This window comes from Seriola dumerili, unplaced genomic scaffold (genome assembly GCF_002260705.1).
Source record: "Seriola dumerili isolate Sdu_G_001 unplaced genomic scaffold, Sdu_1.0 BDQW01000169.1, whole genome shotgun sequence".
In the NCBI taxonomy this organism is placed as follows: domain Eukaryota; kingdom Metazoa; phylum Chordata; class Actinopteri; order Carangiformes; family Carangidae; genus Seriola; species Seriola dumerili.
Window position 1 is genome coordinate 1,314,281 of NW_019174424.1, and position 51,781 is coordinate 1,366,061.

A 51,781-nucleotide genomic window follows, 5' to 3' on the forward strand; every position below is an offset into this window, starting at 1 on the left:
GCCCAATGATCTGGGGCCACAAAGAGAAATATGGCGACAAAGAGATGCATTTACATGTCTGTGCCAAGGGACTTATTATTTCATAATCCATAATCCATCCATCATACTGGTATGATTTTATGAATTTAACCATAATTAAACTAAGACAGACTGATTAAGTGATGATGATGCAAGCTATTAGGTTTACAGTGGCAACAACACAAACTGAAAATATTGTGTGCATTTGTCTCCATGAAGGTGATGCATGGAATAACTGTGTGTTTTAAATTTAAAAAAAATGAAAATTTGACACTGATGAAAATACCCATTAAATCATTTTATTGCTTTCACTCCTAAAAGAAAAACAAAATCAGACATTTCCCCTAACATTTATATTGCTGGAGATCAAATGTACTTTTGAAGAAACATCTTGTCATGATGTTTTCCTATCAGGGCAGTGTACCCATACCTTTAAGGACATCACCAAGTGCTGTGTTGTCAGAAGTGCAGCATGCTGGCAAATTCCAGCCTGTAGAAAGCAGTACTGCTGCAGTTTTCTGCCTGACATGATTCAGTGGGGATTTACAGTTTGTTGTAAGTCAAGTGGCACTCTTCTTGGGTGTGACAGTGATATAACACAAAGCAGGTACCTTCCATGCAAAGGTAGTCAAACAATATCCACAAGAAAGCCAAGGCACACAGCTTCATTAAGGTTAAAACAGTTAAAAAGCCTTTAATATAGTAGCTACTCGATTAAAAACAAGTCGAGCTTGTGTCAGAGACATCAGGTTTTTGATTCTGAGAAATAAGGTGTGTGGTCAATATGTGTTGGTCTTGTTTTTTATCTTGTAGGTGTCATAAAAAAAGATTTGTACTTTTACAAAGTAGTATGCAAATACTTTTGGGGGAGTTACTTTCCTTTCTTGTGGACATCACAGTCTGTCATTTTAAATGGTTCAGTTCAAAACTTAGTTTCTACAGAGAATTAAGTGACATTTCAGTTCAACAGTTCAGTAGAGACAGATTAGGAGGAATGTAGGAGAGAGATGACATCTCTCTGCTCTCTTGTGGCCAAATAGGTAAACAGAACATTTCAGATCTGACTGCTTCAGCTCTACAGCGGTCAACCTGTTACACCAATCAAAATCAATTAGCTCAGTCTAGCCAGTGTTATTCAATCACAAGTGATCTTTTGACTCAATCAAATTTGGCAATATGATCCTTTACCAGGAAGCAATTGAAGGGGCCATGACTTTGCCTGACACCAGCCTCTCCTTTGGCATGTCCCTTTGCAGTCACCCTCTTCTCTGTCACCTCTCTGTCAGAGAAATCGGCTTAGTAGTGTTTCACACTGGAGCTACATCCTCTCCTCTTCAGCCACCGTGACAAGAGAAGTTTAATGAAAATGCACAATTGAGTTTGATGTCCCAACAGCTTGTTAACCCTGAATAATTCACTGTTCGCTGAAGTCTGGCAAAAGACAGGGAAGGAGGAGTATAGTGGTGATGGTGAAGGGGGTTGTCGGGGCCTACCTGGCAGCTCAGCTGAGCTAATAGTCAGATCTAATGGCCAGACTAAGACCTCAGCTAGAAGTTGAGACTGCAGAGGGAGCTGAAACCTGACAGTTCAAAGTAGCTCTTTAAATCATGTAGGAACAAGGGAGTCGGTCAGACTGTAGGTAGCTTTGGAGGAGGGTGGGGGTGACACAGGCCTTGTAGGTGCTATCTTATTCAGGTACAGTGTTACCGGGTCACTGATATAGATAAAGAGTGTGTGAACTGATTATTAATTATATGTGGTAGTCAAGGTATGTTGAATTCATAGAGGAGTTTTGACATGGGAAGGAACTGATCATATTTCTGTACATGTAGAGTGTTTAGTCTGTGGGTGTGCTGGGATAGGATGATGTTGATACACAAAGTTTGTTGGTTTAAAATGTATAAGGAGATTACAGGTAAATCCTTATTTTTTGTTCAACCTGTGGAATATACTATTAAAAGGTGAGGGAACATGAACAGAAATTAAGTGCAAAAGAAAAAAAGATGGCCCTGATAGCAGTAGTTGTAATGTTTGTTGATAAAAATGTCCAGACTTATAGCCACAAATTGCATTTTAAGATGCAGACTCTTATAATTAATGTTGTCTGCATTTCAGAGTGTTTCCTTTTGAGTTGACTCTACATATAACTACATTGACATTTATGGATGTTGCAAGGTGTTTACCGACCAAACTCCACCTAGACACAAACATTCTTTAGTTGTCATCTTCAACCAGACAGTTCGCCTCCATTATTCAGCTAGTCAAGCTAGGTTTGCCCTGTATGACACTCACCATCTTATCTGATTGTGCCTTCTCATTTGGAAAAATCTGCAAAGTACCTGTCTACCTTTCCACGACAGCCATTACTCAGTCTGAGGGTGAGTCAGCACGTGTAACAGCTGCTCAAGGGGTTTAAGCAGGGTGTGGCTTTTAGTTCAAATTGCAAACTTGCATTGCTCTAGTTAATAGACACAGCTCGATGTATATATAAAAGCACAATTAGCGGATGTGCAAACAATAGGATCAAGGCATGGTGGAAATAGATTTCGAGAAATCGCCTTCCACGAATGCCCTGGTTGTATCAGGAATGGCCATCGATACGCGCGCGGCCTATCATTCATTAATGAAGGGAAGCTACACGCAGACATCATAAGTAGAGGCTCAAGACTAATGCTTGTTGGGGAACAGTGGCAGTGCTGTCATCCCCTGCATTATGGATAGAGTTCCTGCACAGAGTTCACAATGCCCATTCAGTCATCCTAACACGCCAGTTAAATCTTTTACGACCTTCCTCCCTGTTCAGACTATCAGGTAGCAACATCTCTGATATCTCCAGGCTCCAAAAGACTGGGAATGGGTGAAAATATGATCAGCGTTTGTCACAGCAAACCCTGGATTTACAGGCCACGTCCAAATGGTTCAGCTTCCCATTTCCTTGTTTCCCCATGCACATCAGTTTGTTATCAGCTGAAGATGGGGTGCACATTAAAGTTTCACACAGACTTAATCAGTAAGGTGAGCCTGACACTCCTTTCTTGATATGAGTTTTTGGTGACAATGAAGCAAGGGCATCAATTATTGAAGTGCCAAGCAGACAAGCAGGCTAGGCCTATGTGTCCATCCCAAAGGGCTTATCGAGACGTATTGCATGGCACAGTATTAGCAGTCACACAGCATGTTTAAATATAAAAGTTAAGTTAAGTTAAGGTGAGTTGAGTTAAGCTTACTTCCTTACTTTATTTATTCTAGTTAATCTTTTGTTTGTCACCTAATGCTGCATCCCCACATTTCAAGGCGACTACTGCTGCTACTGCTGTTACTACTACCACTACTTTTGCATTACTGAATTCAGCCCTTTTAACATTTTCATTTTATATATTGCAACTTCTGTCTTTAGTCCTATAATTTTCAGTATACAATATTACAACATTGCTGGTCATGTCCAGTATATTTATTAGATAATAGGGTAAGAAAAAAAATGTAGTCTATTTCTCATGGCATGACCCATTTTCTCAGATATTATATTCAACTGAATATTTTATTTGGAACTCTGCTTTAAACTAATGCTGTTTTATCTCTTGAAAAGTGGCAGAGCTGTCTTTTAAGGTAATTATTGTGGAAGAATATCAAGACCTCGTCCATGTTCACCTCACCATCCAAAAACGGCTGTTGTTGTTGTTGTTCTCACATTGTCAGCCCATTAGGACTGTTGGACATCACTGGCCTGTCACTGCTGTGGCCTCTGAGAGAGAAACACAGCTACAGTCTGCCTCTTTCTCTTTCCCTCCCTCTGCCCTTGAGTCCAGGTAATCTGCTTGTCACATTATCTTGTACTGCTGTCCCACAGCAGCATATCCAGCAGTTAGTGTCAACCTGTTGGCTCACATTTCCTTCCTGTTTACCACTTGCCGCTCCTGACCCGCAGGGGTCACAGCTCCATTGTGTGTCCCCTGGCTTGTGTTACCTACTGGCTTCCCCAACCTTGTCGTGCTTTCAGCGGTGTAGCCCCGCCGTCCCACTCCCGTTCTCGCTCATCCACATCATGTCTGCAGAGATGAGGATCAGAAACTGAAAACAACATATATGGAAACATGATGATCTAATTAGTGCTGTGTCTCTGTACATGTCCTGTGTTTGTGTCTTGATACCTGGAGCACACGTCAGACATGAGGAATGTCAGTTGTAATAGAAGGCAGGTTTATTTCATGACTTGCTAATGAGACAAGTATTAAAAAAAAACCAACCAGGTTCAAACTTTGTAATTTTTCATCTGTGGTAACAACTTAAAAAAAAAAAAAAATCTTCCTATGAATAAATGTAAAGTAACAATAAATACTTTTAATTAGAAAGTCAACATTACTCCTGCTTCTACACATGGGTAGATACCTGAAGTTTGCTTTTTCATAAAGCCTATCCAAAGAATTTAAGTCTGCCATTCTTAAGCTTTTTTTGTTGGTTCCACATTGACTTGAATTGACTATAAACATCCATACATACCCTCGAGTCAGCAGAGCCGGAGATATCGTCTTTTTTATTCAACACGTTCTAACTGTCTAAACCTGGGGCCTACATTACCCACAGTGCAACTCGACCACTAACAGGTGTGTTATGCTAGTAGCGGATAATGTGGCGGGTAATGTAGCGAGCTATGTTAGCCTCAAGCAGAGATGAGGAGTGGGCTACAGAGGACTGGTAAGCTCTCTTCTTTCTAACTCCACACCCCCAGATTTCTTTTCAATTTCAGACGTGTAGTCTTCAGAACCAAGCAACGTTCACTGACATCACCTGAGGCAGTTTATCAGACTTCCCTCCGGAGCCCATATGTAGTAGTAGTACTCCCCAAGAGAAAGCCTGTAAACAGACTGTAATGTGTGAAGACGACGTAGCTCCTCTTAAACCCTCTTACTCTGTTTTTGGTCATACTCACATACATGGTAACATAACTTGCTAATGTCCAACTGATGTCTGAAATTAGTTATGAAATTGCTAATCAGTACATTTTAAAAACACCACTTTGTCGTGACAGTGAAATTTATAATATGACAAAACATAAACAGGCCTCTCACCGGCTGTGCAGGCCCTGCTCAAGGAAAAACACCCTTAAAACCACCATCATCATCAGACACTGAATCAAGCAGCAATAGGTATGAATACACATTCTACATTTGTGACCAAGATCTCACGCTAATACCAGGGTATACTCCATGGATCTGAGTGGCAGGTGTGTGCTGTAATAGTTAGGTTCTCCCTATAATAAACAGATAATTGAAATGACACTGAGGTGGAAGCTGTGAAAAAAAATTGGTACTCTGTATTTTGGCGCCTCTAGTGGGTGGGTGAATAGTGAGGTGGTTGTTAATTTTAATCCCATGAATCCTGTAAGTGCAGAGAATTAAACAGCTGTGTGCTATTTCAAGTCTCCTGCATGAGGAATGAAGAGTTGTCATATGGTCAACCTTCTATCTGAGCATATGTGTGAGCGAAAAAAAGTGATTTCTTGTTGAATATGCCCTGAGCAAAGCTCTCCTGAGCTATCAAGGAGACCTGGCAAAGGAATACGTGTAAGGCTAGCATCCTCAGCTATAGCATTCTGCAGAGTGTGCATTTCCTCCAGTACATCACATACACACACATACACACCAGCACGAACTCAAACAGATGCATATTTTAAAAAGCTGCATATATCTTTGTGCATATTTTGGCTTATGCGCATTTGCATGGATGGCTGTCTGTGTCTGGTTGCATATTTGATTTTTGCAAATGCATTGGGTTACGTGTGTGTGTGTGTGTGTGTGTGTGTGTGTGTGTGTGTGTGTGTAGTTGTTGCCCTAGCCTGAGCAGCACCAAGGTTTAGCTGGGTTTATTTACAAAGCTGAGGTCAGGTGTCACTCGATCCAGTCGCGATGACACTCAAGTGGTCATCAAGGTCACCTCCTCTGCTTTCTCCCTGTGTTAGCTCTATATGGCTCTATAAACTCACGCACACACACTCAAAAACACACACACATACACCTGTACTGTATACAGTGTACACTCAGTCAGAAACCCTGTGTTGTCAGGACATGTCTCACTTCTCATATACCTGACACTGTCTGACATTCAACCCCATTTACCGCTGTGATGTGTAAGGGTAAGTGAAGATTTAAGAACACCTTAGAACTTTCAAGGAAATGGTCTGACTGTGTGTGCACGTGTGTGTGTGTGTGTTGTGCATAGGCACATCTGGGTCAGTGTGTGCATACTGATGTAGGTCCCGACTTTCCAAGGGTTTAGAACTTCATTTTGTGCATGTAAATCATTTCTGTGCTCCTTCATGTAAAAGCCTTCACTACTATTACTGTTGCAGTGTCGTGTTGTGTGTTTTACATACAATATCCCTGGTTTTGTCATGCTCCACTGTATCCTAAACCATATGTGAATATAAGACACATAGAAATAATACTAAGAGTCGCAAGACTTGGATTTTATTCTTTTATTTTCTCAGTTACTTGGTAAATTGTACATTTATTTGGGCAATGCAGCTTTATGATCTCTCTGAAACATATGAAAAAGAAAAAAAAACTAAAAACATGATGACAATGTGGATGTCTGTGGACCAGGGCGAGTCTTGTAAAATAAAAAGAAACACATTTTTTTTTACCTAGCCATATGGAAAATAATTGACTAAAACTAAGAAAGCCCTTGAAGCAGTGGAATAGGGGCGGGAGCGGGGTCAGATCAAGTTGGAGAGATGGAGTACAGCTGTTTAGGACAAGACCATGGCCTGGAACTCTGTGGAGAAAAGAAACAGCATTAGTAAGGTGTGGCAGCTTATTATTTAGCTGATCTGTCTGACAGCAGCCTCAATTTAACACAAAAATATGTGTATTTTTTACAAAGTAACATTAATGATATGAACCCATAAGAAGAGCTTGCATTGTTGTGCTCTAGAGTTAACGGTATGTCATTTACACCATTTTCGTCAATTGCTCTTCAGGAACATTGGCCATTTTGGATGCGTGTTGCATCTTCCCGGTTCTGCTGCTGAGCCAAATTCAGCAATTACTTATAAAATGTAGGGACAGAAAAAGCGTGTAGGGACTTGGAGGGAGTAACTATGGTTTCTGCGTTTCTAGTTTAGTCCTGTAAAATACAACTGTCTCATTCTCTGGTGTTACTTCCCAACCCTGAAACAACCAGACTATTCAAAGAGTACAACAAATTTACTTAGTGCAAATTGAAAATGTAAAAATTGTCGAAATTGTTTTCCACATACACGAGTATATCAAATAAGTGTGAACCCACTCACCGTCTGCTCCAATCCGGCCATCACTATCGTCATCAGCAGCGCACAGGAAGGCCTTGGTCTCCGTGTCTGTCAGAACGCGAGCCCCTGGAGAAAACCTCTGGAGGAAAAACCTGGCGGACACAGAGCCACAGACAAACAAAAGTTAGAGGCACTCTTTAGTAACAACTGGACATAGCGATAACGACAAAGGCTGCGATCAAGATCTAACGCTGAGGACTGATCTGTCCTAATGCACAGCTTTTAGACAAGAATCCCCTTAAAGACAATGTGAGATGCAAGATAGTGAAAGGGATGATTGTTAAATTTCTCATTTCTAACATAAGGTGTAATTTAAAAAGTTTTGTTGCATAGCTGTACACCCAGAGAACAAAGTGAGTAGACAGTCTCTTGCAATGGTTACAGTGGCTCATGCTCACAGTATCTCATAAGTGTTCGTGAGAATTGTATTTTGCATCTTTCATTTTCATCTTCTGTGGCTGAGCTTTGACCATAGGTGATTTTCATAATTAACAAACAAGAAGCTACCTGAATTTCAGAAAAAAAAACATTTACAGCCGAATGATGAAAACTGATTATTTTAAAGGAAGAGACATTCGAGTCGGCAAAAACAGCCCCTGACCCATCAGATCCTGGGCCACAAAAAAAAAAAAAAAATGTCTAAGGTTAGAGAACCGGCCGCTCACTCACTTGAGCTCTTCCTCCTCAACAAAGCCACTGGCATCATTGTCCAGGATGGCAAAAACCTTCTTCACATCCTGGGGGCTCTTCTTGGTGAGGCCACACAGCTGGAAAAACTTCTTGGGGCAGAAGGAGTCTGGTGCTGGAGGAGAGACAGGAGGCAGAGTCAGGGACGGCACAAAGTTGGGCTTGATGAGTAATGACAAGACTCTGCCCTCCGTTCAGTATTCTGACTTGCATGGGATAGACTCCGCTTTGAAAGTAGAATTTACGTTTATGTCAGTTTAAATAGTGGAGACAAGATGACATTTGACTAGGCAGCTATTATTAAGTGTGTTGTAAGTCATTTTATCTTCTTGCCTAGAGGCACATAGTTTGAGAAAACTTTGGTCCTGGATGCTCTCTGTAAATTTCTTTATATTTTAGAGACTTCAGCGCCTTTGGTCTTTGACTTCCAGTGACAATATAGGCTACAGGATTAAATCTGAACTTTCTTCGGCCTAATTGCTGTTCATAACATCACTTATCACTTATCACCTATCCTGGTTATACTGTACTTAGCCTATATGCAAGTATCTATCTTTTCATCTCAACTGTTTGCAGTCTTCCAGCAGGCTATCATATAGAGACAGTCCTATTCTCTAGTGACTGCACAGGCTCCAGTAGAAATAGTGTATGGAATTAGAAGAAGAAAAAAAAATCTAATGAAGAGAGCAATAATGATATTGGTGGAAGACGATACCTTGGCAGTCCTTGATAGCACTGTCGATGGCATCAGCGGAAAGGATAGATGAGAGCGACATTTTATTCCTGTAGTGAGGAACAACCATGGTGAATTATTAACACATTTAGTCAGGTACAGTGGCAAACCTTCAAAACTTGACACTGACGGGGAGCAAAAGGTGTCCAGGTGACAGTACTGACACTGAGAAGTCAGTTCAGTAACAGGCCAGGACAGAGCGAAGCAGCAACACTGACATAACGAAAGTCCTTCAATCTAGATCAATTCTTATAGATCAGTAAAATAATACCGGATTTGCTCTAAACGAGGCGTTGAATCCAACAGTGGTCGCTTCCCACTGATTAAACATGATCGAAAAATCGTTTGTCTTGTTTTACGCACACATTTATTTCACCTGTCATATAATTAGGCAGGCTGTGCAGCTGCTCTAAAGCGCGCGGAATGAACAGGAGTCAGAGGATCCGCATCTACAAAATCTTTTGAAATTAATAATAGAAAAAAAAAAAGAAAAGAAAGTACCCAGTTTCCATCAAAAGCGACCTCCTTGAATCCACGCAGCAACTTACCGTGTTCAGGGGTTCTCGCCCGGTCGGTGATCCAGCAGAGAGGTAAGGCTATGTGGTGACTGCTGTCCGTCAAGGCGGATTTATATAGGTCTGATTGCAGTGACAATGGGGATTGCTTGAGTTACCTGTCTATGGATCAAATTCTAACTGCCCGCCCCTGATCCAATTTCTCAGCTAACTAATTAACCTTTACTATTTATAACGCCCATGGGCAGAGAGACCGGACCGTGGACATCTGTAACGCCCTTGTAAATAGCAAATTAAGTTAAAAAGCGCATTCTTCTCCCCCGCCCCATCCACCACTCCCTCCCGTCATCCCAACACCCCTCCTCCTCTCACCTCTAGAATTATATAGCCTGGTACAGTAAATGCAGGGAGCCTGTAATGTAACTGCAATCTCTCTCTCCTTTTCTCCCTCTCTGCCCCCCTCCACCCCCCACCCTTTCATGCAGATATCCCTTTTCAGGCAGCTGTTCCAAAACGAGCACATCTGAGCAACATCCCACTGCAAATATGGCCCTTATAAATACATTTGAGGTGAGTTATGGGAAATAAAGTGTCAACTGGCACTGAACGTTTCCATGTCTTGCATATAGACCATGTGTCTCATGTCAGCAGCACAACTGCGAGAGATTATTGAGTCACCTAGAGGTGGGGCGGGTCAGATGATCTCCAACCAAACCTAATGTAACCTCAAACACACATCATAGCCCACTCATCAGTGAATGTCAGGGACGCCGGTGCTTTATAACCTTCTTACTGTCTCACACTGACAGCGGGGACAGCCTCGCAAAATTGCTTTGTCAACTGTGCTGATTAAGGGGCCCGAGGTCACCCTCTGCTGTCGGCGTCTCTCCGTGATGCTGATGATGATGCATAATGTAGCTACGGTGTCCCAGGTCTTCACATGGACTATTTAAATAGAGGTATAGGAGGCAGAGGTCACACAGGGCTGAGCACAGTGGATCCATTTCTACTGGAGTTGGATCATTTTGTCCCATTAAGTCTCTCAGACATGCACGCTGTCCATTTGTCCAGCAGCAAAATGTTCAGTTCAGGTTGTCTGTTCCCCGGGCATCTGTGGCCCCCAGCGGTCTGACAGACAAATTCAGGGGTCATTAAGCACATTTCTGGGAGTGTTCACTGCAGTAGCACACGGAAGGTTATTTCTCTTCATGATGTAAGGTTAGTTGAAGGTTTGCATATGCAGCACCACTTTGTATGTGGAGGCGATAGACAGAGAAACTTGAGCTGCTGGAAATGCTTTTTGTATGAACAATTTGAAATTATTTTATAATGAATTTATGCAACGTTAAATAACCTTGAACTTAATAAACAAGCAGGTCCCACCGAGATTTGAACTCGGATCGCTGGATTCAGAGTCCAGAGTGCTAACCATTACACCATGGAACCTTGATTACGTGTGCGTGTCTTACAAAAGATATCCAAGATATCATCTGCAACCTGATACTCGGAGATATCTTTGCATATATCCAAACCCGCGGGGGAACAGCAGCTTCCTCATGATAGAAGTCAGCCATTCAATGCGCGCTTGAGTGGGGCACGTGCAACTCTTGGCACCACTGCGCTCTCGTACGCATCAGCTGGCGGAGGTGAACCGCGGGTAAAGCCGGTCTGTGCGTAAAGATCGTCTTAAACATTATTTAAATTCCTGAAGACAGAACATTCGTGTCGTTTGGAATCAGTCGAGTTGCGCTGGTGCGCGTGGGACAAAGGAGCCAACATTTTACATGTCTTGGTGGAGACATAATTAAGTTACTGCTTAAAGAACTTGTCTTAAGTAAGAATGGAGGACATGTGCTTTGAGCATGAACTTTGCACACAGTTTACGCGCAGTGTCCTTTTGTTTCATTCTTTGGCAGCTTCCTGGCGTCTTTCATTATTGAGTAAAAGCTTGTATCTCCGCTGGTTTGTCAGTGTCAACGTTTCCTAAACCTAATCCCAGGGCCAACTTGTTAATGGGGCCCCTCAACAAGTGCTGTCTGATAGTCCTCTGTGAGGTTGTCCCCTGAGCAGGTAAAGAGAAACTCTATCATCTGCTCCAGACTGTGTGTGAAAAAGAGACTGTGGACACCGGAACGAGAGCAGTGGTGCGACTTTACCCACACCCGGTGCATGATGTCATCCGCCATGTTGATACCTCATGGACTATACGGTTACTGGGCAATCATTTATTCATTTACATTTGCTAATGTTCTTTGCGAGCCTCACCCTTGGTCATATAGACTGGCCGAGAGGTCGACCTCAGCCTTGTCTCGGACAAAGAGGACTGACTGACAGTTGTTACTGAAAATAATGATCATAATAATAAGAAAAAGAATTTAATAGGCCTGCTATTTATTCGTATTATCCCCATTCTGCAGTACAGGAACAATGAAACATGTCCAATATTGAAATCATGCTTGTCTTAATTAAGATCCAATAAAATTATGCCTGGATTAAAATAAACTAGAGATTTAATTTATTTATTTAGTGCATTTTTGTTACACCCTCACCCAACATGCTTTGCAGTTCCAAGTCTCAAGTTAAATAGTTGGACTTTACGCCTCATTCATTCAGTTTTATCCATCAATTTCTAAGGTTCATGAAAAAAAGTTTTAAGATTTTCGTTTTCGAAACCTAAGGTATTTTTGATTCTGTCTTACTGCTTGAATTTATTAGTGCCCCACTGCCGGAATATGGGGAATTATCGTTCAAACAGCGGTCGTTGATGATTTATACTGTGCCCCAGCATCTACTGTTAATGTACGTAACTCCATCTAGTGGCTGCAGGATGGAGCTGCATGGTCATATGCACTCCTAGCACATAGTGTGTGTGTGTGTGTGTGTGTGTGTGTGTGTGTGTGTGTGTGTGTACTGTAACAATTATATTTAGGCTGAATCTGTTTTCTTTTTCATTCATTGTCATTATTTTCCTTTCTATACCATTGATTCACATGTATTTATATTCCATGTCAAAAAAGTAAATTGAAATTAAATTTGAGAGAGAGAGAGAGAGAGAGAGAGAGAGAGAGAGATCATTTGTGAAGAATAAAAATCCAATAAAACCGTAGCAAAAGAATATTTATTCTTTTTTACCGTTCGTTCCTGGAAAGTGCATCATAGATTTTACAGTAAGCAAAATTCATATTTAAGACATGAACACAACCGAGCGACATTCACAATCATCATTTTTGGACAGTGTGTTGCATAGGAGGAAACGTCTCTTAAGCAAATGTATAAAAATTATTTATATTCAGATGAAAAGGGGGGAGGTCGACGTGGGCTTTGTTGTTCCATCAGAGCAGGTGTTGTTGGTCAGTTGCTATCTTAATGCTTAACCATGGCAGCGAACTCTGCGGGGGAGACAGAGGAGAAGACAGAGTTGGTATCCGCTCGGAAGTTCCACCAAAATCATCCAAAGTCGCCTATGCCTGACAACATACCATCAACGCCAATCTTGCCGTCACCGTCGGTGTCACCGGCCTTGAGGAAAGTCTTGGTCTCGGCGTCGGTCAGTGCGCGTGCACCTGCCTTGAAGGTCTGCAGGAACAGCCTTAGACACACAGGGGCTGTGGTTAGTTCACGGACCCTTGCGCTCACTTCATATATAACCTGACCGCAGAACTTCCAAGTTTTCATTCAAATACTTGGACACACATATCGACACTGATAGTTGTTCTTTTATTGGATGTAATGAATAATAATAATAACAAAAACACAATTAAAGATCTGCAGCCAGTTGGACAGAGGGAAAAACAGGACACTGGCTAAAGATAGTTTGACCCTGTGCGCATCTCCACATTCCTTCAGTCCACACAGCAAGAACAAACCCCGCTAAGTCCAAAAATGTTATTCACTGGGCTTACAAACATACGCATTAATTAATAATAGAAGATGCAAGAATAGCATTCATAAGCACTGACGTGTGGATGTAGGCTTTGTTTTGGACAAAGGGAGTGGTGTTGTGATTGGTGTGCGTCTTACTTCAGCTCCTCCTCCTCAATGAAACCGCTCTTGTCCTGGTCGATGATGGCGAAGGCCTTCTTGACCTCGTCGGCAGACTTGGCGGCCAGGCCACATGCCTTGAAGAACTTCTTGTGGTCGAATGAGTCGGCGTCTGAAATCAATGGCAGGTTGGCAAATGAATAAATAAATAAAACATGGTAGCTGTTAATGCTCCAAATGACAAAAGCCACTCAGGGAGGCTGTGACCGTGATTTTGTAATTGCCAGCACAGGACTCACTCTTGCACGCATCCAGGGCTGCAGTGATTTCAGCATCATTCAGTACACCTTTGAAGGCCATTTTGATCTGTAGAAATAAAATCAAAAGCGATGATCTAAACTTTTTAAAGTAGGATAGGTAATATTATGGCTAAATAATCACAGGGGAGCAGGTCGGCTACTTTTTGGTATCGCATATTATATGGATTATGGTTCATATTTCTTCCTAATTCAATAGGAATAGAAAGATTTCACATTTCAAATGGCAAATTAGTCAGTCCACTTATTTATGAATGGCGCGTTTGATGTTACATTTCCAAATCCCATTCCAGAGGCTGGATCGACACTGCAACTCTATAGAAGCTTGGAGCTGTGACCAGTAATCCATGTCTTCATGCAGCTGACGCTCCCGCACCAACAAAAAAAAAAAAAAAAAAGGAAAGGAAAAATTCATCTCGTTCTTTAGATGCGGCATTGCAGTGAGAAGTTGATTTCCTTATTTAAACGTAATGTTCAAAACCATGAATGTTTTCTCAAAAGCGCCAAGCCTGATGCTGCGGCTTTGTCTCTGCACGGGTCCCGGGGTTTCTTTCTCTCCATTCATTCAAACTCACCTCTGATGTCTTTGCTTTGTAGGGTACAGATGATACAGAGAGGTCTCGAGTCGACTGCAGTGATCTTCCCGCTGTTCCCGGTGACCTTTTATAGTTTCACTCCATCGAAATCTGAGGCATAAGATAACTGACACCCCCGGGGACGGGGGTGGCGAAAATTTGTCCTGCAGTCAGAGAGCGGTCTATTTTAAGTTTCACAAATGAAGACGCTTAAAAGGTGCGTTTGAAGAAGTCTTCACTATCCCCCAATGCTAAGAATAGGCCTGTGCACTGCTGAGGAGGACGAATTGCAAGTGCTGCTGGCAACACACAGCAATGAAGGTGGATACTGAGCATGCATGCATTAGAGCTGGCGTAAGTGGCACTAATTGGTTGTTTTCCCTCTTTTCGTGTAGCATTGTTGATTTGGAAGGCGCTGGCTGTTTTATTCAGGAATTTCTCTTAAGTCTACTTGGCGGGTTTGGGGAAAACAGTCGTTAAATATGATATGCCGATTTATGTCTTGAATGTTACTGGGAAATGTGCAAAAATAAATTATAGTTCACTTGGTGAGAAACATTCTTTTGCTGTGTAGGCTTGTTTAACATTGGCAGAGTCTACCTGAGATGCCTAAATGATGCAGTCATTTGTATTTTGTCAAATTAGACTTTGCCTTAAAATCAAGTTCCACTAATCCACTTCAAATCAAACCAAGCACAAATTTCAATGGGTCCCATTTTGCCTGGAAAGTCAATTGTATTTCACATATTCTAAGAAAGTAATTATTTTTATTTTTTTTTATTACATTAGTCAACGTATACTGAGTAATTCTTTTGGGAAAAAACCCTCTTCAGTTAGGCTGTTTATTGCACCCGGCCTCTTTCCTTTGTGATTCCATGTATCATTCCTGTTATTTTAAGAGCTTAAAATGTTTCAAAGCACAAGGAAGTGTCCATGCTGTTAAATCTTTTTTTTCTCCTCCAAATCAAGTTCAAAACCAAGTTCTTGTCATTACACTGTGCAGCTCCGCTTGTAATGCTGAGAGAGCAGCTTTGACCTGCAGGTGGCAGCACTGTCCTGGTGGTGCTGAAGCCTGAGGAATCAGTTGACCGCCATCATTATGTCTCTGTCTGTTTTGACCACTGGTTGGTCATCTGATAGTGTTGAGGGTTTACATATTGCTGCCTTGCAGTTCCTTGAGCATTCATAACTTCCACTTGGACTGTAATTTGACTTTGATATGACTGATGAGCTGTTCTCATTTCTTTCTAGGCCAGTTTATGTACATGGAATATTCTCCAAGAAAATGCAAACACTGCAGGGAAATTAAACAATTTGTCAGGAATTCCTCTGACCACTAAAGATTTGCATCTTAGCAGCAGATGTAGCCTGCTAAAAGTTCCTGCTGATGCATCGGTGGCTGTTAATAGCCGTCCTGTTGCCACAGCACATCATGTAATTGACTACTCAGCAGTTGGAGAAAAAGACCTTGGAACAGAGCATCTAATTAAACTATGTGTGACAGCTATCCATTGCAAACCTCCCTGGATCCAGGAAGTGTATGCGAGCAAAGCCCTCGGGCCAATCCCACTGTGTTTGCCAGCTCCTGGCTTGAGTCCAGCTACACTCCCCTTCTCATTAACCAATTATCAAAACAAGGGCTGGGCAGGTCAGTTCAACCGTCTCTCAGCACCTCCCAAGTATTCAAAAACCCTGGCAGGTGGAAACCCCTTTAGCACCGCCCCTTCCTCAGCCCACTGTGTTGACATAGCTAAGTGAATACAGTGGGTCGTATGATACAAGAGAAGTTGACCAATTAAAAGATGACTGACCTGAACAAGATGACTTTAGACCAAAAGAGTATTTATTCCTGGTTTTTCACTCTTCCTCAGAAGTGCAGATGGTGTTGTACAGTTTGCACAAGTCATTTTTCAGAACATATAACACATTGTAATAACATAAACAGTAAAATGTGTTCAATGTTGAGAAATGTCTGCAGGCAACTCATAAATAAGGTATAAAAAATATTCTTTCAGCTGATGAATACTGAATCTTGCAAGGAGTTCGCAGTTCCGTGAATGGAAGTGGATCTTGGTCAATGGAAATTTATGCCTTTACAAGGGCGGCAAACTCTGTGAAAGTAGAATAAAACAGCTGTTAGTGGAGAACAAAATGTATTCAGACTCTTATGTTATCATTATGGTATGATCTAGAGTGATTGGACCCCCTCTGTGACCTAGAGGTTGAGTCTTTGCAGATAATAGTATGTGAATGGATGTGAAGAATTAAATTGTAATACAGATTAGTTTAGAGCCCACTGCTATCAGGCATCAGAAATAATCATGTTGTCTTTGCTGTGTTCTGCTGCATTCAAAGATATATAGGAAAGAGCGTCCTGCTCCACTAAAGAACTCTTACCATCAACTCCGATCTTGCCATCACCATCACTGTCACCAGCGGCAAGGAAAGCCTTGGTCTCCTTGTCGGTGAGTGCTCTGGCACCAGCAGAGAAGTTCTGCAGGAACAGCCTGACAGGTGGACAAACAGGAGAAGTTGAAATGATCTGCACCTCAGTCTGTATTGATTGCATTTACATTAGTTAGAATAAGTTTCCTTTTAAACTGTCTCTGTGTTTGTGATTTCACAACAGGATGCTGTGTTTCCAAAAAGCCTTTCCATAAGGATTTAAATGTACAAAGTCATGCAACCTCCAGGCTTCGTTCAGCCTCTCCTCTCTTTAGTTTCATTAGTGCAGTCAGTGTGTTAATTGACTCACTGATTAGAGTCAAACTAAGATAGCATGTACAAATGAGGGGAGAAAAGAAAGGCTGCATCCCTTGTTTTCAGAATGATTTAGACCTAACTTAAACATGACACAGTAATACTATATCTGGTGTATATTTTGAGCCACTGAGGCCTAAGCATTGAGTGTGAAGTGCTGGAATGTCTTACTTCAGCTCCTCCTCCTCAATGAAGCCGCTGTTGTCCTGGTCAATGATTGCGAAGGCCTTCTTGACATCTTCAGCGGTCTTGCCGGCCAGACCGCATGCCTTGAAGAAGGTCTTGTAGTCAAAGGAGTCAGCAGCTGGAACACACATTTTAACACCATTAGCACCCAGGCTGCATGAGCACAACATGGCACTTCTCTGTTGATGTAACGTGATAACTGTGTATCGGTTGCTTAGATTGCAGTTAAAATGCACGATATGCCAGAAAATGATGATAATAAGAAGAAGAATGAGGAAATGGATTGAGTGCATTGAATGGTTGGTTAACTGTAATACTAAGTGAAAGAGGCTCACCTGAGCAGCCATCCAGAGCTGCTTTCACCTCGGCTTCCTTGAGGACACTAGCGAAGGCCATTTTTTTTATCTGCGAGGGGAAAGAAGACACAGGTTAGGGTTAATGTAAGCATCACAAATCCTATACAGTGGTCTTATTTTTGCATTGCAAACCATCTGAAATAAAACATTGTGTATCTAGGACATGCATGTTGCCCTACTCTTTGGGCCTAGAATACAGTAACTTCAGAGGTTTTCAGAGGAATGAATGTGCCTCTGTTAAATGACATGAAACAGCTTTGGGTCTGAGGACTCAGTGTCCAAACATTAACCCTCCAACAATGAAACAAGGCTATTCCTGCAATAGCTTCACAATAGAATAAAAAGTTCACTGTATTGGAAAAGAATTATTTTCAGCCATTTTCAAAGACACTTGCTTATTTTGTTCAGGATTAAACCACTTAATTGCTTTGATTTGCAAAGCCTGGCATGAAGCACCACCAGGCCTGTTTTCTCTATGGGCTAAAGAGCTACTCTTTGCCCTCTGGATATCTGATCACAGCTCAGGTCTGACTCTGTTTATCCCAAAGCGTTATGCTGCTATGGTACAAAATAGATGATGCTCCCAGTGAGAGAACAAATCATGGCAACACCAATCAGTGCCACAAATAAACAATGCAGCTGGGGAAAAGGCATCTTTAGCTTTAGGTTTGATTTTTTTTTTCTTTATCCGGTTAAGAGAGATAATGTAAAATAGCACATTTATCATCCACGAACGTTAATCCTTTGAAACCAAATGGACACACTTGGCCTCCTTTTCACACTGTTTGAAAAGTCCTTCGGTCCGAGCAGTTGTTGGCTATGGTGGTTCCATTTTTCTCTCTACAGATTATAGTCCACGGGGAGCTCCTTCTCTGAATCCCTGTCCTCCCAGTGCAATCTGCCAGAAGTCAGTGTGGCCTTTGCGGGGCGCACTTCCCACTCACCTTTGAGCTGCGTTGAGGCGAGTGAAAACCAAGGCGGACTCGAGTGAATGCTCTAAGCCACGGTCCCTCTCTCTTATATATCCTTGAGCAACACCATTTACAGAGCTTTGAGTCTCAGTATCAGGTACCAAGATGCATGGGTTTCGAAAAAATGTGTCTAGTAGTCTCAACCTATTTTTAGGTGAACAAATGAGGATGCTACCATGTGTGAGGAGGCCTATAGCTAGACGTGTGGAAACCTGAGCAGGCCCGCTGCTCACTGACATGTTGCACTCATATGATTTATCGTCAGCATTTAAGTGGCTGATTTCGATGTTACAAGTTTCATCTGACGATATAGTCTAACTGAAATGAATGGAAATGTGACAGAGTGCAGCCATGTGTTATCCCTTGCTTTGGTCCGTGATTGAGTCAAATGCCAGAAGCCGTCCACGGTCATAATTGACAGATCAAATGTTTAAGTCACCACTTTAACGCTGTTCATCTCTCTGAAAACAAAAAGCCTATCAGGCTCAGGCTAAATGCTGCCATTAAAACACTTGGCTTTAATCTCCTTTGCGTTATCATTATAATTTTATATAAGATAATCGACACATACCTGTGTGAGAGACTACTTGTTTGGATTTATATAGGCCTACTGTGTTTGTTTATTCCGTCTTGTGTGGTGTCATTAAAATGCATTATGAGCCTTCAGAGCGTCTGTCAAACTTAACAGAGCTTTACATGATAGCTACATTTGATCTGTGGCAATTGTCTGTGGTAGAATGTGAATGTACTTCAACGTGTAGTTTTTTCCCATATAGTTTGCATTGTAATTTTTATTATGAGTCCATTATGGATTATTGGAGATAGACTTTCTATTCTTGAAACTGAAGGATTGGAGTTGCACCACCGCCCCAAAAATGGTCTCAGCTGATAGTTATGTGCGGCCCCTGTCTATGTGCTGCCCTGTAACATTAACTAGCTATACCTAAAGTATAGGCTACAGTTGTCCTAGGCTATATTTCCATATGGTTCATCAGAGCTCCATATGCAGGGAGTCGAGGTTGAGAAGGGAAAGAGGGACAAGGAGCGAACTCAGCGCCCCATCAGAGACAAGACTTAGGGGCCCATACCGCCAGGTCCCTTTCCTTAGTAGGCAATGCACCAATCGTGAACACGTGAACAAGTTAGCAATATGTTGACAGCTCATTTTTACTCTGACACGTTTCCATATAGTCCTGAACGCAGCTCATTTTTCGCGCTTAGTAATTAAACCAAGGATGAGATTAATCAGTCATCAGGGAAAGTTAACCCAGAGTCTCTGTTCTGTAAACTATAGCCTATATAAAAAGTATTTTCCATAATTGTGGTATGATATTTCTGCATGGTCTGCAGGAATGCGGAATCTGTCCAGCAGAAGGCAGTGCTAGTCCTAATAAGGAATTCGTGGGGAATTTTTGGATGAAACCATGTGTCCTGAGATTTGAAGGGGGGGGGGCATCTACCTGGGCAATCATTCTAATATCATATCCTAAATGTTTCCTGTTTGATACTTGTTTTTATTTCTTAGTAATAAATTGTGAACATTAATTTAACAGATGTCTCTTTAATGAAGCACATCAAGAACCATATGATGAAAGGTTCTAATGAGTTTCACATCAGCACAAACACATGATATGATGCAAAGACTTCAGACTCAGCATTAAGTGACTTTGAAACCCTGAATGGGCTCTCAATTTATCTTTACATCAGGAATGAAATGGGTCTCTTCATGCATTCTCCATTACAGGCTGATATAAAAAATAATGACCAGCAGACATTGATATCACATCTAATAAATACCTTTATTAATCAATTCCAGGTACCTGATTGATTTAATACACACACAGCTAATAGTCAGCCTTAGCCGTCTGTCCACCAAACATCTTATGCCATTATTATATCACATCAACAAAGGAGAGCAGCAGGCAGGTACAGAATATCTGAGGTTTCTGGTCTTTGCATCAAACGATCTGGAAAGTGGGGACTTCCATAAGAAATCCATTATTCAAAAACAGGGAAAGAAAGCTGCAGTCATGTGTATTTATTCTCTTTATTTCAGGAGATCACAGAACTCTGTAGGGGGGGAAAAAAGAAACAGTGGATTAAGTTTTTTTCAGGCAAGAAGTCAGTGTCATGCAGCATTATGGTTAAGCAAGATGACTAAATAAACTACTAATTATTTATTTCCTTGTCTGAGGGCATCGTTCTATAGTTTGGTTGCATGTGCTTTTTTGATAGACTGCAATTTCAGCACTAAGTAGTGGACAGCTCCTCTGTAAGCATGGCTCCTTTTCTCATCTGCCCACAGTCTTTTCAGATGTTTTACAAGCACCCACCTTCCATTCCAATCTTGCCATCGCCATCCCTATCTCCTGCAGCCATCAGACTCTTGGTCTCAGCCACAGTCAGCTCCCTTGCCCCCGGGGAAAAATTCTGAAGGAACAGTCTGATGGGGAGGTAGAAAAATATCAGCAATAAGTTTGGACTTGAATCAAATCAATAGACTTTATCTTTTCTGATGGCATTTTTCCACCTTCGAGGCCTCTCTGAGATGTTGTAATCCCTGTCTCTGTCGCTCACCAGCCCTCCCCTTATGTATTTCTCAATTCATTCATAGCAGAAATGCTGCTCCATTCATGCACTAAACCCCTGCCCAAGGGCCATTGCAAGGGATTTACAAAATAGATGTATGTACACATATACACATACACAAACACACCCACACACCCATCTATACCACCCATCCTTTAACCACACACACACACACACACACACACACACACACACACACACACACACTCGCACACACACACACACACACACACACACACACACACACACACACACACACACACACACACACTCACACACACACACACACACACACACACACACACACACACACACACACACACACTCTGTCCTTACTTGAGCTCCTCCTCCTCAATGTATCCACTCTTGTCCTGGTCCAGGACTGTAAACACTTTTTTCCCGTCTGCCTCAGATGAGCCGGTCAGTCCCACTTGTGTAAAGAATGACTTGAAGTTGAATGTGCCTGGAGCTACACAGGCAAAGAGAGAGAGAGAGAGAGAGAGAGAGAGAGAGATAGAGAGAGAAAGAGACAGAGACAGACAGATGTGAGAGTGAGAGGTCAATCACAGAATGACAAGAAAGCAAGAATGGTGAGAGGCTGAATGGAGATGTCGCATTTACTCTTTCGCTCAGATGACTTTCATTCTTCAACCGATGACATTTACCAATATACACCCTGTAGCGCATCACTGTCTTATGCCGTGATAGGCTATGTCATTATGCCATTGAAACAGTCAAAGCACACTGAATATCGCCTGCGGCTCTAATGCAAACCTAAATGTTAAAAGCCCTTAACTTATCAAGCTGCTCTGATCTAGGATGAGTTACCTTCAAGTCATTGAAAATGAATTATTGAAGAAGACTTGCAGTCACTGTATGAGAAATTAGAATATTTACACTTACACTTAAAACTAAGTAATCTTAAAATTAGAGAGGGGAATTAAAAAAAATATCCCTAACCCAATGGTGATTTCCCTTTCATTAGATATTTTACTTTTGCGCCAATCTTTAAAATAAATCTTAGAAATATTTGTTCCTTTTATTGATACATGAAAAAAATACACCTGACAAAGCCTGAAAGTATTTTACCTAAAACATATCTAACAGGGGGGGTTTCTTGAATAAAGGGCATGTAAGCACTGGCATTTGATTTTCATTGGAGCGGGTGAGCTGTGTCTGCCTTGTCATGCAGACATAATTGCAAGAGATAAATAATTAAGTGCTTTGGGATGTGAAGACTGTAGCTTATGTGATTTGCTGTTCTCTGTGAGAATTCTCAACATAAACACTTTGGTATCTGGGTGGTAACTGCCCTCCCACCGCATGGCTGCCAGGTTACCTGCAGGCTCCCTGTCCCCACTGTGAACAACACATCATACTGCTATCCCCTGTGGGAGTGGGAGTTGTTTTAACGTTGCCCGTGTCTCTCTTTCTCTGTGTAATATGTAAGTGAATTTAAATTCACTTACGGTAAAGTATCTGTTATTGTGTTAATGACTAGATGCTTGCATAGTGTGTGTCTCTCTGCTTGCGAGTGTGTGTGTGTGTACTGTCTGACTCACCTTGACAAGCCTTGACCGCAGCCTTGATGTCCTCGTCGCTCAGCATCCCTGCAAATGCCATGGTCCTCTTTGGCTGCCTGAGGGATGCACACACACATACATGGAAGAAATGCAAAGTGACAGTGAATGAAACTGGCACAGGTGTTTTCTGCTGTCAGATAACAGTCTAAAAACAGTCAGAACTTGTGGAAGGATTAGGCATCATCATTCCTCTGTGGGTAGTCTGCAGGTACACCAGCACTGTTAGAAACCATGAAGCTGAGTTGTAGATTTTATCAGGAGGGCTGTACCATTTTGACAATAAAGCACAACCACATTAACAAAGGATATAACTCTTTAAACTACTGTTTTCTCAGCTGCAGAGATATTTCATCATATGACATGGTTTAAATCATATGAGAATCGGCTGATGATCCAAGCTTTGTTTTACAAAATAAAAGAATTTCCTTTCCCACAGAGAAAGTTGTTGCAACTTGAAGGAGCAAACACAAATAGGGTTGAACATCCTATATTTTTCCTCTCACATTTTAACATTTATTTTCTCGTCCTTTAAAGAAAAAGAATTGAGGTGCTCCAAGGCACAGACACACACACAAGAACTGCCAGCTATCATCACTCAAACACTGCCGTGCACATGAATTTGCAAAAAGCTTGGTACTCACCGTGCTTCGGGTGAGGTTTGCACTCTCTGAGCCTCTGATGTGCAGATCTATGCCTCTCTTGCTTTGTGCCTATAAGCCACCGACACTCTCTTGCAGCTTCGTGATCCAGAGTGCAAGAAGCAACCTGACGTATCTGTCCTCAAACCCAGGGAGATTTCCCCCACGCCACAGAATGCCTCCTCCTCCTTCATCAGTTAATCAGAGCAGATAATTTTCTCACTCATTGTTTTACAAACTTGCAGGCAAACAAATTCACCAAAAATAATGATAATTAAAACTGATAATCATAATTATAAGTGTATTTTTTATGCATTGTAACATTTATCCCATTACTTCTGCTTTTACTACAACCACCGCCAGCACTAATAATGCTATTGCTATTCTTAATATTAATATTAAAAAGGAATAATAATATAAAAAAATGCAAAACATTTTAGTAGATGAGATAAATGTGAAAATTATCATCATAAGTTTTTTAATTTACTATTAATTATGTCTGGTAACTTTTTAAAATGTGCAGTAAAGAAACTGTAAACATGAATATGTAATTGTCATATTCTAAGTCTTCTACTGTTTTAACAAGCATACAAGCAGAAATTAAATCTGTTGATATATTTTTTCTATTAAAGTTCAATGACAGCTCATAATAATATCAGTTATCACATTCAATGGCTTTAAAGACATTGAAATTACATTGTGTCTGGAAAAACTTGAATGTATATAGTATATATAGGTATATATACAGGTCTGTCATTTGAACCAATAGGCTTTACTGTTCAAGAGCATCCTTTCTATATGGGGCTATTGTGATAAAAATAGTATTTAATTTTGCTTTTATTGTTTCGTAATGGAAAATATCGTGTTTCATGGTAAGTCTAACATCAAACAATGTTAATATGAAATCACTGCAAGAAAAATAATCCACAAAAAAAAAAAGAAAAAAAGATCACGATGCTTAAGCCAGCATCAGTATACCAGTCAAATAACCCTGTCCGCCTAGTTAATGGGGCTTTATGGTTGTCCATAAATCCAGAAATAAACATTTTACATACACAGGTACTCTTTCCTAATCAGTAATGTGTCCCTCACATGGTTGGCAAGTGACTGCATGTATAAAGCTTTTTCAGCTTTGATACAAAGCGCTGGATTTACATGACTGATAAAACAGGTCGACGCTGATTGGCTGTGTGTGTTTAATGCGAATATACTCTTCGTTGTGATTGGCTCAAGTACTTGTCCATCATTTGAAGTTTTACGCCCCATTCGGTGATGTGACGTTGTACAGGAACATGGCGCTTTGGAGGAGAGGTGTTCGATTATAGTCAGGGCTACTGGCTAATTTCATTTAGCTATGTTTTTTTAAACAATATTAAGGTACAAACATCAAAGATGATAGGTCGCGAAAGGTGATCGCTCCTTTCGTCTCTATGGACAACGGAACACTACGTTTGGTAGCGGTGTTTGCTGTCGTCAGCTAAAACTGTTAGCATTGACATGCTAGCTGAAGCTAGTTAGCTGGCTTACAGTCGCCAGACAAACAGAAAATATGCTTGTTTATGTAGCCTACACTGACGTTAAACTCATTATAATCAATGATTAAAACGCTTTATTTAGCATCAAATCAGCCATTTTTCGTTTAGGACGACGATTCCAGTTAGCTAACATTTCGTTAGCTAAGCTAGGAGGATGGAGAGCCGCCATGGATATGTTTTGTTGCTGGCCAGTGGGATTTTTCTTTCGGTGTTTTGGCTGTCTGAAGGTGCCCCTCTTCAGTATCCCCACAAATCAGGTGAGACAGCTGACTGCAAGCTGATACACAGCTAAGCGATTATTTGCTCTCTCACTATAACTACTGTCTGTCCAGCTGCTTAGCTAGCAGATGTTTCTGTCAGCTAATATCTCCTAACTTGGGTAGCTGTTGCTAATCAGCAGCTAAAAGCTAACAACACAACAACCTGGCTGTATTTCCTGCTAACCAGTGGGTATATGTATGGACACTTGTAGTAACTGACTGTTGTTTGTTTGGTCACGAACAGTTTACAGAATATAACTACTTTTTGTGTAAATGGGCAGATAAGATTTTTAATAGTGATAATAATGGAAAGTAACAGAATGTCACCGTCACGACTCAGCTAATACCAAACTGGGAAACATAAACATTCCTCTAACAGTGCTCAGAAAACACTTATTTACCTAATCTAGTTTGATTGTGATTGATATTTAACACACGTCAGTTTCCAGGTAGCAGTAATTTGTCTGAGTTAATATAATACAGCCCATTCTAACTGCAGGTTCAGGCATGTTAACCTTTCACTAGGGTTGGTCCACACATTGACATATAACCAAGTTTATAGGACAATAGAATAGATGTTGGACTACCAGCATGGAAACACTGTTTCTTCGTGTTTTGAAGTGAATCTCTTTGATGTTGATTAGTGTCATCACACTTTTCCTCATCACAGATCACAGTTTGTGTCAGTGGTGTGATCATTTGTTTATTTTAGGATGAATAAAAGTGTATTCATAGAAGAAAATAATTTATCACTATATTAAATGCCACTGTGATTAAAGGAAAAATGTTGATTGAGAGGCTTTTATACAAACAGGAGGAAATTGATTCTATGAAAACAATTCAATTCCAGCAGTTTTACTTGGGATACTTATGTTTTATGATAACTGATAGTGGTTGTGGAAAATTAATAGATTTTTGGTGATCAATTTTGGTGATCATTTATCAAGGAAAGCATTTCAAGCATTTGGTGGTTACAGCTTCTCAAATATGAATGTTTGTTTCCCTTTATTTCACTCCAGTGTAAATCAGATACTTTTAAAATGAGAAAAAGTGATCGATTTCAAGATCTTGCATTACACTTTTGATTAATCAAAAAATTGTGAGGAGATGAATCCCTTTTGACAATTAATGATTTTGAAAATTAAGCAGTTGTTCATTAGTTCCAATCCTAATGCTGCTAAATCTGCAAGGGAATGGTTTCTCTGAGCAAGATGCTCAGTCACTGTGGCCTTGCTTGGTATAACCTGCTACCTTGAGAGAAATGAATAGATGCAGACATGAATGTGTTATAGTTACAGTCGGTAATGTGTAACCGTAACAAATTCCAGTCTTATCAGGACCAGTCAATGATTAGCAATGGTGGTGGTTGCTTAATCATAATGCGACATACAGGAAAGCAATGTTGCAATATGAGCATGATTTTTATGCTTTTATTACATCACAACCTGTCCTTTGCCCCACTTACTCTGTTTTCATTTACCAGTGTGTACAGGTGTGGTAGAGTAATACTTGACTGTATAATGTTCTGATTTAGGTTATGGTTCACAAGATCACAAGTATAAGACAAGAAGTGGGTTAGTCACTTGCAAAGCCAGTTTTCAACTGACATGTTCTCTGTTTACACACATCAAACATGGGCAAAGGTAGATAGGTCAGCTTTACCTGAAGTGCCAGTGTTTTAACTGTAGTAACAGCCAGGTGATAGTGGTATGCCTTGCCTATTAGTCAGCGTGGACATTGGCCTTAACCTTCTACTACCCTGCTTGGTTATTAGGGTCTACGACCTTAAGCCATAGGGGATGCTGTTATCACAAACCAACATATGCTTTATGTTGCTCTCAGAGGGCAAAGTCTCCAGCCAGAGCTGGTCACTCCAGTTGCTTGCTTCATTTTTAATACCAAACAGGAGATTTTGCATTGTTAGAGTATGTTACAAAAGACAATGTCCGCATGCATTGTTGATGACTAGTCTGTTATTTTTGTTATTGTTTTAAAAGTGGAAACAATTCTGATTTGTAATTGAAAATGACATAACAGTCTTGCAAATATGGAACCTTACAACGGCAGCCAGAAGTATCGGCTGCTTCAGATGTGTGGGCTCTCAATTTGATCGATGAGACACGGTGCTTGCTATCTCAGCAGACAGCCAAATCTCATCAGAGCCCAAACGTGTAAGCCAGACAATGCCATCCTCCATCCTATACGTAACTGACAGAAGAAGACATCCACTGTTGTGCACACTGGTGGGTTAAAATCTGCAAAAATGGGTCAACTCCTCCTCTGCATGAATGCCTACTGAAATATGCAGTGGAACCGAAATAAGACCTGGCAGCTCCCTGCCGTATTGGTCCCAAAAACCAGTTGAGTCATTTGGTGGGGCCTGCCAAGTCATAATATGAACCCATGACTCAGATAAGGCCTAAGTGAGGAGAACTGATCCCATGTAGAGCTGCCGTGACCCAGCTCCTGTTTTTTCTATCATACTGCTGCTGCAGGAGTCCTGCTCTGCCTGGAACCCTGGTGCTCCGCTGAAACAGACAGGGGGTGTTTGTATCAAAAAGCTGCCTGCAATTAGAACTAAATGTTTTTCACCAGATTGTTGTGAAGGTGAGATTTATATTGAAGCAAATTGTAAAAGCCTCTGAACAATTGCTCCTTCTAATGACATGTAAGTTATAGGTGGGGGAAGTGTTTGATGGAAAAATAACCACAACATATTTTGGAGATGACTGGAACGGGGTTGTTAAGTCTGGTTTATCACTAGCTTCTCTCGGTTTCATGATGGCAGTGATTCTTGCCAATGTAGTGCAGGTTATAAAACAGGATAGTCTAATGCCAGGATCAAGCTACACATACATGTTTTGGAAATGTTTTACTTTGGGAAAGATCGTCCTTTCTGTTTTTCTCAGTCTCTCTTCAGTGTGCCATAGTGGGAGACCCCAGTTATGGGTTCTCCTGTGGTAACCACCTGGGTTTGTTGTGTGACATGGGAACATTTCAGTAATGTATGCAGCAGTTGTTGGTTGCCTGCTGTTCACTTTTAAGGAGGTTTACTGTTTATATAATATACAATTCCCAAATAGATATTTAGACCAACTTCTAACTTTGGTTTACTATCATATGCTCAGCCTCTGCCAGTGACTATCAGTGTCACAAAATGTTCAATCAGTTCTCGTCAGCAGCGGGTGAAGTGTTTATTTTTTGCATTAGCCATATTTCAACAGCGCTTAAATTCTGCTCAGTTTCTCTCTTATTCATCAGCAGTTCTTTGCCCATGTGTCTGTTTTTCCTATGGTTGAGGAAAAAACACTTCCTTGAGCAGGTCATCAAAGATTTAGATTTGGCAGAGAAAGCCCGGACAGTGCTGTGTCCGGCACACCCCACAATTTTTTTTTCACCTAGTGTGACCCTTTTCCCTTCCATCAGACTCTGTTAATATCTTTAGATTGTTCTTACCATCCTTTTCCTCCTCTTATGTGGTGGCTTCCCTTATGAAGAGAAATGATTGATGCTTGTTAAGAAGATTCAGTCAGGTTAGGTTATGCTAGTTGTCCTTCTGTTCCTAATATAGTATACAACCTTCAAAGGCCCTGTGAGGCCCCGTCATCTCCCTCCTGATGTCGATGATAAATCGCAAGGTAGGAAACACTTTAATTTAACAGCTGTAAGTACACATCTCCATTTAGAGCTACATCCACTGGGCCTGTGTCCTGACTATGGACCCACTTAATCTTTAATTCCTCTTCTCATCAATATTTCACCGCAGACAGTTTCTCTATTGCAGTCTTTAGCAGGTAGGAGAAGTGTGTGGAAGGCATCCCAGAGAGACAGCCATCGGTTAGTAATGGGTAAAATATCTGTGTTTCAGGTATTCACAGCTTGCATCACAGTACATCTCTCTTTACTTTCCCTAAAGGCTAAGTTGCCCATGGTATCTTTGGTTGAGCAAAATACATGCTTTGATGTGGATATCAGTCTTGCAGGTTCCAGTGTTTTTTTTTTTGTTTTTTTTTTATGGTTTTCAGTGCAGTAAGGAGGAAAACTTAATTAATAACACATAGACATTTGTAAAGAAAATAACACAGAGTGCACAGAAGAATTTTATTTTGATCATCAGTAAAGAGGGCAGATTAAGCAATCCTTTCTATTTTTGTCTGTGATGGCTTGGCGTATGGTGGCAAACATCAAATGAATCTCAATCATGGCTGACACTTTGGATATGTAATGCTCCACAGGGAGTGTAAGTGATTGCTGCTCATCTCATCTTCTCTCTAATCGGATGTGCAGTCTGGATATACAGTACAACTGCACCATATGAACAGACCTGACTGGTAGTAAGATCACTGCTCATGTTGGCTGTTGGACTACTTTTCAGCCTCTGTAAGCTCTTATCACAGGTTTATTTCAAGGGGATATTTTATTCATGAACATCTTGGGGGAAGGCAGAACTTGGCATCAAGTTAATTAAGTCAGTTCCACACAAGACCTTTGGTACTGAGGCCAGCGTCTGGCCAAATTTGGCACAGTGTCACCCAAAAAATCCTAAATCTGAAAAGATGTGAGAACAACTTCCATCTGCACTAGCTTTTCAGGTCTTTTCAAGACACACTAAAATGCCAAAACAGTAGGAAAATTCCTAAATCTGTTCCCTTTTCACCTCTTTTTGTTGGCAAATAGCTAAATTATATATATCATCTAATCTTGTCTAATCATCTGGTAAAGAGAGTGACAAAATCATCCCAGTTTCTCTGCTTGGTGTCAGCAGTTAAAACCTTTGTGTTTCAACATTTGTTTGACATTCAAATTACTTTTTTTTTTTTTTTTGTCAGACTGAATAAAATTGACTTATCAACAAGAGTAGCAAAGTATATCAGTTATTGCTGTACTGCTACACTGAGTAGCAGATACCAATTTCATGCTTGCAAAAATCCTCTAACAACCTAAACAGAAATGTAGATTAATGTTGACACCTTTATTATGGGATAGGCTATATGGTATGCAAAATAAAATGATCAAAAAGAGGTTTAGAATTTACGGAAAATATTATTTTTTAACATAGCAGGAAATGATTGTGTCCAGGCAAGCATATTCCATCATTTGGAAAAGCTCTGTTTACACCATCCACACTAGCTCAGGTTATTGAGAAAGTTAAAAAATACCAGTTTAATGTAGATGGAATGCCAAAACAGAGAGGAAAAGATGTGTTTTCAAATTTAGAGGCTTAGTGTAGACATATCAAACTCATTTATTCCAAAGGGCTCACACTGTTTGTGTTGCAGTCGTACACAAATCTCCTTCATGTGCTGATGTGAGAACATGAGACACCTAGTAGCAGGTTTGTAGTCTGGATGTATTCAGCACCTGCTTTCATGTGTCCCTGAAGCAGAAGGAGACTCAGTAGGTGTTGATTCTCCCTCTAGCAGGCAGGATGTACCTGACAAGCTACGACCAGTGGGAGACAGAATAAACACAGGAGGGAGAATGGGGAGGAGTGTCTCACAATTCTCGCTGTTCTTTCAGTACACACACTCTGGCTCACTCATACATCATGCCATGTTGGGATACAATGCAATGGACAGAGATTATGTTTGCCTTTATTATAGTGTGATACAATGTAGGGTAATTACAATGTTAATGTGCACTTGGAATCAGCGAGTCTCCCAATGAGAACAGAAGTGATATCTGTAAAAGAAAATTCAAGTTGCATGTGGGAGGGATTGACTTGAATTTCTTGTGACTGTTCACTCACACTGATTATGATGAGTGATGCAGTGACCAGTAGTCATACCTTTCAAATGAGTAGTTAAAAATGAGCAGTGACATTTGGGAGATGAGAAAACAAGGTGGACATGTGGTGAAGGAGCACAGTGACATGTGCACACCTATAGCCAACAAAAGGATGAGCTTTTGTCAGAATTATCATGGCTGAGTCAAATCAAATCAAATCACATCTGGTATAAATGTGGTTTTGCTGCCTATAGTAGCACTAATCTGTGGTTCATACTTGAATATACTGGAATAAATTGGGCCTCCATAGGTGATGTATTTTGTTTGTTGAAGCAATCTCTGGAGCAAAAGATTTTGCACTAAATTGGAAATCACTTTCAGTGACATAGGAAGCTTTGGCTGCATAAATGTTGGCTGGCATCAGTGTAGTAGTGAGCGAGTAGCAGCTGAGCGGCGCAGTGGGCGTGTTGCAAGGCTGCTGTCAGCCCTGACACTGGAACTGCTGGGCCAGCAGCATCGTCACCGGCACAGACCCACACCTTCTGTTACCACTGCTGCATTATCAGCTGCTTATCAGCAAGTGGAAACCCCCACAACTGTCTCTCTGAATGGCTGATGAGGGATAGAGTTTAGGGTTTTTGGCCTGAAGGGTCACAATTATTGTTGTGTTGTGTTTTGCGGGAATTGTAAAAACAAAAAAAAAACTAAAAGTGCAGTTTTAACTCTCGATACAGTCAGAATTATTGTGTGTCTTGCTCAGTGTTGCAGCTCACCATTGCTTCCCTCTGTTGTGTAATGGAACAATAAGCTCAGGAGCACTGTGCAGGGTATTTTTGTTGTCAAGCTTGAATGTACCTTTGTTGTGGGTGGATTTAGAAAAAGATCCAGCACACCCAGCCAGAGTGTGCTGTATTACTGTCAAACACCATTATGTTTATGCTTGTAACTTAGCAGTGCTGTCAGGTACCTTCTCTTCTAAATAAAATTTAAAGCACAGCTATAAATGTGAATGATTTGGCATCGTTTCTGTCTGCTTTTCTTATTTCAGGTGGAAGCACAGGAGACCCTCTGTCTGTGTCTCTCTACTTGTCCCTGGTGGTGTCACTGACGGCGCTTGTGGCCTTGGTGGTGTTGCTTGTGAACTGTGTGACCTGCTGCAAGGAAAGGGAGATCAACTTCAAGGTAAGAGTCTCCGGAGACAGGTAGCTCCACCTGCTCCAATGCAGATTACACCTAATGAATACAGAGTGGGAATGGATTGTGATGGATGTCTATGAATTTAGGTTTTGCTGTGAAACATAAACACAATATTATCATGTTGTAGTATCATGGCTAGCCTGTTTTGATCTCCATAAAATCATATATATATATATTTATTTATTTCTTGTTGACGCAGGAGTTTGAGGACCACTTTGATGATGAGATCGACTTCACCCCGCCGGCAGAGGACACGCCATCTATGCAGTCCCCAGCCGAGGTGTACACCCTCGCTGTGTCCCCTGTGGCCCTGCCTGGACCCCCACACCTCCAACCTCCTGCCCGCATCACAGGTCAGACACATGCACACTCTCAAACAGATAAATACTGTGTTTCAAAACGCATTGTATACATTCATTCCTTCAAACATCTGCACGTGTACATATCAGCCACATAGTGTATACATCTACAAATGACATTGATAATGTTTACTGTGTAATGTTGTGTACTTTTAAATATACAACCTTTTTTGATATAATATTTTGGAAAGATATGTGAAGATTGGTGTGTTTTTCCTGATCATGTGCCTTTTATACTTTAATAGAGTTCTACCTGATAGTAGTCAAATCTCTGTAAAACACATTTTCAGAAAAATTGCACTGTAGTTTTCATTTTGGTTGATTTAAATAAATCGTTGGTTTGTATGGAGCTTTTTAAGATCAGCACAGTTGTGAGCCACAAATGTAACGATTCCAAAACTCCAGGTGAAACTTGTTTTGTGATTGGTTTCACAGAGGGATCCACAAACTTCCAAGTTGCACGTCATAATCTGAGTTATATCCAGGAGATCGGCAATGGCTGGTTTGGCCAGGTAAGATTTTTGTTTTCCTTTTTAATGCACAGGTTTTGCAGTGTCCCTTAAATTAAAATTGAAAATTTTAAGTTAATGTTTGGTTGAATAGGTTTATTCTATACAGCTTTTTAACCATAGAGAGCTCATCTGTATCACAGGCTGGTTTTATGCTCTGAATCTGTTATAACTCAAGCCTTATGTACATATTCTTCCCCCCTGTTTTTATTGCTTATTCTGCAGCACATCTTAAGATGGATAAGTAATTATACATGTTCTCCAAATAAATCCTCAACCTGTCCAGTGGAATACCCATCTTTCATTACTATTTTTCAATGTTTCTTTCTGCAGTTGCTGGCATCCCTTGACCTCTTTTTTAAAAAATTCACACAGACCTGGAGGAATAAATGTTGTATGGGCTTTTTGTCTGTATCTTGTTGAGTTGAAAGTGCCGTCATGTATTAACAGGTCCTTCTAAGTGAAATCTACACAGATCCAGGTGGAGCCAGAGTGGTGGTGAAAGAGTTAAAAGCTAATGCAAGTGCCAAGGAGCAGAATGACTTCCTGCAGCAGGGAGATCCATACAGGTATATACATTTTCTTTTCTTTTTGAACACCCCAGCCTTCTTGGCTGAGGACTCTTATTATTTTTCAGCAGTTTTTTATCACCTGCTCATTGTATAATTATTAAGTATTTTATTGATTCATGATAATATTTTATATTTACCTCAGTTACTCTTGTAGTGTGACATGCACTCAGTAAATGTAAACAAAAATAGCTTCTATTACATCACTGCAAAGTTAGCAGCACCCTCTATCTTTCTTCTTACACATTGCATCAGACTTAATCTCCTTGAAAGCCTTAAATTTATTATTTTAAAGCTCGGGTTTCATCTTATTTTGTCTTCACAGAGTGCTGCAGCATCCAAACATCCTCCAGTGCCTCGGACAGTGTGTCGAGGCCATTCCCTTCCTGCTCATCTTTGAGTATTGTGAAATGGTGAGTGACCACATCCTCTGCTAAATGCTATATGTGAGCACAAAATACACCAGCAGCCAGCTGTTAATGCACAAAAAGTTGTTGAGTGTGTATGAGTTAAAAATAGTTCAATAATATCTATAATTAATCACATTATGTTAATGGGAATGTAATTGATAGGCTAAAACACATCTGCTATGTGTAATATCTAGTGTATCTAGTGTCCAATGATGCATAGATGGTTTATTTACTAGTTTCTATTTCAGCACTTCCTCAATTAGAAGACTTAATTGATAGAGAAATCTGAGAATTAGTTCTTGTCACTCTGTTAAGCTCACGGATTCATAGGGCAGGACCTCTTCAAACACTGTCCAGCTAGAATACATAGCTGACCTGCCCTATTGGCTATCTGGTCTGAAAGCTTACTGCCTCAATCCGAAATTAGCCTTCCTTTCATCTAAACATATTGAAGTGACTCAGACTTCATCATAGCAGCTGATTTATTCACTGTTTCTCTTTATCTATTCTGGGTGGGCTGGGCCCTGACTGCAGGGAGCCCCACTTCCCTCCCCCCCATCCCTGCTCCCCTCCTCCTGCCGAAGTCGCATAGCTAGTCTAAGCCTGGACTTCTCACATTCCCACCTCGCCCAGTAAAGCAACAGGCTCCATTTACGCTCCTCTGGTGTCAGCTCCCACCAGTTGCTGTGTTTGTGCATTTTTATGGGTAGCACCTTGTGTATGTTGGAGACTGTTGAGTTCAGTCTAAAGTAAACTAAGCTACTCCCAAAGAAACCTATTGGGTGCTGAATGCAAGGTAAAGAATGCAAGGAGCCAAAAATGTTACCGAAGAATATACACCACCCCAGGGTCTACTTGATTTATCTTAATAGGATAAATTTTTACGATCAGAAATACAGCACTCGTAGTTGTGTAATCTTAGCTTTTTGTGTCATGGGCTCTAAATAATTTGTTTATTTATAAAGTAACCAGGAAAATAGAAAACACTGCACATTAACTCACTTTTGCATTACCTTGAAATAATGATGGTAGCTTACATTCTTCAGGTTTTTCTGTTTTTCTTTCCACTCAGTGTCATGTGTACTTTTTTCCAAAGTTTACTGCCTTGTTTTCCTCTTCTTACGTTTTTCTTATCTGTTTCCGCATGCCACCTGTTGGAGTCTGTTATGATTGTTATTGGTTGACTGACTGTAAGGGGTGTGTGCATCATTAAACACACTTATCATATGTACTCTTCAACTGAAATTGCTTAAGTTTTAATTTATTCATGCAGATCTGTAGTTAGAAAGTAACAAAAACAAAAACAAACAGAAAAAGAACCAGAGCCTCTAACTAGTATTACAAACACAGAAATAACCACGTAGTTTGTTTTCATCTATACCTGACTCTACCGTTGAATCGGATGACCCAGCTATAAATTATCTTGTGTGTGTGTGTCTGGGTGCAGAGAACGGGCACTAGTCCACCCACTAACTGCTTGATGCCAGGATACAGGATGCCCTTTATCATGGTAACCACGAATGAGTTGGCACAACCTGAGCCATAAAGTTAGACTTCACAGTTGTTTAGAGGGAATCATCACATTCATCTGGTGGCTTTAAATCTGCAGCCTGTATAATGTATTAGTTGCACATGTGCAAATATGCACACATGCACATTTTGATTTGTGCTCCTTGGATGTTGAGGCATATTTAATATTTTTATTTGCAGGAAAAAGGAAATGCATTTCTGCTGTTAAGGTGACACAAAAAAAAATTTGTTGTAACTCCGCCTCCACCTTGGCTCCCCATTTGTCCAACCCGGTAACGCGTCCAGCAGGATCCAATTCAGCTCATCTTGCCAGACATTACATATATTTGTTGGGCCAGAGTATTGTCAGCTGCCCAAGCCTGGCTCGGTGTCCTGGCATTGTGGTCTTTCCCAGCCAGCTCCAGTAACATCTCTTGACAGGAGATGGAATTGAGTCAAGGTGAATGACTTATCACAAGTGCGTGTGAGTCGTTATGGAAGATGACGTGATGAAGAGCAGGTCCTGTTTGTTGAAGGTGATAATGTGTGAGGGTAGCACAACTGAGTGATGTCTTGGCTTGTTATCCCTCGCTGGAAAAAGAGTTTGGAGCTCTGCATCCGAGTGGAACCTTGTCTTTTTCACAATACGCTCTTTATTTCTTTCATATGTACAAGTCCCAGTTGCAAGGACTACACTCAAAACATCAAAATAAAATGTAGTTCATGTAGAAACAAGTGGCATGTCAATCATCCTCTCGATGTCGAAACATGAAATGTGACACCGCAGCTGCGCAGTGGACAAGGTGAATCCCAAAAAACCAATCGACTGTGACGTTCCCTCAGACAGCCTGGTGATTGATGGTGGTTTTTCCGTCCTGTATCACCCGTGCTGGGTAACCCTGACTCAAAGCATTTTAGACATCAGAATACATCAAGCAACTGGTGCAGGGGCCACATAATGTCACATACCATAGTGTGAGTGACAGCTTCTAATGCATGGATCTCCTGCCTGGTGCCTGGCCAAGACGTTAGTCAGACCCTTCTCTGGTTCAGGGTCTCGGATACAAGCCAACTGACTTTTGGCTTTTGGAAGTCGTTGATCTTAATTTATTATGGTTGTTATGGCAACAATCCTCCCAGTGTGATTGAGGTGCTCTTTATGTTATTGGCATTCATGAAGTTATACATTACTGACCATGCTTTGCCCTTAAGTGTACTGAGCATTATAATTCACCCTGTGGGAAAAGTTGCCCTTATGTAGTTGGTGTCCTTTTTGTCTTCTTTAGGCTAATTAGCCTTTTCAGAACTTGCTCCAGTGATGCTAATTCACTGTTAAAATCAGTGCTGATTGAACAGCGACAGCTGGTTGGTTACACTCTTGTCCTTGGTGACTTTGAAAAGTTTTTGCATAATAATGTTGTATCTTATGAGTGATTTACCTTGGATTTCACAGGTCTTTGAGTGGCCCACCTGCTCTGTTTAACTTACAAGTAAATAATCAGAATATAATCGGATTCTTCCACTAGCAGCTTGAAGGACAAGCTCTTAAAATAGATTGAAAACTTTTTTTTTTCTTTTTTTTTTTTTTTACATAACTCGATCATGTGGTGGCTGAGCCAGACATGAATCTATGCACTGGGAACTTGGCACATTCTTGCTTATTCACATGTCAGACACAAGGCTTAATTGTTTTGGCCTTTCACCATTAATGTTGTTTCATTAACAGCACTGGAACCCCCCAACCCCCCCAAACAGCAAATCAGCTGCTGCGGAGCCTTCACAAATAAAGACAGGCAGAGGGTATCACTTACCATACATTGAATATAGCTCTTCTGTGAAAACTCCTTCTAAGAGCTGTGTATGTGTGTGTGCTTGTCTGTGTGAGGGTGTATGTACAGTATGTGTGTGTATGCGGGGTTGTATGTGGTTGAAGCAAACAAATAGTGCTTACATAAGATGAATGATCTAAGCTGCTTGTAGTGAGATAGCTCAGGGAAAAGTAAACACACAAACACAAACTTGCACGTGCAGTTAGTGCATGTGACTTGACATTTTTCACAAAAGCGCCTCATATCCTATATGACTCCAGTGTGTGTACAGTATGTTCTTAGCGGCTAATTCCTCAGGGCAGCTCCGTTCTGCCGGCTAATCGGGGCTCTTCTTTGCTTCGACTCCGTGGTGAACATGATCTCAAAAGCACACATAACTCAAATGCACACACACACTTAGGAAGATTTAAATAAGCTGCTCAATAAAACGCCCACTCTCTCAAGTTGGAGCTTTGACTTTGTTTGTACATATTATAGTGGAATATCAGAAAGGCTCAAAGTACAGTACACTGCATTAACAGTCTCTCAACCATTGTATATATTGATGAATGATAACCACAGGTGTCCACAGAAATTCCTACTCAGCCCTGGGTTGTGAACCTGCGCACAGCTGAGACCCTCGGTGGTCTTCGTGACCCTGGACTCAGTCAAGCTATAAAGACTACTGTGATCTTATTAGAGATATACCTCTATTTCCAGATTGACTTTCTTATATCAACTTCTCACAGCTCTCGGATCACACACTGGTGAGCTGACATGCGACATTCTAACATGAGACTGAATTTCACTTTCTAACCGTGTGTGTGTGTGTGCGCGGGTGTGTACGTTTGAGCATTAATTACATCCCAAGACAATAAACAAAGTTCCTCGTCCTGCTTCCCCTGGTCTTCTCTCCCATCCACTCATGAGCTCCGAAACTCAAGTGTACACAGGCACAGTTTATTTCACTGACCTGAGCTGGACTCTTTTATTTATAAATCCCTGAGACACAGCATAGAGGTCCATTAAGCAGCGGTACCCTTATTTGGTCCTCTCACACATCAGCAGTGAGAAGTGCTGAGGAGACGGGAACAGGAGAGCCTACTGCCCCCGTGTGGCCGTATCTGCGCAATGCATTCAGATGAGACCACTTGTTAAATTGCCCCTTACAAGCTATAATACAAATAAGGTTGAATGTTTTATCTGTGATACTGATGAGCTAATGAAGCTGTGCGTGTTTGTCTTCGTGTGTGTTTGCAGGGGGATTTGCGGGGCTATCTGTCTCAGCAGGATTGGATGTTCAGAAATGCTGAGTTGCTGCAGCTGCAGAGGATGGCCTGTGAAATTGCTGCCGGTGTCACTCACCTTCACAAACACAACTTCCTGCACAGGTAGCACTTCAGAATTGCAACACTTAAGCAAACAACCAGATTTGTGACACGCTAAGCATTGTCTTTTTTTGTACCACTTTTTCTTTCAAAGAATTCAGCTGCTGTTTGTGTCTAGCTATGACTGACATTGCTGCAAAGACATTACATATATTACTTAATCACAGATCTTTTACGTTTGTCACTGAGCTATTGTTTTATGCTTTTGTACCCAAGTTTAATTTACTGAATTGTTACAAAGATATCTTACACATGTAGCTGTTTTTTGTTTATTGCTGCCCTAAGTGTTTGGATCATTGTTTATGGTCTTTGATAGATATGTAATGTCTTCTTGTCAGTGACAACAGTCATAAAGCTCATGAGATATGATTGTAAAGACTTAGGTCAACTCTTAGTTTTGCTTTAGTGCTTACTCTCCAACCAGTTTCAGGAGTACCAGTGTTTTCCAAAAAAGGTGTGTATAGCAGGGAGGCTCTGTTTCATTTTCATTTTTACCCCAGCGAGTACTGGATGTCTGGCTACTAGCAGCCAGCAGGGTACAGGGGGTGTTGGAAACGTGTGGCTTGGGGGTAACATACGATGCGCAGCTCATCAGCTCTATTTTGCATGCTCAGAATAAGCTCAGTGGGTTCCAATTACACAGCTCCCATGCATTGCCACAGTGTCAGCTGTCCACTTCCAGAGGGATATGATGATTCTGCGCTTTGCTTGTAAGAGGATAGCCTCATATTGGGCGTTGTGTTTTAATCCTTGTTACAACTCAAAGGAAGGAAGGAAGGAATTTAAATCAATATATAGTTTAAAATATATATGGGTTTAAATTTAATAATTTACAATTGTAAAAATATTTCTGTGACTTTTTTAACCACAAAAAATTAAAAAAGGTTACACAAAATGAGTGCAGCCACATGCTGGCAGACCTGAATGAGAAGCTGTTGGTGCTGCAGCACCACAGTCACACAACCCTTGAGGCAAGTGCTGTGTGGGCTGATATCCAAAGCTGAAACTACAGCTTTGCAATGCAAGGTTGAGAATGGGGCTGCAGAAGAGCAAAACACATGCTGCACTGTGTGTCATGAAAGAATACTCTCATTCAGAAACTGAGGAGGCATGGATCAGTGACAGCTTTCCATATAGCACTGCCAAGTTTTCTTGAGATTTAATGTGTTATGATAAGTAATAAATAAGTTTGGGTTGTTATTTTCTATTCCAGTTTAGATTTTACATCAATATGAGTTGTGTTTCTCATTATTTACTTATAAATGTCTCGGTCTACCATCCATCCATACCAACTCATAAGCTTATATTATATTTATGTAGAGAAATTATATTTCTGAAACACAGTTATAATGATAATTCACATCTTTAAGTTTTTGCTGAAATTGAGAATCCTCATTATTCCAGCACTTATTCAGAGCATAACAGAATTTCAGGTGATGTTATAGTTTGTTTTGCCTTTTCCCGATCTGGTGACTGGAGGAAAATTTATGTCAGTCTGTACTCGTGCATATCCTTGATCTTTAAATAGACCATTTAGCATCATTATCCTGCTGACAAATGAAATCCTCCAGAAATGTTGGCAAGATACTACTCTCTAGTCAATATACACTTATTATGGCACAGCTAACCAAACCTAAAATCATCATATTCCCACATCTTGACTATTTGCATTACTGTGTTTGACAGGAGGTTTTATTCACTTTTGCGCTTATGAATTCACAACTCTTACTCTATTTCAGTGTTTAAGAGAAGAGTTTGTGTTTGACCTGTGCCAGATGTGTAGACTTGCTCTTTCACTGAAGAAGTAATTTTCCTCTGAGATCTCTGTCTGTTAATTGTTCTTTGACTGTTCTTTTAAATAGTGGAGTTTGTTGTCGATCAACTAATTCATTAACTGACCAGTTTGTCTCTACTCCAGAATATATACTCAAACACACATATATAGGAGCTTATATGTTGATATTTTGTTACTATATTACATAATTAAATAGTTATATTAAAAATAATATATATCATTATTGATATTAATTCATAATTACATTATAAGGAAATATTTGGAGGAGATACAGGATGCAAAAGTTCTACCAAATGGTTTGCAGAGATGTTTTTCAATTTCCAACTGGCATTCTTGTGATGGTGATTATTAACAATTGTTGGTAGTGACCTTTAATGTTTTTAACCACAGTGTCATTCAGAACCTAAACTGAGCACAGTGAAAATTCATTTAACGGTTTAAGTAAAGTTATACCACACTTCACACGTCTAATGGCATGGGAGCAATCACTGCCATGCCACATATGAGCCTTGTAGGGTTAACATGTTGGACCCGTTTCTCTGTTACTGTGTTACTGTATGTCGGGCTCTCAGCCAACAGCAGAGGACAGGGCGACAGGACAGTTTAAAATAAATCTCCATTTATCTTACAGAGGTTTCAGCGGCTCTGACAGTAGCTGGGACATGTGCCTGCGAGAACACTGGTGTCAGCAGTGTTTGTCGTTAGGCGAGTAAAAGGGACTTGGAACCTGTGCACAGGGAATGCCGGAGGGCTACAGAGAAACCAAAGCCTGTTTCTTCATTCAGTGTGAATGAACTACCATATGTCTGCTTAATTTGCAGGGACAGCCTCATAGCTTCTTACGCCCTCTCCTGGGTGGCACACAAAAGGGTTACATAGCATGTGTTTCCCTCTAGAACCTATTCTGCTGCTGTATGCATGAGTCAGGAATAGCCCCTGTGTGAGTCCTGTTGCAAGGTGAAGAGCAGAGGCAGAAGCCAGTCTGCTAATTTCCTGTAGTAATCAAAGTCATTTATGACCCTTGCCAGTTTCCCCTGTCCTCAATTCTTGCTCTGTAATCTTAGCCTTTGAGATTAAGAGCATATGGTGGATTCCTTTTTGATGTTGATAATATTCATTTTGTATTCACTTAACACTGGTATTTGCAGTAACTTCTCTTTGCAGGCACAGGCACAAGCATGAGCTGAATGTTTTTGATACAAGTGATGATCCTAAACTTGCCCGTAAGCGACATAATTGGTAAATATGAGCGTGGAAAGTGTCTAATCCACTCCTACATGTCATGTTTTTCTCCATGCTCTCATAGTGATTTGGCTCTGAGGAACTGCTACCTGACTGCAGATCTTACTGTCAAAGTGGGAGACTATGGAATTGGACCCTACAGATACAAAGTAAGCAGTAACCCTGTTCAGTTTCAGATGCTTTTTGCATAGAGATTGATTCATTCCATTATTGTTTTATGGCTCTGCATATTCTTGTGTCAACACCAGCACCTGTGCATACAGAGACGCATTAGACTGGTCTGTTGACTTAGGCCAGTTTTAGTTTTGCATACTTGCATCAGAATTTGTGGAGGAGATTCAGATTATTAGCAGTGATCCCACAAGTCTTACATTGTCTTTTTTATTTTTTTTTTTGTGGTGATTTAAATAAAGTGAAAACCCTTGCATAAAAAAAGTAGCTGCTTAAAATCAGATTTCTGACACATTGCCTCACTCTGTGGGCATTAGAAACTGGGATACATCAAATAAATGCTTGAAATGCCTTCTCCCTCTGAGGTTCACAGCGCCATCTAGAGTCTCTGTGAGGAGCAAGATAGAAATGTACACTGCCATACGAGGATGTGTGGGAGAGACTGTGAATCCCTGATGGAGTGATGTTTGTTTGTTTTTTGATTAATTTATTATCCTTTTTCCTGATTGGGAAACCACTGATGAAGTAATTTATGATGAAAATTAATGACTAATTTTAAGCCACAGTCCCCCATACTTTCTTTGAACAAAAATTCATCGTAATAGTGAGAATAATCAACTAAACGTGACGAGAATGACATACTCACAGTAAGTGGTTTGCAAAAAACAATGAAAAGGGAAAAGTTTATAGTTTTTAAAATGTGAATGAAATAAACAAAGTTTAGCAGTTTGAATCTGATACCCCCATTTTTTTTGCAAAAGCCCAAAAATAATGTTCCCAAAATAAAAAGGCTACTGTTCTTCAAACCTTTTGATTGCTTTCATAACCCTGCTCTCCTTTTAAAGATAACTCTTTAAAGTACAAGAGATACTGAAACAAAGTTACAGAGACATGTACATGCAGAAATATAAGGTTTGTTTTTCACAGTGTGTATCTTTTTTGGGATTAAAAAAGGAATGTAAGGCCTGTATTGTAGAAAGCACTTTGGAGCCATAGCTACAAGTCTGAACCAGGTCTGTGTCAGGATACTCAGGATGCTTTCAAACAGTGTGTGTAGATTGAGTCTGGTGCAGACTGTAACATGATTAAAGTAGCACTACCAGGGCCAAATCGTCCCACGGGTGGGTGTATTTTAAAAGATTAAGTAGAACTTAAATTTACAAAATGATTCCTCCTAAGATAGCTGAGAAGTACTCCACTTAATGCAGCTTATGAATTTAAGATGCATGTCTTAAGTCTGGCCATTTGTTACCTCCAGATGATCTGACAGAAAATAAATCAACATTCATCATAGGCCGTGCAGATGTTTGCCTTTGATCGATTGCATATTTCACGGAAGTATTCCCATCGTCTCCTCTTGTAACTTGACACGCTGCATATGTCTTCAGGCAGTTTTGTCTGCTGCATTCCTTAAATACTGCTGATCTGACAGTTTGGCTGTCTGAATTTAATACTCATAAGATAAGGTCACCCAGTGAATCTATTTCTGTAGAAGAAAGGGAGAGGCAGAGTGAGAGTGCAGTGCCTCATTGAGAGGTAATACACCACTAAATTTCTCCTGTTTGTACAAACGTCACCTCATTTAATGTACTCAGTTATTTTCACTGTCTCCTAGAAAACTACGCTGTTTGTAAAAGTAAAACACTTTGACTGAAGTTTTTTTATTTTACAATGTTACTATAGGAGGATTACATCATCACAGAGGATGACGTGTTTGCTCCCCTTCGCTGGTTGGCTCCTGAGCTGGTGGGTGAGCGCCATGGGGGTGTGATTACTATGGAGCAGACCAAGCCCAGCAATGTGTGGTAAGTTCATGACTGCAGCTCTACAGTTAAACTAAAACTAACTAATTAAACTGACAGTAGAAAACATTTTTAGAAATCCATACCTCCATAATGATCCAGATATGTTTTAAGATGACACTCCTGAGAGAGAGAGAGAGAGAGAGAGAGAAGTAAAAATTTTGAGGTTAACATCCATATTTTAAGTTTTCAAATCTATTGAGTTATAATGGCTTATTGAATATTGTTAGGTATAATAGATGTTGCGGCTATAGTCATGTCATATAATCAGAATTTACATGTGAGTTGCTCTGTAGTACACATCTTGCTCATTGCTGAGAAAACAAGTCATTTCTGCTCATACCAGAGTTTGTAAATCACAATCAGGCTAATGTCCAAAAGAGTGGAAAAAGACACTGACACTGCACCACCTAAGCATCTCTCCACATTTTACAGTCTTCTCAGCCCCTCCCTGACTTCAAGACTCATTGCCCAAATGCTATCCGGTCATAAATTACACAATTTACATAAGGTAGTTCTAGTTACAAAAGCCAGATTTGCCGCTGAATAAAAATATGTTGATCTTCACAATGTTTCTCATATGAAGAGCAACTTATTAGTGAGTGTTTAAATTAGACACCTGCTACTCATGTAGTTTATTTAAAATCACTGTTTTCTTGGTCTTGGATACTCGTAACAACTCACCTCTTGTCCTGCAGTAAATTACAAACAGCTATTTTGTCCTTACTTGTCTGTAGGTCCTTGGGGGTGACATTGTGGGAGCTCTTCGAGAATGCTGCTCAGCCGTACCCACATCTGTCTGACCGTGAGGTTCTCAATCATGTGATCAAGGAACAACAAGTCAAACTCTTTAAGCCACAGCTTGACCTGCCTTATTCGGACAGATGGTGCGTCTTTGGAATATGTGCATTAGAACAAATCATATAAAAAAAAATAGTACTGTATGAATGAGACACATATAAGTAGTTTAGCTCAAATTGGGTTTTAAATTATTTAGCCATTAAAAATATATCTTGTCTTAAGAAAAAGATGTCTGTTTTGCGTGTAACTGCAGGTATGAGGTCCTCCAGTTCTGCTGGCTGTGCCCAGACAAGCGGGCTACAGCAGAGGAAGTGCACCGTTTGCTTATCTACCTGCGCATGCAAGGCCAGAAGGACATCGAAGAAGATTTTGAGCAGCGCTGGGATGCTCTCAAGCCTAACCCCTCCACACGGCAGACCACTGTTAGTCACTCCTCTTTCCCTATCCTGGAACAGTTTGCTGATGATGCCCTGCGACAAGAGATCGATGAAGTTCTTACTGTCACTGAGACTAGCAAAGGTCTCAGCTTTGAGTATGTATGGGAGGCAGCTAAGCACGACCACTATGATGGAAACCATGGCCGCTCAAGCATGGACACAACGTTGAACTACCACAGCATGTTCTTTCCTGTTTCCAGCGCAGACATCCAGGCACATTTCCCTGATCCTGCAGCCAGAGCAGCGGGCACAGAAAGTGTTAACACTCCATCGGGAATACCTGGGATTGTACCAGTGTTTGATGCACAAAAGCCATCTAATGGAAATGAATTTTACATACAACTAGAAGAGCAAGGGGAAAGCACTGTTGGGGAAGAAGGGAATAGAGGACAAGACATGGACTTTAGTTCAGGCCGGCAAGACTTTGTTGTTCTCCAAGATGTCCGTCTGGATGAGTCTAGCACAGATGCTGACTTTTTCCACCAAAGCATTGACTCCAAGGATTCCTATTTACCCGACAGTCACATCTGGTCATCTCTTGAAAATGACAGCCCATACCACACCAACATTTTCACAGACGGAGGGTCCAAGCAAGAGGACTCCCCTTCCTGGAGGCAGAGTTTCATGGAGCTTCCAGAGCGCAATGGAAACCCTTTCCATGAAGGGACACCTCTAGAGCACCAGGAGTCAGATGAAGATAAACGCTATGGGGATTCTTTTTTAGGGGATTGTTCAGAAGCCACTCCACACCTGGTGGATCTTGTGAAAGTGGAGGGGGAGAACACAGATGTGAAGAGGCTTCTGAACACTGAAAAGCTAGCTGACAACTTTATGTTTCTCAAAGACCAGAACCTGATGAAAGATGGATCTCTTTTCTCCACAAGTCCACAGCAGAATTTTCTTTCACCTGGCATAGCCCACGAACCAGAAGAAGCATTCAGAATGAGGTCTTGGGACAACCTTGAGACTTTAGGCAGCTTAAACACAGCAGACACTTATTCCAAACCTGCAGCAAGTAGCACATCCTCAAGACAGGAACTTTTGGACTCTCCAAGTACCAGCTTGGGGGAGTTAAGTCAGTCTCTGGTAGAAAATGTAACACTGGTGCCTTCCATTACAGTGGTCACAGAAGATGACACAAGTAACCAGCTGCCAGTTAGAAACAGTTCTTCCACCGAAGACCTTGGTCTGCTGCAATCCTCAGACAGAGGTATAGACTCTGGTTTTGATTCTACCTCAGAGAGGTTTGAGGTTATCGTTAGTCAAACTGATGGCCACACCCCTGAATTCTCTGAAAGTGCCACCTCAGACTCATTGTGCACAGATGCCAAAATTCCCAGCCTTGAAGACTACCTTGGAACCTCAGAGGATAGTGCTCAGCTCGTAGAAAGTAAAATGCCTGAAAACCTGCAAGTCCAAGCCGTGTCCTCAGACAACGGGCACAGTGAAGACCTAACAAGCAACGATTTGTTGAGTGAACTCATTGAGGATGCAGATATAGAACTGGAAACCACTCTGTCTGACCACGAAGAGTCCTTTATCGATACTAATGGAAAACCTCTTGTGAGATCTTCTCTGTTGGTCTCTGGGCCGTCTTTGGACCAGATCAGCCAGGACAGCTTACTGGAAGACAGTATGTCCACCACTCTACCAACTGTAGACAATTCAGCTGAGACACCAGACTCTCTAGACTCCCTTGATATCCACAGGCTTGGGGAACAGGCAGAAGAGCTGAACGGTCAAATAGTTCAACACAAACTCCAGCCTCCATACAAAATATCAGACAGTGGGTATGAGACAGAGAACCTAGAGTCTCCTGAGTGGAATTTTCAGCCTAACGTTAAAGACCACTCCCCTGTAAAAAATGGCACGAGTGTTGCCAAAGGAGAGGTGGAGACAGAAGAGTCCACAGCTCCAACAAATCTGGTTCCACCGGAGATCATCATTTCTGAAGCAGAGGGTGTGCTGGATACTCACAATGAGGATCCCAGTGAGGTCCAGGAGCCGGATCCCGCAGCTCCTGCTGAGGAATCGCTCATGGGCAGTAATTACAGAGACTCTGCCTACTTCTCAGACAATGAATCAGAACCTGAGAAGAAGTCTGAAGAAGCAGCTGGAGGTCCTGCTGAAGTCACGTGGCTGAGGAACTCGACCGATGAGGTCAGCGGGCCCCCTGGGGGTCCGGCGCTGGAGGTTAACGAGCAGGGAGATGTAGATTCCTTATTTCCTCAGCAAAAGTCTTCTGTAGCTGCTGAAGGACAGGCGGAGGTCGGAGAAACACCTGATACTGATAATGGGGGCATGTTACTGAAGGCAGATTCAGATATCACAGAGAAATGTGAGAGAGAGGCGACTAACAGCCCCGATGAAGATGGAAACAAATCAACGTTTTTCAAGGATGTAACATCTACCCATCAGCCAGACCTTTCAGAGGATCCAGAAACCTCAACTCCACTTCCTTCTGCCACCACATTAAAGCCGGCGCCAGAGAGCGCAGTTCACGCTAAACTAACCAGAACCTATGCCAGTGATGGTCATAAAATAAAAGAGCCGGACATGGAGGGGCGTTACCTGGGGAGGCGGGACGGCTCGGGTTTAGATGTGCAGGAGGACGGCGTGGATGCTGACGAGGAGGACGAGAACAGCGATGATTCTGATGACGACATTCGTGCATATCAGCTACACAGCTCCAGCTCAGAAAGCGAGGATGATACCGTGCATACAGTGCCGCTTATTATCTCAGATGACAGTAGTGCAAAGAACCTTAAGAGCTTGTTGAAACCCACCACCTTGAACATCGAGGCATCGTCCTCCCCATTTGCCGCGAGGTGCAATGCAGATAACTCCAGGAGAGCTGTGTCCTTCTTCGATGATGTCACTGTCTACCTGTTCGACCAGGTGAAGTATTGTCTATCTAGGCTTAGGGTTAGAGTTTTGTAAGATATGTTTGTGGGGCCATTCTAATTAAAATTTGATGCATCATGATTCAGGAGACTCCCACCAAGGAACTGGGTGATCACTCTTCAGGCTCAAACAGTCGGGTACCAGAGTTCAGCAGCCCAGTGCCCACTGCCAGCTACCTGAACCGGTTCGCCAACTCTGAAAGCTCCACAGATGAAGAAGGTAACAGAAAAACCTACCAAATGTATGCAGCTGCTGAGAAATTGTCCCATTATGTGTTGTGACTCGTTTTCTGAATCCCTACAGGTGGTGGTTTTGAGTGGGATGACGACTTCTCCTCCCCTGCGCCCGCTTTCCTACCTAAGAACGATAAAGACCCAATATCTAAGGCTATGTCCTCATCTGCAGCATCTCGCTTTTCCTCTCCGCCCCCTGCAGCAGGGCGCGTGCTGGAGCCCAGCTGGTCCAGCTCCTCAAACTACTCCCGTTTTTCCATCTCACCCGCCAGCATCGCTAGCTTCTCCCTGACACATCTTACTGACTCCGACATTGAACAAGGAGGCAAGTTTAGCATGGCATTTGATCACACCAAATCTGTGCAGGCTTAAAGGAATACTTTGACATCTTTGGGACATGTCTTTGAACACTTTCTTGGAATTAGATGAGAATATCAGCACCATCCTCATGTGTGCAAGATAAATATGAAGCTACAGCCAGCAGCCTGTTAGCTTATCTTAGCATAAGCTGAAGTCTCTGCTGGCTGCCTGAGAATCTAACAATAACATGATAGAGATATAACATGTTAATTAGTAAGCTTTAGAGGTGGTGGTAGGTAGATTTTGTTTCTCATCTTTGGACAGAACTAGTCTGTGTGCTAAACCAAGCTAACCAAGTAACCAACCAAATTCTCTAACCAGAAAGTGTTGTTCCTAAAATGACAAACTAGCCCTTTAAAAATGGTTCACTTTCATTGCAGTCTTCATCTCATACATTTTTCTCATCAGATTTTACATGTACCATGTTCATTAGGTCAATGATATGAAATAGTCAAATTTGAGTAATATCCGTCAGTTGAACACGTTTAAACTCTCTTATTCTCTTATCCTCTTTTCTTCACCTCAGGAAGCAGTGAGGACGGCGAAAAAGACTAGTGTGATAAATGAAAGGACCTTTGATCATCACACTATTGAGAAATGAACGTATACTCGCACTTTTTTTGGGAATGGAGAACGGCTGAATAAGGACAAATGACACGGCTTGTGGGTTCAAACCGTGGATGCTTCTCTCAGGCAGAACTGTTCTTCATGGATGTTGGCCATGAGAACAAAGGCTGTAAACTGACTTTCAGCAAATAAGACAGACAAGGCCCAGTCCCAGTCTGAGCCACATCACCTCTCCAGCTACATCAGTGTGTGTGATTTCAGTTCAGTGCAATTCCACTTTGGAAAAAAAACAAAACAAAAGAAAACGACTAAAAACGGGCCTAGCTTCTAAATGTTTGCTTTAAAGACTCATCAAGCGCATTCCAAGTGTTTGGCTGCTTCTTTTTGTTGTGTGTCTAAGTGCACTCCTTCTCCAGGACTTTTGCATCACCAAAAAAAAAAAAAGAAAAAAAAAAAGACTTTTTATGTTCTGAATTGATGGACACACTGGGCTGGCAAACTTACCACTACAGCCAAATAGGAATAAGCTCTTTGATTTCAGCAGACCTAAAACTGAAGATCCAAGCTTTTTCTGTAACATAGTTGATTTTGCTCCTTCATGTTGTGCGATTATTTCAGTGGTTGCCTTTTTTGGAAGAGGGATTTGTTTTTCGTAACCTTTCATTGGGTGTAGTCACAATCTCCTAACGGGAGAGAAACAATGTGTGGTATCCTTCTGTAGCAGCATTTGAAAAAGAAGGGTTGAAATTTAGGAAGCACCATCCATGCATAGAATGATTGGATAACTAAATCCCTCATCTACAGAGGTGACACACTGTATGCTCCTTTATTTATGTTTGAGAGGAGCGTTTACAGTAAGTAGTTTCATATTTTTTGAGACATCTCAGTAAGAATTGTGGGTATTATTAGACGAGGATTGTCAGATTAATCCTTAAAGCAGGGATTAAATGAAAGACAATTTTGAGGAAAAGCTTAAACAAGTTATTTATGTTGTAACGCTTAATTTTAATGCTCTGAGAAGTGCAGCGAGTCGCTTGGATGGATTTCGTCTCCACAGCTCGTCACTCGGTCTCATCACAGTGCCTGTTGACACTGTAAAGACAGCTGCACTCCTCAATTTGCTATCACTACAAAATTTCAAATCACGTAAAGTGAGATTGTGTAAAAAAAAGTGGGAGATTTTATTTTTAACTGTCAGAATGAAGAAATGTATCAAGCTGTTTGTAAACAAATGTGCAATGAATTTCATGAATTGGTTGAAATTCGTGTCACAGTTCATAGGATGACCCGGTGAACGTGGCGGCGTTTCTTCAGTAATGTGCAGGGACTTAAAGCTTCATTAAGAAAAAGAAATCACTACTAGAACAAAAAACACTGCTGCTTTATCAACTTCAGTGTCATGAACAGAGTTGTCTGCCTTTGTTGTTTTGTTTTTTTTTTTGTTTTGTGTCAAACTTAATTAATCTGCTCAGATGGCATTTTCCTCCTAAAGGAACTCTTTGTCCAGTTGAAATTTTTGAGCGTTTCATCGTTGTATCTTATCATTTGCAGGGCATCCATTGTTTCTGTGGCTGTACAGGGTTGGTTGGGGATCTGTGTGTCATGATCAGTTTCTGTATAGGAGCGAATAATGCAAATGGTTATGGATCAAGATATGCTTCCCCTCCCCAAGGTTTCCATGTACAGCTATAAAATCAGTTATATGAAACTGTAGCTTATACAGTTACTATATGGTTCTTTCCTTTTAATGAGTCAAACACTTTAAAGATTTTGTCACTGACCTGATGAACAGCTATACTTCACCTGTAGTAGATAATGTCCATCTCCCCCGCCCCCACACAGAAGGCACTGTATCTTAGACAATGTTAACCTCTGTTTAAAACCAGCAGCCTGTGCTTCAGTTAAACTTGAACATTTATTTAAGGAAATCTTGTTTTGTTTGACTACAGTATACATTTTGCTTAATCTTGCACATTTGAGAAATGTAACTTAATGTTGAACTGTACTGATGTATATAAATGTTTAATTTTTTTTTTTGTCTGTAAATGGGAAATGATGTAACTGAGTTATAGGTATGAGGTTTCATTTTGTAACTTAAAGCTGAGTTGATCAGAGGAACATATCACAGTCATTGGCTAAAAAGCAGTTAAATTAAGACACAGAAGCGGATGTGAATTCATTCTGTCCTTTAAACTTGTAGATTTTAAAAATATTTTTACTTCATATTGATCATGCTTAGTGTAATTGAATGAAATGTTTATAATTACACTGTTTAATATGAAAATAAATGCAAATGAACTTCTAATTGGTTTGGTATGGTATGGCTGGTATCTCGTGTGACATGTCTTCTGTGGACAAGCTGTCCATAGTAAGCCAATGTGAAGGTGGCTGGTGTTTTCGCAGGCAACAGGCTCTTATGATGTTGGATATGATCACTGGTACCATATCAGGTACAGTGGTATCACCTGGACACGGTTTTTAGCTCTTCACAACATTACTACACACAAGATTGCTCGGGCGGGTGTTGGGGTACTAGAAAGGTCTGGCCTGGGCTCTGCTGTGCCAGAGTTTCTCTGGAGAATTAGAGAATCGCCTCTGCAGTATGTGACAGTCGTGGAAAGGAAGGCTGTGAATGTTGATGCCCATGAACTGGTTGAGTGGTGAATTGTCCAGGGCTTTACTGTCTTAGACGTGACTTACAGGATAGAACGAGATAAGAGAATATAGTTTAGAATATTAGAAAATGGTACATTCACTTCCGACCAAGATTGTCCAACACCGTGCACTAAGTGTTGTTTTATGCACAAACACCCTGTGCTGAGTGTCAGCAGGACACAGACAAGATTTGCGCTATTGAAATGGCACAAAATCCCCCTCCACTCAAAAGGGTTAGGGTTGACAAGATTTTTTTAATAAGGGAGTGAATTTAACTTTTTTGAAGAAAAACCACATTAGACACAATTTTTTATTCAAAGCAAAAAAA

General features: G+C 41.0%; 5 protein-coding genes and 1 non-coding gene across 6 annotated transcripts; 1 reads left to right on the forward strand and 5 right to left on the reverse strand.

Moving 5' to 3' along the window:
• Window positions 1-6,729: 6,729 nt before the first annotated feature.
• LOC111227036 (parvalbumin, thymic CPV3-like) lies at window positions 6,730-8,787 on the reverse strand. The gene is made up of 4 exons (XM_022752402.1): window positions 8,727-8,787; window positions 7,994-8,126; window positions 7,307-7,416; window positions 6,730-6,789 (listed from the first exon to the last, which is right to left on the reverse strand). Exons 1-4 carry the CDS (start codon window positions 8,785-8,787, stop codon window positions 6,764-6,766), a joined length of 330 nt encoding a protein of 109 aa, XP_022608123.1. The 3' UTR covers window positions 6,730-6,763.
• A 1,846-nt stretch (window positions 8,788-10,633) lies between these two features.
• trnaq-cug lies at window positions 10,634-10,705 on the reverse strand. Its single transcript has one exon. It is a non-coding gene; the product is annotated as a tRNA-Gln (tRNA).
• A 1,653-nt stretch (window positions 10,706-12,358) lies between these two features.
• Window positions 12,359-14,190, reverse strand: LOC111227048 (parvalbumin beta). The gene is made up of 5 exons (XM_022752423.1): window positions 14,133-14,190; window positions 13,540-13,606; window positions 13,280-13,412; window positions 12,739-12,848; window positions 12,359-12,648 (listed from the first exon to the last, which is right to left on the reverse strand). The coding sequence occupies exons 2-5, from the start codon at window positions 13,598-13,600 to the stop codon at window positions 12,623-12,625; spliced, it is 330 nt and encodes a 109-aa protein (XP_022608144.1). The 5' UTR covers window positions 13,601-13,606; window positions 14,133-14,190; the 3' UTR covers window positions 12,359-12,622.
• Window positions 14,191-16,217: 2,027 nt separating this feature from the next.
• Window positions 16,218-17,474, reverse strand: LOC111227051 (parvalbumin beta-like). The gene is made up of 4 exons (XM_022752425.1): window positions 17,414-17,474; window positions 17,064-17,196; window positions 16,530-16,639; window positions 16,218-16,243 (listed from the first exon to the last, which is right to left on the reverse strand). The coding sequence occupies exons 1-4, from the start codon at window positions 17,472-17,474 to the stop codon at window positions 16,218-16,220; spliced, it is 330 nt and encodes a 109-aa protein (XP_022608146.1).
• A 2,811-nt stretch (window positions 17,475-20,285) lies between these two features.
• LOC111227049 (parvalbumin beta-like) lies at window positions 20,286-23,313 on the reverse strand. Its single transcript, XM_022752424.1, has 5 exons — window positions 23,219-23,313; window positions 22,557-22,633; window positions 21,331-21,463; window positions 20,739-20,848; window positions 20,286-20,475 (listed from the first exon to the last, which is right to left on the reverse strand). The coding sequence occupies exons 2-5, from the start codon at window positions 22,615-22,617 to the stop codon at window positions 20,453-20,455; spliced, it is 327 nt and encodes a 108-aa protein (XP_022608145.1). The 5' UTR covers window positions 22,618-22,633; window positions 23,219-23,313; the 3' UTR covers window positions 20,286-20,452.
• Window positions 23,314-24,506: 1,193 nt separating this feature from the next.
• On the forward strand, window positions 24,507-51,094 carry lmtk2 (lemur tyrosine kinase 2). The gene is made up of 14 exons (XM_022752350.1): window positions 24,507-25,007; window positions 31,786-31,919; window positions 32,134-32,287; window positions 32,729-32,805; window positions 33,253-33,371; window positions 33,697-33,784; window positions 38,359-38,489; window positions 41,588-41,672; window positions 43,378-43,499; window positions 44,234-44,383; window positions 44,551-47,632; window positions 47,725-47,857; window positions 47,942-48,196; window positions 48,758-51,094. Exons 1-14 carry the CDS (start codon window positions 24,905-24,907, stop codon window positions 48,784-48,786), a joined length of 4,662 nt encoding a protein of 1,553 aa, XP_022608071.1. The 5' UTR covers window positions 24,507-24,904; the 3' UTR covers window positions 48,787-51,094.
• The last annotated feature ends 687 nt before the right edge of the window (window positions 51,095-51,781 follow it).

Bases quoted from the DNA above. Each gene is read 5' to 3' on its own strand.
- LOC111227048 (XM_022752423.1), bottom strand. From the start codon at position 13,600: ATGGCCTTCAAAGGTGTACTGAATGATGCTGAAATCACTGCAGCCCTG. The intron at 13,413-13,539 runs GTGAGTCCTGTG...CATTGATTTCAG, and splicing joins AGCCCTGGATGCGTGCAAGA to ACGCCGACTCATTCGACCAC. The intron at 12,849-13,279 runs GTAAGACGCACA...TGTGTGTCTAAG, and splicing joins ATTGAGGAGGAGGAGCTGAA to GCTGTTCCTGCAGACCTTCA.
- lmtk2 (XM_022752350.1), top strand. From the start codon at position 24,905: ATGGAGAGCCGCCATGGATATGTTTTGTTGCTGGCCAGTGGGATTTTT. The intron at 44,384-44,550 runs GTGCGTCTTTGG...GTGTAACTGCAG, and splicing joins CTGCCTTATTCGGACAGATG to GTATGAGGTCCTCCAGTTCT. The intron at 47,858-47,941 runs GTAACAGAAAAA...GAATCCCTACAG, and splicing joins AAGCTCCACAGATGAAGAAG to GTGGTGGTTTTGAGTGGGAT.
- LOC111227051 (XM_022752425.1), bottom strand. From the start codon at position 17,474: ATGGCCTTCGCTAGTGTCCTCAAGGAAGCCGAGGTGAAAGCAGCTCTG. The intron at 17,197-17,413 runs GTGAGCCTCTTT...TGTGTGTTCCAG, and splicing joins AGCTCTGGATGGCTGCTCAG to CTGCTGACTCCTTTGACTAC. The intron at 16,244-16,529 runs GTAAGAGTTCTT...CTACTTTCACAG, and splicing joins TGGCAAGATCGGAGTTGATG to AGTTTGCCGCCCTTGTAAAG.
- LOC111227049 (XM_022752424.1), bottom strand. From the start codon at position 22,617: ATGGCATTTGCAGGGATGCTGAGCGACGAGGACATCAAGGCTGCGGTC. The intron at 21,464-22,556 runs GTGAGTCAGACA...TTGCCTGTGTAG, and splicing joins TGCGGTCAAGGCTTGTCAAG to CTCCAGGCACATTCAACTTC. The intron at 20,476-20,738 runs GTGGGTGCTTGT...CCCCCCCTACAG, and splicing joins TGGCAAGATTGGAATGGAAG to AGTTCTGTGATCTCCTGAAA.
- LOC111227036 (XM_022752402.1), bottom strand. From the start codon at position 8,787: ATGTCGCTCTCATCTATCCTTTCCGCTGATGCCATCGACAGTGCTATC. The intron at 8,127-8,726 runs GTATCGTCTTCC...TCTCTCCTCCAG, and splicing joins TGCTATCAAGGACTGCCAAG to CACCAGACTCCTTCTGCCCC. The intron at 6,790-7,306 runs GTGAGTGGGTTC...TTTTCTCCACAG, and splicing joins TGGCCGGATTGGAGCAGACG to AGTTCCAGGCCATGGTCTTG.